The sequence below is a fragment of the Arachis ipaensis genome, chromosome B6 (assembly GCF_059453495.1).
Source record: "Arachis ipaensis isolate K30076 ecotype BB chromosome B6, ASM5945349v1, whole genome shotgun sequence".
NCBI lineage: Eukaryota > Viridiplantae > Streptophyta > Magnoliopsida > Fabales > Fabaceae > Arachis > Arachis ipaensis.
In genome coordinates, this window is record NC_142441.1 from 41,311,654 (window position 1) to 41,383,742 (window position 72,089).

Consider the following 72,089-nt stretch of genomic DNA (forward strand, 5'->3'; position numbering starts at 1 on the left):
ATCTCCAAGATTCCTTGTTGAGGCATGGCGTAACCATGAGGCAGATTGCCAGCTCTTTGGCAACTGTCACAGTTACGTACAAACTCTCGGGAATCTTTATAGAGTGTGGGCCAATAGAAGCCACATTGGAGGACCTTGGTGGCTGTTCGCTCACCTCCGAAATGGCCTCCATATTGTGATCCATGGCAATGCCATAGTATCCTCTGTGCTTCTTCTCTAGGCACACACCTACGGATTATTCCGTCTACACATCTCTTAAAGAGATAGGGTTCATCCCACAAGTAGTACTTTGCATCAGTAATTAATTTCTTCTTTTGTATCCTGTTGTACTCCTTGGGTATGAATCTTGCAGCTTTATAGTTTGCAATATCGGCAAACCATGGTGTTTCCTGAATGGCAAATAAATGCTCATCCGGAAAAGTCTCAGAGATCTCAAGAGAGGAGAGGGGCGTCCCTTCTACTGGCTCTATCCGGGACAGATGATCAGCCACTTGGTTCTCTGTCCCTTTTCTGTCTCTTATTTCTATATCAAACTCTTGCAGAAGCAACACCCATCTGATGATCCTGGGTTTTGAATCCTGCTTTGTGAGTAGATATTTAAGAGCAGCATGATCAGTATACACAATCACTTTTGATCCTACTAAGTATGATCTGAACTTTTTCTGTGGTTGTGTAATTTTTCTGGGCATTATTTAAAACGCGACTAGCATAATAAATGACATGCAGAAGCTTGTCATGCCTCTATCCCAATACTGCACCAATGGCGTGATCACTGGCATCACACATTAGCTCAAATGGTAACGTCCAGTCTGGTGCAGAAATGACTGGTGCTGTAACCAGCTTAGCTTTCAGCGTTTCAAACACCTGCAGGCACTCTGTGTCAAACACAAATGGCCTGTCTGCAGCTAGCAGATTGCTTAGAGGTTTTGCAATTTTTGAAAAATCCTTTATAAACCTCCTATAGAATCCTGCATGCCCCAGAAAGCTTCTGATTGCCATAACATTGGCAGGTGGTGGTAATTTTTCAATTACCTCTATTTTTGCTTGATCTACCTCTATTCCCTTGTTTGAGATTTTATGCCCAAGGACAATCCCCTCAGTCACCATGAAGTGACATTTTTCCCAGTTTAAAACTAGGTTGGTCTCTTGGCATCTTTTCAGAACAAGTTTCAGGTGATCAAGACAAGAGCTGAATGAGTCTCCATATACTGAGAAGTCATCCATGAAGACTTCCAGAAATTTTTCCACCATATCAGAGAAAATAGAGAGCATGCATCTCTGGAAGGTTGCAGGCGCATTACATAGCCCAAATGGCATCCTTCTATAAGCAAACACTCCAGATGGACATGTGAATGCTGTTTTCTCTTGATTCTGGGGATCTACTGCAATCTGGTTATAGCCTGAGTAGCCATCCAAAAAGCAGTAATAATCATGACCTGCTAGTCTTTCTAGCATCTGGTCTATGAATGGTAAAGGAAAATGATCCTTTCTGGTGGCTGTATTGAGCCTTCTGTAGTCAATACACATGCGCCACCCTGTAACTGTTCTTGTAGGAACCAGTTCATTTTTTTCATTATGAATTACTGTCATGCCTCCCTTTTTTGGGACGACTTGGACAGGGCTCACCCAGGGGCTATCAGAAATAGGATAAATAATCCCAGCCTCTAGTAGTTTGGTGACCTCTTTCTGCACCACTTCTTTCATGGCTGGATTTAGCCGCCTCTGTGGTTGAACCACTGGTTTGGCATTATCCTCCAATAAGATTTTGTGCATGCATCTAGCTGGGCTTATGCCCTTAAGGTCACCTATGGACCACCCAAGAGCTGTCTTGTGTGTCCTTAGCACTTGAATCAGTGCTTCCTCTTCCTGTGAATTTAAGGCAGAGCTTATGATCACTGGAAAAGTGTCACCTTCTCCCAGAAATGCATATTTCAAGGATGGTGGTAGTGGCTTGAGCTCGGGTTTAGGAGGTTTTTCTTCTTCCAGAAGAAATTTCAGAGGCTCTTTCATGTCCTCTGAATCCTCTAAATCAGGCTGAACATCTTTAAAGATGTTTTCCAACTCTGATTCAAGACTCTCAGCCATGTTGATCTCTTCTACCAAAGAGTCGATAAGATCAACTTTCATGCAGTCTTTTGATGTGTCTGGATGCTGCATGGCCTTGACAGCATTCAACTTGAATTCATCATCATTGACTCTCAGGGTTATTTCCTCCTGTTGGACGTCAATGAGGGATCGTCCAGTTGCTAGGAAGGGTCTTCCTAGAATGAGAGTAGCACTCTTGTGCTCCTCCATTTCCAGCACAACAAAGTCAGTGGGAAAGGCGAATGGCCCAACTCTGACAATCATGTCTTCAATCACGCCTGATGGGTATTTAGTGGAACCATCAGCAAGTTGGAGACATATCCGGGTTAGTTTAACTTCTTCAGTTAAGCCAAGCTTTCTGATAGTGGATGCAGGTATTAGGTTGATGCTTGCCCCAAGATCGCATAAAGCTGTCTTGGTGCAATTACCTTCTAATATGCATGGTATCAGAAAACTCCCAGGGTCTTTAAGCTTTTCAGGAAAGCTTTTCAGAATGACTGCACTGCATTCTTCAGTGAGGAGAACTCTTTCTGTTTCTCTCCAATCCTTTTTATGACTCAAGATCTCTTTCATGAACTTGGCATAAGAAGATATTTGCTCAAGTGCTTCTGCAAATGGAATCTTTATATCAAGAGTCCTGAGATAATCTGCAAAGCGAGCAAATTGCTTATCCTGCTCCTCTTTCCGGAGTTTTTGAGGATAAGGTATCTTGGCTTTATATTCTTCAACCTTAGTTGCTGTAGATTTACTGCCTACAGAAGTGGTTGAAGAAGCCTTTTTAGAGGGGTTGTTATCAGCATTTGTGTGTGTCTGATTCCTCACTGGCAATTGAGTGCCAGGGTTAGAAACTGGAGTGACGTGAGATGCCAACTCATTGTCTGTTCCTGGCGTCTGAACGCCAGAACTGTGCCCATTTTGGGCGTTCAGCGCCAGGTCTTGCCCATTTTGGGCGTTCAACGCCAGATTCTTGCCTATTTCTGGCGTTGAACGCCAATCCTGCCTTGTTTCTGGCGTTGAACGCCAGTCCTGAGCATGGTCTGGGCGTTCAGCGCCAGCTTTCCACCAATTTTCTGGCGTTTTAGTTCCAGAATTATTTTTCCCTGGGCTCTTACTGTCCTCAGGTGAATTTTGGGTGGTTTGCTCATTTCTTAGCTTTTTGCTGCCTTGAGGTGGGGTATTTAATGTTTTCCCACTTCTTAGTTGAACTGCTTGGCATTCTTCTGTTATTGCCTTGACAACTGCTGCTTTGTTTGCTTCAACTGTTCGTCCATATGTATATTAGCCATCCTTGTCTCTTGTAGTCTATCTTTGAATTCGGCTAACTGCTTTGTTAGAAAGTCCAATTGCTGATTGAATTCAGATCTTGTTTTACAGGACTGAGTTCAGCAGTTGCTGTTTTAACCTCTTCTTTCATGGAAGGGTCACTGCTTAGGTACAGATGCTGATTCTTGGCAACTGTATCAATGAGCTCTTGAGCCTCTTCGATTGTCTTTCTCATGTGGATAGATAAACCAGCTGAGTAATCTAGAGACATTTGAGCTCCTTCAGCAAGCCCATAATAGAATATGTCTAACTGAACCCACTCTGAAAACATTTCAGAGGGGCATTTTCGTAGCATCTCTCTATATCTCTCCCAGGCATCATAAAGAGATTCATTATCTCCTTGTTTAAAGCCTTGGATGTCCAGCCTTAGCTGTGTCATCCGTTTTGGGGGAAAGTATTGATTCAGAAATTTTTCTGTCAGCTGTTTCCATGTCCTTATGCTGGCCTTAGGTTGGTTATTCAACCACCTCTTAGCTTGATCTTTTACAGCAAATGGAAATAGTAATAGTCTGTAGACATCCTGATCTATTTCTTTATCATGTACTGTGTCAGCAATCTGTAGAAACTATGCCAGAAACTCTGTAGGTTCTTCCTGTGGAAGACCGGAATACTGGCAACTTTGCTGCACCATGATAATGAGCTGAGGATTCAACTCAAAGCTACTGACTCCAATGGAGGGTATGCAGATACTACTCCCATATGAAGCAGTAGAGGGGTTAGAATATGACCCCAGAGTCCTCCTGGACTGTTCATTTCCGCTTAGGTCCATGATGGAGCAAGGGAGATGATATAAAAATTATTTTTATTTATTTATTTATTTATTTATTTCGAAATCAAAATAAATCAAAATAAAATAAATAAAAATGAGTGAAAGATTTTCGAAAAAGTGAGGAGAGAGAAAGTGGTTAAGAGATTTTGAAAAGGATATGATGATTTTTGAAAAAGGTTTTAAATTTTGAAATAAAAATCTGAATTTTAGAAATAGATTTCGAAAAAGATGCTTTAAAATAGAGAGAAAAGATATTTTTGAATTTTAAGAAGAGAGAGAAAAACAATAAGATAGCACAAGATTTAAAATTTTTAGATCTAATGCTCCTTGTTTTCGAAAATTTTTGGAGGAAAAACACCAAGGAACACCAAACTTAAAAAATTTTAAGATCAAGACACAAGGAAAACTCAAGAACACTTTGAAGATTCACAAGACACAAAAACACAAAGGAAGAACACCAAACTTAAAATTTTTAGAAAACCAGAATAAATTTTCGAAAATTTTAAGGAGAATCAACAAGAAAACACCAAACTTAAAGTTTGGCACAGGATTTAATAGAGAAATTATTTTTGAAAACTATTTTAAAAAGAAAATAAGGATTCTAAAATTTTAACACGACAATAATAAGAGACTCTAAACAAAAAAGAAATTTTTCCTAATCTAAGCAACAAAATAAACCGTCAGTTGTTCAAACACGAACAATCCCCGGCAACGGCGCCAAAAACTTGGTGCACGAATTGTGAATTACACTTTTCACAACTCGTACCACTGACCAGCAAGTGCACTGGGTCGTCCAAGTAATACCTCATGTGAGTAAGGGTCGAATCCCACGGAGATTGTTGGCTTGAAGCAATCTATGGTTATCTTGTAAATCTTAGTCAGGAAGTCAATTATGTTTATCAATTGAATTGCGAATAAACAAGAGAGCATGGATTAAAGGTTACTTGTTATGCAGTAATGGAGAATATGTTAGAGTTTTGGAGATGCTTTGTCTTCTGAATCTCTGCTTTCCTCTGTCTTCTGATTCATGTACGCACGTCCTCCTATGGCAAGCTGTATGTGGGGGTTCACCGTCGTCAATGGCAACATCCCATCCTCTCAGTGAAGAATATGCTCACATGCTCTGTCACAGCACGGCTAATCATCTGTCGGTTCTCGATCATATTGGAATAGGATTCTTCGTCCTTTTGCGTCTGTCACTAACGCCCAGCACTCGCGAGTTTGAAGCTCGTCACGGTCATTCAATTATTGAATCCTACTCGGAATACCACAGACAAGGTTTAGACTTTCCGGATTCTCATGAATGCCGCCATCAGTTCTAGCTTATACCACGAAGATTCTGATTAAGAGATCTAAGAGATACTCATTCAATCGGATATAGAACGGAGGTGGTTGTCAGGCATACGTTCATGGTTTGAGGGAGGTGATGAGTGTCACAGATCATCACCTCCATCACAGTTAAGCGCGAATGAACATCTTAGATAGGAACAAGCATGTTTGAATGGAAAACAGAAATACTTGCATTAATCCATCGAGACACAGCAGAGCTCCTCACCCCCAACAATGGGGTTTAGAGACTCATACCATCAAAGAGTACAAAGTTTTGATCTAAAATGTCATGAGATACAAAATAAGACTCTAAAAGTTGTTTAAATACTAAACTAGTAGCATAGGTTTACAGAAAATGAGTAAACTATAGCAGATGGTATAGAGATCCACTTCTGGGGCCCACTTGGTGTGTGCTGGGGCTGAGATTTAGGAAATTCACATGCATAAGGCCATTTTGGGCGTTCAACGCCAGGTTTGGATCCATTTCTGGCGTTGAACTCCAAATTATAATCCTTTTCTGGCGCTGGACGCTAGAATTGGGCAGAGAACTGGCGTTGAATGCCAGTTTACGTCATCTATCCTTGATCAAAGTATGGACTATTATATATTGCTGGAAATTCCTGGATGTCTACTTTCCAACGCAATTGGAAGCACGCCATTTCGAGTTCTGTAGCTCCAGAAAATCTACTTTGAGTGTAGGGAGGTCAGAATCCAACAGAATCAGCAGTCTTTTTTCAGCCTGAATCAGATTTTTGCTCAGCTCCCTCAATTTCAGCCAGAAAAATACCTGAAATTACAGAAAAACACACAACTCATAGTAAAGTCCAGAAATATGAATTTTTCCTAAAAACTAATGAAAATAAACTAAAAACTAACTAAAACATACTAAAAACTATATGAAATTAACCCCAAAAAGCGTATAAAATATCCGCTCATCATTATGCCACACTTATGCCACACTTGTGCCCACACCTACGCGTTCGTGCACTGCGCGCGTCCGCGCCGGTTGCCAACTGACTCAAGCACGCGTCTGTGCAAGGTGCGCGTCCGTACGCCTGCGCCACACACCAACTTTGGTACAAAACCCAGATACTCATGCCAACTTTGTGCCAGTGCTGTGCCAGGGGCACAACTGACCTCGCGCGTGCGCGCCACTGAAGTGCACGCGTCTCTTGCCGAATTCTCACCAATGCGCCAGCGCACTGTGCGCGCGCACGCCGGTTGCGAGAACCAGTTTTAAAGCTGCGCGCCCTGTCTTTCTCACCCCCCCTTTTTTTCTTATTTCTTTCTTCTTCTTTCTCCATAACCCCCTTCTCTTCTTCTTCTTCCACCTCACCGTCTCCTATTTCTTTCCGGCGACAACCACCTCTTCCGGTGGCACTACATCTCTCCTATTTCTTTCTCATTTTCACAAAAGAAAATTCAACCTTGTTCTTTTACACTTCTCAAGGTTCTACTTCTTCCATATCTTTTCTTTCACTCTCTTTGTATTATTTCTTCTTCTAGTTAGATTCTTCTTGTTGCTTTACTTAGTTGCTCTTTTAGTTGCATGATGATATTCCTTACTTTTTGTTTGCTTACTTTTCCTTTTCCTTATTTTTCCATAGATGTTGAATTTGAGTTTGATTTGCTTTAATAGATCTTTTGTCATTCTTTTTTCTTATCTTTGCAAATATGTGATGTTTATGTGATGATTGATGTTTCATTTTGGGCTTCAAATTAGTTGAGTATCTCATACTTGCTCTTTGATTGATAATTGCATGCCAAGTGTTCGAGAAATGCATGAATGCCATTTTGGTTTCTTTTAATAATGTACTTTCGATTGGGTGCTTCTCCTCATTCACTTATTGTCTTCTATACACATTGAGTCCACTTTGCTTGATAATTAGATACTCATTGAACATGACTTGCTCTTTGTTATGGATGCTTGAGATTACTCCTCTCATGCCATTGCATGCTTTACTTCCTCTTGCATCCCATGCTAAGTGTTGTGACCCATGTCTTTATGATTACTTTGTTGCAAGATTTCTTTCGGGCACTATCCTTCACTTGCATGTTTTTATTAAAATGATTCTTTGGGTTTAATATTTTCTTATTTCCCTTCCTTTCTCAAGATGGCCACCAAGAAAGGCAAGGAGAAAGCTTCGAGAAAACCGGCCACAAAGAGGGCACCCCAAAGATCAACTTCTAAGGCGCACTCTTCATTGGGAGCCAGACCCCTATCTAAGAAGGCAAAGACACCCGCTCCTATTGATGAGAATGAAAAGAGAAAACAGGCAAAAGATTCTTCAAGGTTCCCCAACCGCTTCTGTGAACTTATGCTCCCCTCCATAGCTATACGGAACTATCATCCTGAGTATCTACTTGCTCCATCGGACAAGGTTGCTCCTTATATTCTACCCCGCATTGAACAGAGAGGATGGGAGTTTCTTTTGAGAAAACTAAGGGAGATCAACCTCTCTTGGGTGGAAGAATTCTACACTAACTACCATCTTCCCTCTTTTCAATCGGTATACATGCGCTGGAAGCAAGTATCAGTTTTAAAAGAGGCTATTCAGAAAGTGCTTAATGTCCTCCCGGTACCAAGTGACATGGATGGCTACCAAGAAGTCTTACGTTAGTGAGAGAAGTTTGGATTTGATTGGGACTCGATCCTCCGAGTCATTACTAAACCAGAGGCATTTTGGATCCATGGTTGACTCCGAATGAGGCCCAAGTGCATTGACGGTCGCTTTCTCACTGTGGAAGCTAGAGCTTGGGCCCAGATCCTATCTCACTACGTGCTACCTAGCACCCACAAGTCGTCCTTCACGGCGGACCTCGCCTTGCTTGTTTGGTGTGTTCTCACGGAGAGGCCGGTGAACATTCTGTTTCTTGTCAAGCAAGCGATGAGTCAAGTCTACGCCCGGGGTAATTTGCCATTTCCAGCATTGGTATCTGATTTAGTTGCTGCTGAGGGTATTCCTTGGGATACCAAGGACAGAAAGATTATAGTTCCGGCTAAGGGCGACATGGTCCCAAGCGGAAAATACTTACATCTTTCCATGAACAACCCAAGCCTTGACATAGCCCTTCCATCTACTATTCCTTCCACCTCATCATCACCACCACGGCAAAGATCCACACATCAAAGGATAGAAGATCTACACCGGAAGATTGATAGATATGAGCGACGCAATCAACGCCGATATACTTACATCAAGAAGCTTCTGCATTGTGTTACCCCTAGCATGGAGGAACCTGAAATATTCACATCTACCTCAAACCCAAGTGATGGGAGCTCTGAAGGAGAGGATAGTGAGGATTCCGGCCCCGACCGCCCTTTGCGCGTTGTTTGTAGCACGGAGGACCATGCTAAATTCTAAGTGTGGGGATGTCGTTCGACCGATCTCCATGGGTAACAATCTCTTCTTTCAATACCCATGGATTTATCTTTTGCTTAGTAGTTAGTACATTGCATGTGTAGTTAGTATTTCTTGTAAATACTCCTTGCATGATAGTTAGTTTCTATAGAGTTGCTTGGTTGAAATAATAACTTCTTTCCCAAGAAACTGTGTTCTAGGATACCCTACCAAATTTTTGAAAAATTTTTCTGCAGTAAACTTGCTTTAAGAATGTATTTTGGAACATAGTGATTGAGCTAAGAATACAAGTGATGAGCGGATAATTTATACGCTTTTTGACATTGTTTTTAGTATGTTTTTAGTAGGATCTAGTTACTTTTAGGGATGTTTTTATTAGTTTTTATGTTAAATTCACATTTCTGGACTTTACTATGAGTTTGTGTGTTTTTCTGTGATTTCAGGTATTTTCTGGCTGAAATTGAGGGACTTGAGCAGAAATCAGATTCAGAGGTTGAAAAAGGACTGCTGATGCTGTTGGATTCTGACCTCCCTGCACTCAAAGTGGATTTTCTGGAGCTACAGAACTCGAAATGGCGCGCTTCCAATTGCGTTGGAAAGTAGACATCCAGGGCTTTCCAGCAATGTATAATAGTTCATACTTTAGCCAAGAATTGACGACGTAAACTGGCGTTCAACGCCAGCCTTCTGCCCAAATCTGGCGTCCAGCGCCAGAAAAGGATCCAAAACCAGAGTTGAACGCCCAAACTGGCACAGAAACTGGCGTTCAACTCCACAAATGGCCTCTGCACGTGCTACACTTAAGCTCAGCCCAAACACACACCAAGTGGGCCCCGGAAGTGGATTTATGCATCAATTACTTACTCATGTAAACCCTAGTAGCTAGTTTATTATAAATAGGACCTTTTACTATTGTATTAGGCATCTTTGGTCTCAGTTTTATTCTATTGTTCATCTTAGGAGACTATTGATCTCGTTTAGGGGGCTGGCCATCTCGGCCATGCCTGGACCTTCACTTATGTATTTTCATACGGTAGAGTTTCTACACTCCATAGATTAAGGTGTGGAGCTCTGCTGTTCCTCAAAGATTAATGCAAATTACTACTGTTTTCTATTCAATTCTTCTTATTTCGCTTCTAAGATATCCATTCGCATCCAAGAACGTGATGAAGGTGATGATTATGTGTGACGCTCATCATCCTTCCCCCTTATGAACGCGTGCCTGACAAACACTTCTGTTCTACATAAATTAAGCTAGAATGAGTATCTCTTAGATCTCCTAACCAGAATCTTCGTGGCGTAAGCTAGAATGATGGCGGCATTCAAGAGAATCCGGAAGGTCTAAACCTTGTCTGTGGTATTCCGAGTAGGATTCAATGATTGAATGACTGTGATGAGCCCTGAACTCGCGATTGCAGGGCGTTAGTGACAGACGCAAAAGGATAGTAAATCCTATTCCAGCATGATCGAGAACCGACAGATGAATAGCCGTGTCGTGACAGGGTGCGTGAGCAGATTATTCACTGAGAGGATAAGATGAAGCCATTGACAAAGGTGATGCCTCCAGACGATTAGCCGTGCCGTGACAGGGCATTGGATCATTTTCCCGAGAGATGACCGAAAGTAGCCATTGACAGTGGTGATGTATCACATAAAGCCAGCCATGGAAAGGAGTAAGACTGATTGGATGAAGATAGCAGGAAAGCAGAGGTTCAGAAGAACGAAAAGCATCTCCATTCGCTTATCTGAAATTCCTGCCAATGAATCTACATAAGTATCTCTATCCCTTTTATTGTTAATTTTAAATCTAATAAAGTATCATGTTTAAATCCGCCTAACTGAGATTTGCAAGGTGACCATAGCTTGCTTCATACCAACAATCTCCGTGGGATTCGACCCTTACTCACGTAAGGTATTACTTGGACGACCCAGTGCACTTGCTGGTTAGTTGTATCGAAGTTGTGACAATTATGTATTAAGATCAAAGCACCAAGTTTTTGGCGCCGTTGCCGGGGATTGTTTGAGTTTGGACAACTGACGGTTCATCTTGTTGCTCAGATTAGGTAATTTTCTTTGTATTTTCTTTTCAAAAATTTTTCAAAAATATTTCTAAAATTTTCTCATCTATTTTCGAAAAAAATAAAAATGTTTTCAAAAATAAATTATTCTATGGCTTCAAAATTTTTAAGAATGAATTCTAGTGTTTCATGAAATATGTTGAATCATATCTGGCTGTAAAGCCATACCCAAACTACTTTGGGATTGGTATTCAACTAATCACTCCAGCCCATGTAATTATATGTTGCATCCTGGCTGGCGGTAAAGCCATGTCTAAATTCATTTGGACTGAGGCTTGCAATTGGTTATCAAGAGCAAGCTAGTTGGAGCTAATCCACCTGCTACTGTTCCTGATCTACCCGCTGTTGATCCACGATCACCTGCTGAAGCTTGGCTGGCCATAGGCCATGTCTAGTGTTTTGGACTGGAGCTTTCATTGAAAGCTTGGCTGGCTAGTGAGCCATGTCTAATTCCTGGACTGAAGCTTTAGACTAACATGGCAAGATTCCTGGAATTCATATTAAAAATTTTGGAATCTTTATTTTTTCTTTTTTCATATAATTTTCGAAAAATATAAATAAAAATCCAAAAAAATTAGAAAATCATAAAAATAAAAAATATTTTCTGTTTCTTGTTTGAGTCTTGAGTCATGTTATAAGTTTGGTGTAAACTGCATATGCATCTAGCATTTTTTGAAAATATCATGCATTCATAGTGTTCTTCATGATCTTCAAGTTGTTCTTGGTAAGTCTTCTTGTTTGATCTTGATGATTCTTTGTTTTGTGTCTTTTCATGTTTATCATATGCATTCTTGAATTCTTAGTGCGTAAGCATTAAAGAATTCTAAGTTTGGTGTCTTGCATGTTTTCTTTGCATTAAAAATTTTTTCAAAAATGTGTCTATGATGTTCATCTTGACATTCAAAGTGTTCTTGGTGTTCATCTTGACATTCATAGCATTCTTGCATGCATCACATATTTTGATCTAAAAATTTCATGCATTGCACCTTTTTAGTGTTTTTCTCTCTTGCATCATAAAAATTCAAAAATAAAAAAAAATATCTTTCCCTTTTTCTCTCATCAAATTCGAAAATTTGAGTTGACTTTTTCAAAAATTTTTAAAAAAATCAAATTGTTTCTCATGAGTCAAATCAAATTTTCAATTTGAAAATCTTATCTTTTTCAAAATCTTTTTCAAAAATCAAATCTTTTTCAAAATTCTTAGTTATTTTCGAAAATTCCAAAAATATTTTTCAAAAATCTTTTTCTTATTTTTGTATTAAATTTTCGAAAATAACATAAACAATTAATGTTTTGATTCAAAAATTTCAAGTTTGTTACTTACTTGTTAAGAAAGATTCAAACTTTAAGTTCTAGAATCATATCTTGTGATTTCTTGTGAATCAAGTCATTAATTGGGATTTTAAAAATCAAATCTTTTTCAAAACTAATTTCTATCATATCTTTTTAAAAAAATATCTTCTTATCTTATCTTTTTCAAAAAAATATCTTTTCAAAAATATCTTTTCTAACTTCCTAACTTCTTATCTTTTCAAAAATTTGTTTCAACTAACTAACTAACTTTTTGTTTGTTTCTTAACTTTTTCAAAACCACCTAACTAACTCTCTCTCTCTCATTTTTCGAAAATATCTCTCCCTTTTTCAAAAATTTCTTTTTAATTAACTAATTATTTTTATTTTTTATTTTTGAATTCAAAAATTTTCGAAAAATACTAACTAATTTTCAAAAACCAATTTTCAAAAATCACTAACTCTTTTTCAAAATAATTTTCGAAAATTATTCCCCCCCCCCATCTCATTCTATTTATTCATTCATGTCCTAACATCTCATCTCACATTCCAATCCTCATAGTTGTGTTTCTTCCTTTACATCACATCCTTTATCTCCCCCTCTTCTTCTACTTACAAAGGGATCCCTATACTGTGGTATAAAGGATCTCTATTATTATTATCATTTTTCTGGCCATTCTTCCTTGTCATATGAGCAGGAGCAAGGATAAGAACATTCTTGTGGAAGCAGATCCAGAACCTGAAAGAACTCTGAAGAGAAAATTAAGAGAAGCTAAAATACAACAATCCAGAGATAACCTTTCAGAAATTTTTGAACAGGCAGAGGAGATGGCAGGCGAAAATAATAATGAAAGGAGGATGCTTGGTGACTTTACTGCACCTAATTCCAATTTACATGGAAGAAGCATCTCCATTCCTGCCATTGGAGCAAACAACTTTGAGCTGAAACCTCAATTAGTTTCTCTGATGCAGCAGAACTGCAAGTTTCATGGACTTCCATCTGAAGATCCTTTTCAGTTCTTAACTGAATTCTTGCAGATATGTGATACTGTTAAGACTAATGGAGTAAATCCTGAAGTCTACAGGCTCATGCTTTTCCCTTTTGCTGTAAGAGACAGAGCTAGATTATGGTTGGATTCTCAACCCAAAGACAGCCTGAACTCTTGGGATAAGCTGGTCACGGCTTTCTTAGCCAAGTACTTTCCTCCTCAAAAGCTGAGCAAGCTTAGAGCTGATGTTCAAACCTTCAGACAGAAAGAAGGTGAATCCCTCTATGAAGCTTGGGAAAGATACAAACAGTTGACCAAAAAGTGTCCTTCTGACATGCTTTCAGAATGGACCATCCTGGATATATTCTATGATGGTTTATCTGAGCTATCAAAGATGTCACTGGATACCTCTGTAGGTGGATCCATTCACCTAAAGAAAATGCCTGCAGAAGCTCAAGAACTCATTGACATGGTTGCTAATAACCAGTTCATGTACACTTCTGAAAGGAATCCTGTGAGTAATGGGACGCCTATGAAGAAGGGAGTTCTTGAGGTTGATACTCTGAATGCCATATTGGCTCAGAATAAAATATTGACTCAGCAAGTCAATATGATTTCTCAGAGTCTGCATGGAATGCAAGCTGCATCCAACAGTACTCAAGAGGCATCTTCTGAAGAAGAAGCCTATGATCCTGAGAACCCTGCAATAGCAGAGGTAAATTACTTAGGTGAACCTTATGGAAACACCTATAACTCAACATGGAGAAATCATCCAAATTTCTCATGGAAGGATCAAAAGCCTCAACAAGGCTTTAATAATGGTGGAAGAAACAGGTTTAGCAATAGCAAGCCTTTTCCATCATCAACTCAGCAACAGACAGAGAACTCTGAACAAAATGCTTCTAATTTAGCAAATCTAGTCTCTGATCTATCTAAGGCCACTGTAAGTTTCATGAATGAAACAAGGTCTTCCATTAGAAATCTGGAAGCACAAGTGGGCCAGCTGAGTAAAAGGATCACTGAAATCCCTCCTAGTACTCTCCCAAGCAATACAGAAGAGAATCCAAAAGGAGAGTGCAAGGCCATTGACATAAGCGCCATGGCCGAACCTATGAGGAGAGGAGAGGACGTGAATCCCAAGGGGGAAGACCTCCTGGGACGTCCAGTGATCAATAAGGAGCTTCCCTCTGGGGAACCAAGGGACTCTGAGGCTCATCTAGAGACCATAGAGCTTCCATTGAACCTCCTTATGCCCTTCATGAGCTCTGATGAGTATTCCTCTTCTGAAGAGAATGAGGATGTCACTGAAGAGCAAACTGCCAAGTTTCTTGGTGCAATCATGAAGCTGAATGCCAAATTATTTGGCATTAATACTTGGGAAGTTGAACCTCCCTTGTTCATCAATGAACTAAGTGATCTGGATCAACTGACATTGCCTCAGAAGAGACAGGATCCTGGAAAGTTCATATTACCTTGTACCATAGGCACTATGATCTTTAAAGCTCTGTGTGACCTTGGTTCAGGAGTAAACCTCATGCCCCTCTCTGTGATAGAGAAACTGGGAATCTATGGGGTGCAAGCTGCTAAAATCTCACTAGAGATGGCAGACAGCTCAAGAAGACAGGCTTATGGACAAGTAGAAGATGTATTAGTAAAGGTTGAGGGCCTTTACATACCTACTGATTTCATAGTCCTGGATACTGGAAAGGAAGAGGATGAATCCATCATCCTAGGAAGACCTTTCCTGGCCACAGCAAGAGCTGTGATTGATGTTGACAGAGGTGAAATATTCCTTCAATGGAATGAGAACTCCCTTGTATTCAAAACTCAAGGATCTCCCTCTGCAACCATGGGGAGGAAGCAGGAAAAGCTTCTCTCCAAGCAGAGTCAACCAGAGCCCCCACAGTCAAACTCTAAGTTTGGTGTTGGGAGGCCACAACCAAACTCTAAGTTTGGTGTTGAACTCCCATATCCAAACTCTAAGTTTGGTGTTGGAGAGTCTCAACAAAGCTCTGCACATCTGTGAGGCTCCATGAGAGCCCACTGTCAAGCTATTGACATTAAAGAAGCGCTTGTTGGGAGGCAACCCAATGTGTATCTAATTCTTATTTTTCATGTTTTCTTAGGTTCATGATCATGTGGAGTCACAAAATAAATATAAAAATTGAAAACGGAATCAAAAACAGCAGAAGAAAAATCACACCCTGGAGGAGCATCTGTCTGGCGTTCAAACGCCAGAACAGAGCATAGTTCTGGCACTGAACGCCCAGAACAAGCATGGTTCTGGCGTTCAACGCCAGAAATGGCAGCAAAGGGGCGTTGAACGCCCAAAATGGGCACCAACCTGGCGTTGAACGCCCAGAGTTGTGTGCAAGGGCATTTTGCATGCCTAAATTGGTGCAGGGATGTAAATGCCTTGACACCCCAAGATCTGTGGACCCCACAGGATCCCCACCTACCTTCACTCACTCTCTTCTCTCTTCTCAATCATCCTCTATTCCCAATAAACACTCATCCCTTCTGTCTTCCATTTACCACTCACACCCATACAACCACTACCTTCAAAATTCAACATCTCACTCCCATCCATCTCCTCCATATCTTCTTCTTATTCTTCAGTCTTTCTTCTTTTGCTCGAGGGTGAGCAACATTCTAAGTTTGGTGTGGTAAAAGCATAGCTTTTTTTGTTTTTTCCATAACCATTGATGGCACCTAAGGCCAGAGAAACCTCGAGAAAGAAGAAAGGGAAGACAAAAGCTTCCATCAAGGGTCTATAGCTCAGTGGTAGAACATTTGACTGCAAATCAAGAGATCCCTGAGATACCTCAGGGGATACATTTTCTTCCACACAATTATTGGAAGCAACTAAGGGTGGAACTTCAAGAGCACTCCATCATCCTTCATGAAATCAGAGAAGATCTAAAAGCAATGAAGGAGGAGCAGCAAAGACAAGGAAGAGACATAGAAGAGCTCAAGGACATCACTAAGGTGGACTCATTCCTTGTTCTTACTTTCTCTGTTTTTCGTTTTCTATGTTATGTGCTTATCTATGTTTGTGTCTTCATTACATGATCATTAGTAGTAGTGACTTTGTCCTAAAGTTATAAATGTCCTATGAATCCATCACCTCTCTTAAATGAAAAATGTTTTAATTCAAAAGAACAAGAAGTACATGAGTTTCGAATTTATCCTTGAACTTAGCTTAATTATATTGATGTGGTGACAATGCTTCTTGTTTTCTGAATGTATGCTTGAACAGTGCATATGTCTTTTGAAGTTGTTGTTTAAGAATGTTAAATATGTTGGCTCTTGAAAGAATGATGACTAGGAGACATGTTATTTGATAATCTGAAAAATCATAAAAATGATTCTTGAAGCAAGAAAAAAGCAGCAAAGAACAAAGCTTGCAGAAAAAAAAAAAGGGGCGAAAGAAAAATAGAAAAAAAATAGAAAGAAAAAGAAAAAGCAAGCAGAAAAAGCCAATAACCCTTAAAACCAAAAGGCAAGGGGCAAATAAAAAGGATCCCAAGGCTTTGAGCATCAGTGGATAGGAGGGCCTAAAGGAATAAAATCCTGGTCTAAGCGGCTAAACCAAGCTGTCCCTAACCATGTGCTTGTGGCGTGTAGGTGTCAAGTGAAAACTTGAGACTGAGCGGCTAAAGTCAAGGTCCAAAGCAAAAAAAGAGTGTGCTTAAGAACCCTGGACACCTCTAATTGGGGACTCTAGCAAAGCTGAGTCACAACCTGAAAAGGTTCACCCAATTATGTGTCTGTGGCATTTATGTATCCGGTAGTAATACTGGAAAACAAAGTGCTTAGGGCCACGGCCAAGACTCATAAAGAAGTTGTGTTCAAGAATCATCATACTGAACTAGGAGAATCAATAACACTATCTGAACTCTGAGTTCCTATAGATGCCAATCATTCTGAACCTCAATGGATAAAGTGAGATGCCAAAACTATTTAAGAGGCAAAAAGCTATAAGTCCCGCTCATATGATTGAAGCTATGTTTCATTGATAGTTTGGAATTTATAGTATATTCTCTTCTTTTTATCCTATTTGATTTTCAGTTGCTTGGGGACAAGCAACAATTTAAGTTTGGTGTTGTGATGAGCGGATAATTTATACGCTTTTTGACATTGTTTTTAGTATGTTTTTAGTAGGATCTAGTTACTTTTAGGGATGTTTTTATTAGTTATTATGTTAAATTCACATTTCTGGACTTTACTATGAGTTTGTGTGTTTTTCTGTGATTTCAGGTATTTTCTGGCTGAAATTGAGGGACTTGAGCAGAAATCAGATTCAGAGGTTGAAAAAGGATTGCTGATGCTGTTGGATTCTGACCTCCCTGCACTCAAAGTGGATTTTCTGGAGCTACAGAACTCGAAATGGCGCGCTTCCAATTGCGTTGGAAAGTAGACATCCAGGGCTTTCCAGCAATGTATAATAGTTCATACTTTAGCCAAGAATTGACGACGTAAACTGGCGTTCAACGCCAGCCTTCTGCCCAAATCTGGCGTCCAGCGCCAGAAAAGGATCCAAAACCAGAGTTGAACGCCCAAACTGGCACAGAAACTGGCGTTCAACTCCACAAATGGCCTCTGCACGTGCTACACTTAAGCTCAGCCCAAACACACACCAAGTGGGCCCCGGAAGTGGATTTATGCATCAATTACTTACTCATGTAAACCCTAGTAGCTAGTTTATTATAAATAGGACCTTTTACTATTGTATTAGGCATCTTTGGTCTCAGTTTTATTCTATTGTTCATCTTAGGAGACTATTGATCTCGTTTAGGGGGCTGGCCATCTCGGCCATGCCTGGACCTTCACTTATGTATTTTCATACGGTAGAGTTTCTACACTCCATAGATTAAGGTGTGGAGCTCTGCTGTTCCTCAAAGATTAATGCAAATTACTACTGTTTTCTATTCAATTCTTCTTATTTCGCTTCTAAGATATCCATTCGCATCCAAGAATGTGATGAAGGTGATGATTATGTGTGACGCTCATCATCCTTCCCCCTTATGAACGCGTGCCTGACAAACACTTCTGTTCTACATGAATTAAGCTAGAATGAGTATCTCTTAGATCTCCTAACCAGAATCTTCGTGGCGTAAGCTAGAATGATGGCGGAATTCAAGAGAATCCGGAAGGTCTAAACCTTGTCTGTGGTATTCCGAGTAGGATTCAATGATTGAATGACTGTGACGAGCCCCGAACTCGCGATTGCAGGGCGTTAGTGACAGACGCAAAAGGATAGTAAATCCTATTCCAGCATGATCGAGAACCGACAGATGAATAGCCGTGCCGTGACAGGGTGCGTGAGCAGATTATTCACTGAGAGGATAAGATGAAGCCATTGACAAAGGTGATGCCTCCAGACGATTAGCCGTGCCGTGACAGGGCATTGGATCATTTTCCCGAGAGATGACCGAAAGTAGCCATTGACAGTGGTGATGTATCACATAAAGCCAGCCATGGAAAGGAGTAAGACTGATTGGATGAAGATAGTAGGAAAGCAGAGGTTCAGAGGAACGAAAAGCATCTCCATTCGCTTATCTGAAATTCCTGCCAATGAATCTACATAAGTATCTCTATCCCTTTTATTGTTTATTTTAAATCTAATAAAGTATCATGTTTAAATCCGCCTGACTGAGATTTGCAAGGTGACCATAGCTTGCTTCATACCAACAATCTCCGTGGGATTCGACCCTTACTCACGTAAGGTATTACTTGGACGACCCAGTGCACTTGCTGGTTAGTTGTATCGAAGTTGTGACAATTATGTATTAAGATCAAAGCACCAAGCTTTGGAGCCATTACCAGGGATTGTTTGAGCCTGGACATCACAATTTCGTACACCAACAAGCATGTAAGTTTTGAGCCTATTGCATGGTTACATCTTCTAACCATTATTTCCCATTCTTGTGTGCATATCTCTCTTTATGATTGCAATCCTTGTTTTGTCTAATTCTTTATTTCCATTACTTGTGTATGAATGCATTTACATGATTGAGGCCATCATTTCAATAGTCACTTTTTCCAAATGTCTTTAACCCTTTTATCTACCATTGCTAACCAATTTTGAGCCTATGATAAACCCTTTTTGTTCTTAAATAGAGCACATCAACAACCCTAAGCGAAAAACCATGAATGTCCCTAAATTTGGATCCTTGATTAGCTTAGATAAGTTAGGATGTGTATCATTCAATTAGGAGGGTATACTTGGGAAATTTGGGTAGATATAGAGGTGTGTAATTGTAGTGTAATTGAAAATTCTAGGATTTGGGAACATGCTCATGTATTGAATGATTGAACCATATGCATTGAAACTTTTGTACATAAAGCCCCAAAGGAAAAAGGGGACCGACAAAAAAAAACAAATAAAGCAATAAAAGGGGACAAAGAAACCCCAAGACAAAGTAGTAAAAACAATGCATATGGGATGTGAATTGAAAAGAATGCATGAGTATGAAAAAAAGTGAAACTCAAGGGTAGCTAGGTAATGTATTATAGTTGTATAGGTTGTTCTATGTGTCTAGTGGGATCCTAGGTTAATCAAAGACTCAAATTTTAAGCTCACTTGACCATACACATCCTTACCTTCACCCTAGCCCCGTTACAACCCATGAATAAGACCTCATGATACTTGTAAGCATGCATTAAGTAATTGTTGATTGTTAGATAAAAGAAAAATCTTGGAAAGCATGATTAGGAGAGGATTGAGTGACAAACCCTATACACTTGAGCGAATAGAGCGGATATACTTCCAGTGAGGGTTCGATGCTCAACTCCTTGTTCCCGGCTTTCACAAGCGTTCATCTAGCAAGTTATATGCACTCCTTAGTGATGTTCAATTTGGTAGGATTCATGAACTACATATTATTTTCACCTTATATGTTCACATGTGTTCTTGGAGGATAGATTTACCCTTGACAATGTAGGTAGATGATTTTACATTAGTTACATACATTTACTTAGGTAGTTTGCATTTCATAAACCCTTTCTTACCATGATCTTTGGTCTTTTTATTTTAAGCATGAGGACGTGTTTGGTTTAAGTGTGGGGAGATTTGATAAACCCCAATTTTGTGGTTTATATTGTGTAGAATTTAGGGGATTTTGTCAATATTTTCTGCACTTATTCACAAGAAATGTATGGTTTTGTGTTTCCTTTCTAATATTGTTCCATGATGAAAAGCATGCTTATTTTGCCTTAAAATTTCCATATTTTAATTCTCTTCTATTTCTATTCGATGCCGTGATATATTTGTTGAGTGATTTTAGGAATTATAGGGTAGGAATGGCCTAAAAGAGAGAAAGAATGCATGCACAAGAGGAAGGAACATGAAGATTCGGATTTTGAGAAATTCAGCATTGGCGCGCATGCGCACTCCACGCGCACGTGTGGATGAGGATAGCTAGAAGTGGCGCGCAAGGATGGACGCATCCGCGTGGATCAGAGAATTCCAATCGACGCGCACGCGTGGATCACAAAAGCAATCGACGCGCACGCACGCATGGCGTGCACGCGCGGAAAGCTACACGTGACCTCATTAAAGAAAATCGTGCATGGCGATTTCTGAGGCTCATCAAGCCCAAATTCAAGCTGTTTCTGCATGAAAAAGACCCAAGGATGCTAGGGGAAAGGGGGGATCAATCATTTTACACTAGACACAATTTTTAGCTAGTTTTTTTTGGTTCTTTGTTCTTCTAGAGAGAGAAACCCTTGTTCCTCTCTAGATCTAGCTTTAATTTGATCTTCCCATGTTGAATTGTGAATTGAATCTTGTTGATTACTAGTTTTAATTGTTCAATTTGACTTCCTTAGTATAATCTTGCTTAGATTTTGTGATAGTTTTATGAATTCTTGTCAATTGTCATTTTATACCCATTTCATGAATGTTGTAAATCTTGATTTGTTGATGTTACATTGATGATTTCTATGATTAATTGTGTTGTTTGAGTGATTGTATATTGATAATTGTTAGTGGGTACTTGTTGATTTCAATTTAATTGCAATTTGGAACATGTCTTTTGTTAATGCTTACCAAGTGTTTGATGAATTGTTTACCTTGATTATGGAGTAGTTCTCTTTACTCTTGGCCTAGGCTAAGGGAATTGGGTAAACTTGAGTCATTTGGGTCTAACAGATTTGACGATTTGGGAGCCCTTAGTGGTCAATTTGATAGCCATTGACGCTAACCTTCTATTAAGTCAATTAGTAGTGAGGTTAGAACTTATGGGTTGATGTTGACCAAACCATTTGACGTACTTCAAGTATAGAAGTAGACTTAATGAGTTTGGTTCCTCATAATTGTCAAGATATGGTTATTAGACAAGGATGGTGACCCCAATTTCCATGCCTAGCCAAGAGTTGCTTTTATCATTCGTATTTAAAAACTCAAATTCTTGATTATTTGTCTTAGTTATAATTACTTGTTTAGTTTAAAATAGAATCATATTGGATGTTACTTTGTTAGTTTGGAATTGCTCATATCTTGCTTAGTTATTTGAATTAGTTTCTTACCATTTAAGATTACTTGCTTGTTAAGATTCCTAGTTTAAATTCTCGCTCATGACTCACAACCCCGGATTTCTAACCAATGTTAAAGCACATGTTTGCCCATTCCTTGTGAGACGACCCGAGGTTTGAATACTTCGGTTATTTCTATTGGGGTTGAACCTGTGACAACCAAATCCCTTTCTAAATTTGATACTCGAGGATTGTTGTTGGTAGAGCTATACTTGCAACATGACTTTATTGCGAAAATCTTTACCGACGCACCCCGAGCTCCATCAGTGCGCGCACAAGGTGTGCTAGCGCCACCAACAGCATGTCATTCCCAACGTGTGCGTGCGCACAGAGCTGTGCGTACACACAGCTTACAAGACTTCCTTGGCCATGTGCGCACACAGAGCGTGCTAGCGCTCCCAGCAGTATCCCCATTCATGCGTGTGCGTATGCACAAGGCTGTGCGTGCACACAGGCTCCAAATTCCACGGGGTGTGCGCGCGCATAGGACTGTGCGTCCGCACACAAACCAGAAATCACAAATTCTGCAAAATCAGCAGAATTCAGATTTTTGGCCCAAACTTCCAACGATCATATCTCCTTCCATAAAAATCATATTTACATCATATTTAAACCATTTTAAAGCTTATGAAATTATTTTTCCTTTGATATAAAAATCATCAAATTCCGAAAAATGAGAGCTCAAGATATGCTCCGTTGAAGTTCATCAAAATTCCATTTTTACAAAAACTGATAAACTCCCCATTTTTAAAAGATACACTTACCAATCCATACCAAATCAACCCAAAACTCAACCATTCCAATCATCAATAATTTCCAAACCTCTTTCAATCATCATCCCACCAATTCCACCATATTTAGCCAATTCTCAATTTAACAAGTCTCATATCATAATCAACATTTCATACCTCAATCTCCAACAATTATTCAATTTATCAATCACCTCATATACAAATATACACATACCAATATTACCCTTCTATCATGCTCATCAATAAGAGCCTCAACCCATATCATCAATTAAATATATAGTTCATATCACATACAACATTACATGCTTTACCAACCATTACAACCACTCACAATCATTTCCACCATCATTCATACATTTTTAACTCAATCCAAATTATCCAACAAACACATCAACAATTCCAAAGCCCTATCCTAGGGTCACTAGCCTACGTTTTCACAACCACATTATATTTTATATACAGGAAACCAAAACCATACCTTAGCCGATTTCCATTCCACCCGGAACACTTCTAATTTCAACCTTCAAGGTCCCTAAAGCTTTACCAACAGATTTCCAAGTACGAAGTCCCTTTCCAAGCTTTCCAAAACCACCAATTAAGCTCCAATACTCAAATACACAAGGCCTAAGCCACAATATCACACCAAAACACAATAACTCAATACCCAATACCTAAAACTCAATATTTTCACTAGGATTTGAGATCTCTTACCTTATCCAAGTATCAAGGAAGCAAGAACAAGCCTTCCATTCAAGTTAATTTGAGCCTACAACATCCAAACTCAAAAATCTCAACACTTTGTCCACCAAAATTCAAAAATGAGGGCTGAGGATTCGAGGAAGAAACTGTGGCTTACCTTAAGAATAATTGTATGGATTTTGTAGAGCTCAACACTGCGGTCACATGGCCACAAACGGTGTGTCAATCGGAGCTCCGGATCAAAAGTTATCAACAATGGAAGATGGAACAAGGGTTTGGAACATCCCCTCCTTCCCCTTTCTTTGTTTCAGCGCGTGTGTGTGCTTTGAGGGGAGAGAGTGATTTACCACTATTTCGTTTTGTACTTAACTGAGTGGATTTTATCCACTAAACTCACACTTATTCATATAATTCGCATGGTTTTACAAATCCTTCCTAATTCTGTGCTATGATTGAAAACATGCTTCTTTGGCCTTAAAATTGCTAATTATTAATCCTCTCTTATTACCATTCGATGCCGTGATATGTGTGTTAAGTGTTTTCAGGATTTATAGGGCAGGAATGGCTTGGAGGATAGAAAGGAAGTATTCAAAAGTGGAAGGAATACAAGAAATTAAAGGAATTGCTAAGCTGTCCACCCTGACCTCTTTGTACTAAATCGACCATAACTTGAGCTACATAGGTCCAAATAAGATGGTTTTAGTTGCGTTGGAAAGCTAACATCCGAGGCTTCAAATTGATATATAATTTGCCATAGTTGCCTTGCATTTAGGCAACGTATACGCGTGCATGATGCGTACGCATGGATGACGCGTACGCGTGGATAGTGCGGCGGACAAACGACGCGTACGCGTGGCAGAGCCACATGCTGGACACATCAAAAAATGATGAGGGTGATTTCTGGGCTATTTTTGGCCCAATTTTCGGCCCAGAAAACTTAGACTAGAGGCTACAAAGTGGGAGAATCAAGGAATTCAATCATTCATTCAATCATTCATCAATTATTCACAAGTTAGGTTTTAGATGTAGTTCTTAGTGAGAGAGGCTCTCTCCTCTTTCTAGGTTTTAGGATTTTAGGATTAGATTTTCTTAATTTTAGATTCTACTTTGCTTTAATTTAGTTTCCCTTCTACCTTTATTTACTCCAGCATTCTAGTTTATTTATTTTTCTTGTTGATTCTCTTCTTATCCAATTTGGTTTTTGAACCTTCCAATGTTAGATATGATTTTATATTTAATGCAATTTGAGGTATTTCAGATTTATGATTTTAATTTGGCTTTTACATTCTTAGCGTGAATTGAGTAATTGGAGACGCTTGAGTTATCAAACTCCTTTGTTGATTGTTAATTGAAAGTTACTGATTGATTTAGATCCCTTTAAAGCTAGTCTTTCCTTAGGAGTTGACTAGGACTTGAGGAATCAAATTAATTAGTCCACTTGACTTTCTCTTATTTAGTAAGGGTTAACTAAGTGGGAGCAATGAACAATTCTCATCAAAATTGATAAGGATAACCAGGATAGGACGTCTAATTCTCATAACTTGCCAAGAGTTCATTCAATTATTAGTTTGTTTTCTTATCAATTAATTTTCTTGCTCAAACTTTCAAAAATATATAAAAATAAAATTAAAAAGAAAAAAAGGGGAGACAAAAAAGAAAAAAAAGAGCAAATAATAAATAGGGGACAAAATGCCCCAAAGTAAATTGCGATAGCAATGCATATGTACTGTACTTAAAATCGGATGAATGAATATGTGGTAAACATAGTAAATGCGTAGTTAGATTTTGTATTGTGATTACATGGATTCTCTTAAGTTAGGTGGGAAAAGTTTAAGTTAATTAAGGATTCAGATTTTAGTCCACTTGGCCAAATACAATCCTACCTTGACCTAACCCCATTACAACCCTTAAAAGACCTCTTGATGTGTGTATCTGTGCATTAATTCTTTGTTGATTAGTAGAAGAAAAGCAAGCCTTAGAAAGCAAGGTTAGTAGAGAATTGAGAGAGTCGAACTTTAAACACTTGAGTGATTAGAGTGTATACACTTCCGGTGAGGGTTCGATGCTCGATTCTTTGTTCCCGTCTCTCATGAGCTATTTTCTTCTGCAAGTTTACTTGTACTTTATTTTATGATTTGAATTAGTGAAATCCAGTTCATATTTGTTCTTAAAAGATTTTTTTACTTTTAACCAAGTAGGTAGAAGTATTTTTGCATTTAGTTACATTCATATAGATAGGTTGCATTTCATAAGTTTTACCATTCCCCTTCACTCCTTTATAGCTTCTCCTGAGCTTAGCATGAGGACATGCTAATGTTTAAGTATGGGGAGAATTGATGCACCACTATTAAGTGGATTTTATCCACTATTCTTACACTTATTCATGTTTGTGCTATGATTGAAAACATGTTTCTTTGGTCTTAATTTAGCTAATTTTAATCCTCTCTTATTACCATTCGATGCCATGATATGTGTGTTAAGTGTTTTCAAGGTTTATAGGGTAGGAATGGCTTAGAGGATGGAAAGGAAGCATGAAAAAGTGGAAGAAATACAAGAAATTGAAGGAATTGCTAAAGCTGTCCAGCCTGACCTCTTCGTACTTAACTGACCATAACTTGAGCTATGGAGGTCCAAATGAGGCGGTTTTAGTTGCGTTGGAAAGCTAACATTCGGGGCTTCAGAAAGATATATAATTTTCCATAGTTTCCTAGCTGTTGGGCGACGCGCACACGTGGATCACGCGTACGTATGACCTCGCAAAAATTCAATCCACGTGTACGCGTGGACAACGCGTACGCTTGACAGTGCCGCATGCTGGACGTATCAGAAATCACTGGCAGCGATTTCTGGGCTGTTTTTAACCCATTTTTCAGCCCATAAAACACATATTAGAGGCTACAAAGTGGGGGAATCCATTCATTGATTCATTCATCATTCATTCATTATTCATAATTTTAGGTTTTAGATGTAGTTTTCTAGAGAGAGAGGCTCTCTCCTCTCTCTTAGGTTTTAGGATTTAGGATTTCTCTTAGGTTAGGTTTACTTCTTCTCAATTCCAGGTTCAATGTTCCTTTAATTTAGTTTCTCTTCTACTTTTATTTATTCTAGTGCTTTGGTTTATCTATTTCTCTTGTTAATTACTTATTTTCCCAATTTGGTTTATGAACTCCATGTTAGATTTGATTTCTTTATTTAATACAATTTGAGGTATTTCAGATTTATGGTTGCTTTCTTCAATTTATGTGATTGATTCTTTCAATATTTAGATTTCTCTCCTTTTGGCTTTGGTTGAGTAATTGGTGACACTTGAGTTATCAAACTCCCTTGTTGATTGATAATTGGAATTTGCTGGTTGATTTGGATCCCTCTAAAGCTAGTCTTTCCTTAGGAGTTGACTAGGACTTGAGGAATCAAATTGATTAGTCCACTTGACTTTCCTTTATTTAGTAAGGGTTAACTAAGTGGGAGTAATGAACAATTCTCATCACAATTGATAAGGATAACTAGAATAGGATTTCTAGTTCTCATACCTTGACAAGCGCTTTATTAGTTATTACTTTAATTCTCGCAATTTATTTTTCTTGTCCCTTATTCAAAAATCCCAAAAAGATAATCTTCCATAACCAATAATAAATAGACCTCTCTGCAATTCCTTGAGAGACGACCCGAGGTTTAAATACTTCGGTTATTATTTTATTAGGGGTTTGTTACTTGTGACAACCAAATTTTTGTATGAAAGGATTCTTTGTTGGTTTAGAAACTATACTTTCAACGAGAACTCATTTGTGAAATTCTTTACTAGCAGAAATCCGCTCGCCAAAATGGCACCATTGTCGGGAAATTGCAAACGTGTGCCTTATTATTGGTTATTGTAAATATTTGGTTTTTTCGTTTCTTTGTTAGTATTTCTAGTTTTACGAGTTTATTTTCATTAATTTTTATTAGTTTTTATTTTTACTTGCTATTATGAATTCTCACCCTTTTGGCTATGAGTTTAGTTCAAATTATGTTGCAGGGAATGGACGCTATAATGAGAACATGCATCAAGGTTGGAACAATCAAAGATGGGAGGAGCCACAAGGATTTGATCAACCCTTTCGGCAACAACCCCCTCCAATGCGCTATAACCAACAACCGTCGTATGATGCATACCAAGACAATAGTTATGGTGGACCTTCTCGTGACAAGCAACCTCCACCAAATTACTATGGTCAAGAGCCTTTCCAGGGTGCATACCAAGATGAGGAATATGCTGGACCCCCTTGTGGTTACCAAGAAGCCCCACCATATGCCTATGAACCCCCTCCTCAACATAACTTTGAACTACCACACTCACAAGTCCCTTTTCACCATTCACCTCCATATAACCCTAACCCTTATCCACCATATCAACCACTCTATGAGCCTTATGAGCCGTACATAGATCCACCCCAATTCCACCCAATTACTCCCAAGAACCACCACCTCCATATATACCATGTCCATATCCATCAATCCAAGAGCCATATGATCCTAATCATGTTATTCAAGCAGGACAAGTGATAAACCACTATTTCATGGTTTATCTTGTGCTTAATTGAGTGGATTTTATCAACTCTTTACCCACTTATTCATACTATTTGCATGGTTTTACATTTGCCTTCCTAATTATGTGCTTTGATTGAAAACATGCTTCTTTGGCCTTAAGTTCCCTATGTTTAATCCTCTCTTATTACCATTAGATGCCTTGATATGTGTGTTAAGTGATTTCAGAGATTATAGGGCAAGAATGGCTCAGAGGATGGAAAGGAAGCATGCAAAAGTGGAAGGAATACAAGAAGTTGGAGAAACTGCTAAGCTGTCTAGCCTGACCTCTTCGCACTCAAACGAATATAACTTTAGCTACAGAGGTCCAAATGACGCGGTTTCAGTTGCGTTGGAAAGCTAACGTCCGGAACTTCAATGTGATATATAATATGCCATAGTTTCCCTGACGCTAGGCGATGCGGTCGCGTGATCTACGCGGACGCGTCGCAGTGGCGAAAAACCAGCGTGGCAGATTTCATCTCCTGCGATTTCTGGGTGGTTTTTGACCCAGTTTGCGGCCCAGAAAACACAGATTAGAGGCTATAAAGTGGGAGAATGCATCCATACATGAACAAGCTCACAATTCACAATTTTAGGAGTAGATATAGTTTTTAGAGAGAGAGGTTCTCTCCTCTCTCTTAGGATTTAGTTTCAGGATTTAGGATTATTTTTTCTTCATCACAGGTTCAATGTTCTTTTTATTTATTTTCCTAATTTAATTTATGAACTCTTCCATGTTACATTTGATATCTTTATTAGTGCTAATTGAGGTATTTTATAATTATGATTGCTTTCTTTTATTTATTATATAAATAATTTGGATTTTTCCCTTTTGGCTTTGGTTGAGTCATTGGAGACTCTTGAGTTATCAAACTCATTGTTAATTGAAAATTGGAATTCTTCAAGAATTAATTCGAGTTCCACTAACTCTAACTTTTCCCAAGGAAAGACTAGGACTTGAGGAATCAGAATTAATTCATCCACTTAACTTACCTTCATAGTTAGAGGTTAACAAAATGGGAGAAAAATCCAATTCTCATTACAATTGATAAAGATAACCAGGATAGGACTTTCAGTTTTCATACCTTGCCAAGAGTTTTATTATCTATTTAATTTAATACAATTTACTTTCTTGCCATTTACTATTCTCGCTTTTTATCTTATACATTAAAAACCCCCCAATTTACAAACTCATAACCAATAATAAGAACATACCTCCCTGCAATTCCTTGAGAAGACGACCCGAGGTTTAAATACTCGGTTATCAATTTTAAAGGGGTTTGTTACTTGTGACAACCAAAACGTTTGTATGAAAGGACTTTTGAAGGATTAGAAACTATACTTGCAACGAGGATTTATCCGCAAATTTCTAGACCACGCAAAAGTTCTCTCATCAAAATGGTGCCGTTGCTGGGGAATTGCAAACGTGTGCCTTATTATTGGTTATTGTAAATATTTGCTTTTTACTTGTTTATTTGTTTTTATTTTTGTTTTTGTTTTTGCTTTTTCGTAAATTAAGAAGTTATTGGTTCTTATTTAGTTATTAAAAATTTTTCAAAAATTTGTTCTTCGTGTTCATCTTGATCTTCAAGTTGTTCTTCGTGTTCTTCTTGACCTTCAAGTTGTTCTTAGTTGTTTTCTTCGTTTTGATCTAAAAATTTTAAGTTTGGTGTCATTTTATTGTTTTTCTCTTTCCTCATTAAAATTCAAAATTTCAAAATTTCAAATTTCAATTTTCAAAAATTAAATTTCAAATTTCAATATTTATATTCCGAAATTCAAAATCCAAATTTAAAATTTAAAAAAAAATCAAACCTTTTCAAAATTTAAATCTTTTTCAAATTTTTATCTTATATTGTTGACTTTTTCAAATTTCAAATTTCAAAATTTAAAAAAAAAATTTCAAATTTACAAATTTTCAAATTTCAAAATTCAAATTTCAAAAATTAAATCTTTTTCAAAAAAAAATATCTTTTTCAAAATCTTATCTTTTTTTATTTCAAAAATCAAATTTCAGATTTCAAAATTTAATTTTTAAATTTCAAAATTTAATTTTCAAATTTAAAAATTTAAATTTCAATAACCTTTTAATTTCAATTTGTTTTTATTTTTTTAAACTTTTATTTGCTATCATGAGTTTTCACCCCATCGCTATGAGTCTGGTTACAATCATGTTGCAGGAAGAAGAAATTACAATGAGAACAGGTATCAAGGTTGGAACAATCAAAGATGGGAGGAGCCACAAGGATTTGATCAACCCTCATGGCAACAACCACCTCCAATGGACTATCAACAACCACCACCATATGCCTATGAACCCTTTCCTCAACATGACTTTGGACCACCATACTCACAAGCCCCTTTTTGCCAATCACCTCCATATGACCCTAACCCGTATCCACCAAACCAACCACCTTATGAGCCAAATGAACCATACACAGAACCACCACCTTTCCAACACAACTACTCTCATGAACCACCACCTCAATATTCACCATCTCCATATCATTATCAAGATGAACCACCTTCCTATTATGAACCCTCTCTCCCAACCAATGAATCCTCATATCCACCCCAACCTCCAACGGATGACAAACTTTGTGTTATTCTTCAAAGGCAAGAAAGGATGAATAAGAGTGTGCTAAATTTCGTGGCCCCCTTAGGCGAGTTAGTAAATATAATAGCTTCCCAATATCTGAGCATTCAAAGAACTCCCATGGCTACATGTGGAGAATCAAAAGAAGAGCAAAGCATGAAGGAGACACTAGAAACTTCGGTGGACAATGAGGAACATGGCTTTGTATTGGAACAAGTGGAGGAAGCCATAATAGTTGCAGAGGAAGAAGTGGTTGAAGACTTAGGAGATGCGGAACCTCCATGGGAAACTCAAGCTATAGAGCCTCCTTCAAAGACGTTTGAAATTCATGTTGAGGAGGGTGTACAACCTCCAAGGCATATCATGGCTAAAGACTTTGAAGAGGTTGATCAAGAGATGGAAATGCAAGAAGAAAAAGCACAACCTCCTATGCCCTTGGTAAGTAATGAAGAAGAGATTGAATTGGAAGAAAGCTACCAAGAGGAAGAGGTTGAAATTAAAGAAGTTTGCAAAGAGGTGGAAGTTGTCAAAGAGCAGAAGAGAGTGGAGCTTGAAATCACCTTGCCAAAGTTATTGGAGACCCCTCCCCCTAAGTTGCCATCATCCTTCACAAAATTCAAGTGGGTAAAATTCATATCCCTTAGCTTTCTAATCCCACTTGAATATGGGCTACTGGAGACGGATGGTCAACTTAGAGCTCTTTGTGGCATAAAGAGTAAGAGGAAGATGGTCAGTGGTAAGAATTGTCCTGCAAGGTTCATTATGGTTGGAAGCTTTAAGTTTAAACGCAAAGGTTGGTGTAGAGCTCAATTGAATGGGTCTAGGAAGCTGTTTGGTAGCTGCAGTGAGAATTCAAATTACTTATCACCCGGCTGGAAAAATACAAATCCCAACAAAAATGGGTGTAAAAGCAAGATTTGGGATCCTCAAATCTGCTCTGACATTTGTCACCCCGGGAGCCTAAGAATCTGTTTGAAGCTTCTTAAGGGCTTTACATGCCTAGTTTGGGACCCCGGAGGCCATTGGAATCACAAACATTGGTGGGGATTTCTGGATGAATACAAGCATAAGCCACCATAACAGGAAGCTCATCAAATGTCCAACTTAAGGACTTTAACTAAAAGTGCTAGGTGGGAGACAACCCACCATGGTATGATCGCTCCTTTTTCATTTGTTTTTATTTAGTTTTATTTGTTTTTGAGTTTTATTTTATTTTATTTTATTGAACCTGGAGTTTTACATAACATTCATATTAGCATTGCATTCTGCATACTGCATAAAAAAAAGAGCACGCACGCGACGCGGCAGCATCTCTGACGCGTCCGTGTCACCAGTGCAATGGGAAGAAAAGAAAACGAACAGAGAGTCATGCGAGAGCGTGGCTGGAGGCGCGCCTTTAGCATAATTTGACCCACGCGACTGCGTCGCTGACGCGTCCGTGTCATGTGGGAAAAATGCCTCCCCACGCGTCCGCGTCACCCACGCGACCGCGTGGCTCTGTAAAATTGACGTAACAAGGTTGTATGGCAGAAAGTTGAGCTGGAGTTGGGCTGGACTCGTGCTGGAAGCCCAAGCCTCACCACGCGAACGCGTGTCCCACGCGACCGCGTCATTATCAAAATATAGCCATCCACGCAATCGCGTCACCCATGCGATCGCGTCACCCTAAGATTTGGCAAATTGTATTTTAAACAGAGAGTTGCGCGAACACGAGGCTGCACTCGCGCCAATCGCACAAATTAGGTCACGCGTCCGCGTCACCTAACCTTATTGCGCACCACGCGACCGCGTCACTTGCGCCGCACAGCTTATCCTAATTTGCCAATTATCTTATCTTTTCTTTTCCAATCCTAATTTCTTCTATCTTTTCTTCTTTCTTCTTTCTTTCTTACTTTATTTCTTTTCCCTCTCATCCTTCTTATCTTTTATTTTATTTTATTTATTTGCATACTTTCATTCATTGCATTTTAATTTTGTATATTTTTATTTTCTTTTCTAAATTTATTATTTTATCATTGGTGTTCAAATGTTCTTATTCAACTGTTATATCTTTTCTGGTATTATCTTAGTGCTTATGACTTGTTTTATTCTGATTGGGTAACATTATTTAAATCAATGCTAATCTTTTATGATACGTGTACTTCTCTTGCATTGATATGAACTTATACTATCTTGCATCACCCACATTTTCCTCTCCTTTGTTGCAAATTTTGCACCACTAGTATGCCATGTGCTTATATTGTTTTCTCACGTACATGTTGAAGCTTCCATATAAATGAGACCCTTATCATTTGGCATTAACCCAACCATACTTCATTTATTTTCTTATCTCTATTATTGGGTTACTTTTCTTCCCTTTTTCTTTCAGGATGGCCACCCGGAAGCGAACCGGAAGATGTTTACAAGGGGAGACAAACAAGTCCATCTGCACAATCCTTGAAGCAAAGCATCAGTTGGAACAACCCGTCCACCTACACATCTCAGCATGCACCGAGGACGGTGCAATCTTTAAGTGTGGGGAGGTCGATACCGATCTCCATGGGTTAGTTATTTTCTCAACACCAATATATTACTTTGTTTGTTTGTTCATTGTTGCATTTGCATGTTTGATTGCATAATTATTTGATTTTGTGCATATTTTACCACTTGGTTGAAGTAATATTTTCTTTTTCAAGAAACCTTTTAGAGGATTTCACTAATTTAAATAAAATTTAATGTTACACTTGTTTGAAGAAATATTATACTGGAACATGGTTTAGAGCTCGAACATACAAAAACCAGTGAGATTTTTGAGCCTATTTGATTGGTTGCATTTTATCAACCAAAATTCTGTTTTGGGGTGTGTTTTTCTCTCTAAAATTGTGATCTTTGTCTTGCTTAATTCTATATTTCCATTATTTGATGTATGCATACACTTACATGATTGAGGCCTTTGTTCCACTGAGCTTACATACCCATATGGCCTTACCCTTTCATTATTCTTTGCAAACCAATGTTGAGCCTATTATACCCCTTTGTTCTTTACTTTAGCACATCATTAACTCTAAGCGAAAAACAATAATGTCCTTAATTTGAATCCTTGGTTAGCTTAGACTAGTGAGAGTGCTCATGAATTAAGTATGGGGAAAGTTGAATTTGGAAACATTTGGTTTGAGAATTGAGTATGTTAGAATTTTCTGAAATGTGAAAAAAAAATGTTTAGAACATGATTCATGCATCCAATAATTTAATCATATGCATTGAGAAAAAAAAAATATATATATATAAAGAGAAAAAAAAAAGAGAAAAAAAAGTGAGAAAAAGAAAAGAAAAAAAAGAGCAATTAAGCAAAAAAGGGGACAAAATGCCCCAAAGTAAGTAGTGAAAGCAATGCATATGTACTGTACTTGAAACTAGAATGCATGAATATGTGGAAAACATGGTTAATGGATAGTTAGATATGGTATTATGATTACATGGATTGTCTAAAGTTAGGTGGAAAGTTTAAGTTAATTAAGGATTCAGATTTTAGTCCACTTGGCCAAATACAATCCTACCTTGACCCTAACCCCATTACAACCCTTAAAAGACCTCTTGATATGTGTATCTGTGCATTAAATTTATGTTGATTGTTAGATGAAGATCAAGCCTTAGAAAGTAAGGTTAGTAGAGAATTGAGAGAATCGAACCTTAAACACTTGAGTGATTAGAGTGTATACACTACCAGTGAGGGTTCGATGCTCAATTCCTTGTTCCCAGCTTTCACGAGCTATTTTCTTCTTGCAAGTCTATTTGTACTTCATTTTCATGATTTGAATTAGTGAAATCCAGTTCATGTTTTTTCTTGAAAGGCTTATTTACTTTTCACCAAGTTGGTAGAAACATTTTGCATTTAGTTGCATTCATATAGATAGGATTGCATTTCATACATTTTACCATTGCTCTTCACTTTTTTAGTTCTCTTAAGCTTAGCATGAGGACATGCTAATGTTTAAGTGTGGGGAGGTTGATAAACCACTATTTCATGGTTTATCTTGTGCTTAATTGAGTGGATTTTATCAACTCTTTACCCACTTATTCATACTATTTGCATGGTTTTACATTTGCCTTCCTAATTATGTGCTTTGATTGAAAACATGCTTCTTTGGCCTTAAGTTCCCTATGTTTAATCCTCTCTTATTACCATTAGATGCCTTGATATGTGTGTTAAGTGATTTCAGAGATTACAGGGCAAGAATGGCTCAGAGGATAGAAAGGAAGCATGCAAAAGTGGAAGGAATACAAGAAGTTGGAGAAACTGCTAAGCTGTCCAGCCTGACCTCTTTGTACTCAAACGCATATAACTTTAGCTACAAAGGTCCAAATGATGCGGTTCCAGTTGCGCTGGAAAGCTAACGTCCGGGGCTTCGATTTGATATATAATATGTCATAGTTTCCCTGACGCTAGGTGACGCGGTCGCGTGATCCACGCGGATGCGTCGCAGTGGCAAAAAACCAGCGTGGCAGATTTCATCTCCAGCGATTTCTGGGCTGTTTTCGACCCAGTTTGCGGCCCAGAAAACACAGATTAGAGACTATAAAGTGGGGGAATGCATCCATACATGAACAAGCTCACAATTCACAATTTTAGAAGTAGATGTAGTTTTTAGAGAGAGAGGTTGTCTCCTCTCTCTTAGGATTTAGTTTTAGGATTTAGGATTATTTCTTCTTCATCACAGGTTCAATGTTCTTTTTATTTATTTTCCTAATTTAATTTATGAACTCTTCCATGTTACATTTGATATCTTTATTAGTACTAATTGAGGTATTTCAGAATTATGATTGCTTTCTTTTATTTATTATATAAATAATTTGGATTTTTCCCTTTTGGCTTTGGTTGAGTCATTGGAGACTCTTGAGTTTTCAAACTCATTGTTAATTGAAAATTGGAATTCTTCAAGAATTAATTCGAGTTCCACTAACTCTAACTTTTCCCAAGGAAAGACTAGGACTTGAGGAATCAGAATTAATTCATCCACTTAACTTACCTTCATAGTTAGAGGTTAACAAAGTGGGAGAAAAATCCAATTCTCATTACAATTGATAAGGATAACCAGGATAGGACATTCAGTTTTCATACCTTGCCAAGAGTTTTATTATCTATTTAATTTAATACAATTTACTTTCTTGCCATTTACTATTCTCGCTTTTTATCTTATACATTAAAAGAACTTTTGAGAACATACCAATAATAAGAATTCCAATAATAAGAACATACCTCCCTGCAATTCCTTGAGAAGACGACCCGAGGTTTAAATACTCGGTTATCAATTTTAAAGAGGTTTGTTACTTGTGAAAACCAAAACGTTTGTATGAAAGGACTTTTGAAGGTTTAGAAACTATACTTGCAACGAGGATTTATCTGCAAATTTCTAGACCACGTAAAAATTCTCTCATCAACAAGAGTCAAAGGATCGTCTCAAGGAAGCAATGGATCAACTTCAAGCAACCATCCGTTAAAAGTTTGGCCCAAGAGACTCATGCAATGAACAAAGCTATCCATGGATGAGTGTGTTGAGCAACAAGTGGAAAAGATAGAGAGTGTTGAACCGCCACATAATGATCTCTCTATCCCATCACCGTCTTCCATGGAAGAACACCCACATCCATCAACCCAAGAGCAACACGATCCCAATTATGCTAGTGACATGGAACAAGAGAGAAGGGATCGTCTTCGGGATGAAATAGATCTCATACTTCACAAGAAGCTAGAGGAGGCCCTAAAGGTGAAGGTAGGAGAGACCCTTAAAGATGAAGGAATAGTTGAAAGGAGTTGTCATGGAAAGAAAATCATCAAGGATGAGACAATTTTATACTAAAACAACTGGACAAAGCAGTAATTATTGAAGAGGAAGAAGTGGTTGAAGATTTAGGAGATACAGAACCTCCATGGGAAAGTCCAATCATAGAGCCTCCTTCCAAGACGTTTGAATTTGATGTTGAAGAGGGTGTACAACCTCCAAGGCATATCATGGTTGAAGACTTGGAAGTTGTTGATCATAAGATGGATTCAATTATTGATGAGTTCTTACCTACAATTAAATCCTCTCCCACTAGACTGGACATGGAGATTAAAGAAGAAGAAGCACAACTTCCCATGCCCTTGGTAAGCAATGAAGAAGAGATTGAATTGGAAGAAAGCTACCAAGAGGAAGAGGTTGAAATTGAAGAAGCTTGCAAAGAGGTGGAAGTTGTCAAGAAAGAACACAAGGGAGTGGAGCTTGCAAGACCATTGGAAACACCTCTCCCAAAGCCATTACCATCCAATACAACATTCAAGTAGATAAAATCCTTATCCTTGACCTTTACTTTCCCACTTGAATATGGTTTACTTGAGACAGATGGTCAACTTAGAGCTCTTTGTGGCATTAAGAGTAAAAAGGAGATGGTTAGTGGTTGGCAACACCATCCTAGGTTCGTAATGGTTGGAAGCTCAAGGCCTGATTACAAGGGTTGGTATAGTTCTCAATTAATTGGGTCTAGGAGGATGTTTGGGTGCCTAAATGAGAATTCCAAGGCTGAACCACCCGGATAGAATCATCATGATCCACTTGAAGACGGGTGTAGAAACAAGATTTGGGATCCAAGAATATATGAGGATCAATTTTGGGAGCTTAAAGCTTGTGAAGAACTCCATCAAAGCTTGAGGAATTTACTTGGTATTGATAGAGCTTATTGGAAGTCCAATCATTGGTGGAAGTTTCAAGACGAGTCCAAGCACAAGCCACCATGACAAGGAGCTCCCCACATGTCCAACTTAAGGACTTTAACTAAAAGTGCTAGGTGGGAGACAACCCACCATGGTATATTCTTTCCTTTTTGTACTTAGTTTTATTTTATTTTATTCATGTTCATTCATAATTTCTGCATAGTCATCTGCATTCTGCATTTTGCATCCTGCATATAAAAAAAAGGGAATTGACGCGCGAGCGTCTATGATGCGCACGCGTCATATGTGTATGCGTAAATAGGCAGAGAGTTCTGCTGGAACGACGTGGAAGGTGTGCCTGGCGCACAAGCCAACCCACACGTACGCGTGCTGCTCGCATACGCGTCCCCTTCGTTTTCACTAATCCACACGTAAGCGTCCCTGACGCATACGCGTGGAATGAAAAATCGGCTTAATAATGAAACTGAACAGAGAGTTGTGATGGTCTGGGGCTAGTACTGTGCTAGAGGCACAAAATCACCCACGCGTACGCGTCCCTGACGCATGTACGTCATCTCACTTCAGACCACCCACGCGTACGCATGGCCGACGCGTACGCGTCGCATGGCTGATACAGTTTTCACATGCACGCGTGCCCTGCGCGCGCGTCACATCCCGTTTTTTATTCCTTTCTCCTTCTTTGTTAACCTCAGAAGTTAACAGGGAGAGAGCCGTGATGCTGCATTGCATCATTGTGGGAGGAGAGATAAGAGTTCATGAAATCCTTGCAAGAGACATTCAAAAGCTAGCTGAAAAGAATTCGGCCGGATCTTGGTTGTACTATCCGAGCACCATTTGGAGGTTGTGTGCAAGGGCTAAGGTTCCAATGGAAGAGGAGAATCCAATGTGGTTAAGCCAAGGCATGCCCATAACCATTGAACGGATGATGATGCCCCTTGAAGCACATCAAGGCCGAAGGCCACATGGAGGAAGGGAAGTAGAAGAACCAATGGAAGAAGATGAGCCACACATAGAAGAAGAGCCACAAGAGGAGGAGGAACAGCCACACTTTTTCCCACATGGCAATATGGATATGACTCAAATGCAAGAAGCAATAGGGAGATTGTCTCAACAGTACACGAGAATCCAAGAAAGGCAAGAGGAATACCATTCTTTGTACATGAAAAACCAACAAGCACAAGAAGAAAGGGAGCTAAGAATAATGAACAAACAAAATGAATTCGAGTCAAGATTTCTTGTGATGCAAGAAAAACATGCCTTTCAATCTCATGAATCTTTTGGGAAGTTGGAACAAATGCAAGCTGAAAATTTGAAGGCTCTTAAAGAGTTCACAACACTCCAAGATGCAAGGTATGAAGTACAAGCCGATTACAACATCAATAGCCAAATCAAACTGAACTATATTGGAGAACATTTGCACAACATGGATCCGGCATTCCCAACTTTTGATGAATTCTTCAAAATGAGAAGTGAGGTAGAAGTGAGCAGGGCTATGAGACTCGAAGATAGAGTGGATGAGGCTATGAATATGGCTGGCTTTTGGCAAGATCAACAGGCACCAAACAAGGATGGTGGGAACACTAGCAGCTAAGTGTATGAAAGGAGAAAGAAAAGGCATGACAAATGAAAGGTGGACTTGCTCCTTGTTCATCACTACAAAGAAAAAAGCATGCATTCTATCTGTTCTAAGTTGTCTTTGCATTTCTAAGTAGTTCTTCTTAATTAAAAGCCTTTGCATTATGTTTGTTTCTTTTAAAATAAGTAGGCTAGTTTATGTGTGTGCTTGTGTGTTTATTTTCACTTGACAAGAAGCATGTGTTGTCCCCTGCATCTTTAAATTCAATAAAAGAACAGTTTGAATGTGAAGTAAAATGGTTTCTGTTAGATAGAAGTGGAATAAAAGTAAGTGGTGGTATGTGTGTGATTGTATAATAGCTCACTTTTAGTGGATAAAGAGCTAGGATATCTCCTTCTAAGTAAAGAGTGGCCTACTGTCTAGGAATCTCAATTGAATTAAATTCCTTGGTTAGAAAGAAAAACAAAAAGAAGAAAAAAAAAAAAGATAGCCAAAAAGTGGCAGAACAAAAGGAAACAAAAAGAAACAAAGCTGGACACCAATAGCTTGAACTTTGAAATATATGCCTGTGATGTCTTTGTACTAGGATCTGCTTGGATTAGTAAGCTCTTAGGAGTGCCTCAACACTCGGTGACTTGGGTTAACTAATCCGGGATCATCAGCTGAAAGTCCACTATCAAGAGCAACCTAACTACAAGGCATTTAGTAACCCAAAGAGGTGCTAGGCATCAATGTTTTAAGAAGGAATGTGAGCCAAGTGTCTATGGTGAATAATGTGTCAAGTATAAAGAAAAGAAAATGAACTTGCTACACATGACACTCAAATAAAGCTTATGAACAAAGTAATAGCCAAGGATAAAGGAATAATGAGAGGTCATAGCAGTATGTCACTTGAAGCTTGAAGGAGACTTTCTAGGCCTAGGAGTCAATAAGAAGTGAGTATTTGCATATCCACACAAAACCCCATGAACTATCAATAATACTCTGCTAGCATGAACATCCTCTTCCATTTCATTCTTTCTTCTCAATAAATCTTTTCTTGCTTGGGGACAAGCAAGCTTTAAGTTTGGTGTTGTGATGACAAGTCATCCTAGCCTATTTTAACTAGTCTTTTTCTTTTGTTTTCATTAGAATTATGCACTTTCTTGAGCTACAAGCAAGCTAATTGAGTAGATTTTCATGTTTCCCTTGATTGAATCAACCATATATGAATTCATGCCATTTCATGAGGTTTTATGCTATATTTGTTGGATATTGTGAAAGAATGAATATCTCATGATTTTGAGCATAGCTTTGATGTGTTTGGTTGGTTAATTATAGGTGAAGAAAGCTTGGAGAAGGGTTGAAGCAAGAAGGAATAGCTAGGAGTAAAGAGAAGACAATGGAATAAGTGAAATTGAACCAGGAAGCAAGAAGCTGGACCTAAAGTTAGCATCAAACTTTTGCACAAACTTTTGGTTGAAAAGTTAGCCCCAACGTTAGCCCCCTAACTTGGAGGCTAACGTTGGAACTTGAAAATTCTCCCCTGGGCTCCAAAAGTTTGCGCCAACGTTAGCCCCCTAACTTTGAGGCTAACGTTGGCACATGAATTTCTCCCCTGGGCACCAAAAGTTTGCGCCAACGTTAGCCCCCTAACTTTGAGGCTAACGTTGGCACATGAATTTCTCCCCTGGGCACCAACGTTTGCGCCAACGTTAGACCCCTAACTTGGAGGCTAACGTTGGCACATGAAAATTCAAGGAAGAGGAGCAAAAGTTTGCGCCAACGTTAGCCCCCTAACTTGGTGGCTAACGTTGGCGCCACTAGCACACAAGGCAAGGCCAACGTTAGGGTCAAAGTTAGACCCCTAACGTTGGCACCAACGTTCATACCAGCAAGTTTTGTGGGCTGCTATGAAAAGTTGGAGCCAAAGTTAGACCCCTAACTTTAGCTCCAACTTTTGGTCCAACTTTTGCAAAACTCAAACCCGGTTCAATTGGTTCACTTTGGTTCTTCTTCAAACTTCAAGAGCAATCAACCAAGGCCTCTTTCAAGTTTTCGGAGAGCTTTCCTTTTGGAATTTTCATAAGAGTTTTCAGAGAGTTTTTGTTATTGAGTGACTTTAATTTCTTTGTCTTGGGGAAGGAGAATTCACTTCTCTTTCTCTCAGTTTTATTGCTTTCAATTTCAATTACAATTGTCTTGGATTTTGGGTTGGAGAATTGAAGAAATTCTGTTTCAATCTCAACCTTGGATCTCTCTGTTTATTTACTGAATTTGAATTTCTGTTTCCATCACTTGCTTCTCATCTAATTTCTTTGCAATTTACAATTTCCTTGCAACTGTTCTTGTTGGATCTAGGAAGGCATTGAGATCTAGACTTGGTTTTCTAGTCTCTGGGTTCTGAGATCCAAATCTCCAATTTACATTCTGTTTTTTTTTTTGCTTTCCATGTTCATTTACTTTTCTGCTATAAGATCCGATCCAATCCCAAATCCCTTTTACTCTTTTGTTTGATGCAAGTTACTTTTCTTTGTTTAATTTCTGCAAATCCACTTCCCAATCCCCTTTTACATTCCGAGTCATTTACATTTCTTGCACTTTAAGTTTCTGCCATTTAATTTCTTGTCCTTTACGTTTCAGCAATTTATTTCTTGTTCTCTTTACTTCAATGCAATTTAATTCTGCAAGTCACAAAACCATCAACCAAATCTTGATTCGCTTGACTAAATCAACCACTAAGCTAAAATTGCTCAATCCTTCAATCCCTGTGGGATCGACCTCACTCCCGTGAGTTTTTATTACTTGATACGACCCGGTACACTTGCCGGTTAGATTTGTGTGTTTTGGGAGAGATTTATTTTTCCTCCAAAATATCTCATCAATAACCCACTCTCTCTTCCCCATTGTTGCAACTTTTGCACTACTGATATGCCATTTGCTTCTACTGTTTTTTCACTTGTATGTTGTAGCTACCATGTAATTGAGACCCTCATTATTTGGCATTAACCTACCCATACTTTATTTATTTTCTTATCTTTATTTCTGGGTTACTTTTCTTCTCTTTCCACTTCTTTCAGGATGGCCACCAAGAAGGGAAACGAGAAGCTTCTCAATGGGGTGACAGACAAGTCCATCTGCACAATCTATGGAGAAAAGTGTCAGTTGGAGCAACCCGTCCACTCGCACATCTGATGACAAGTCATCTTATCCTAGTTTTTCAAGTAATTTTTCACTTGTTTTATAGGTTTTATACACTTTCTTGAGTTACAAGTAAGCCATTTGGGTGGAAATTCATGTGTATTTGGATTCAATCAACCATGAGTAAATTAATGCATTTTCATGAGGTTTTATGTTATAATTGCTTAAATGTCAAGGATGATAAGAAGTCTCATGATTTTAGCATAGCTTTGATGCATTTGTTGATTGATGACAGGTGACCAAAAGGCTTGGAGGAAGGTTGAAGAAAGGGGATGGCAGCAATGGAAATGAAGGCAGCAAAACCACCCTGGGAAGAGCTCAAGTTTGTGCCAACATTTGCTTCAAACCTGAGGTCAAACGTTGGCTTAAGAAGACCCAGGAGATGCCAAAGTTTGCGCCAACGTTTGCCTCAAACTTGAGGTCAAACGTTGGTTCAAAAATATACCCTGGAGAAGCCAAAGTTTGCGCCAACGTTTGCCTCAAACTTGAGGTCAAACGTTGGCTCAAAAACTAACCCTGGAGGAAGCAACGTTTGCGCCAACATTTGCCTCAAACTTGAGGTCAAACATTGGCTCACAAATACACCAAGGGAGGCCAACGTTCACGCCAATGTTTGCCTCAAACTTGAGGTCAAACGTTGGCACAATTACTACACCAGTGGGACTTAATGTTTGCGCCAACGTTTGCCTCAAACTTAAGGTCAAACGTTGGCTGCAAAATGGTTTTGGAGGGAGCACATTTGAGCTCACATTTGACCTCAAACGTGAACTCAAACGTGAGTGACAGAATAGCACCGTTCTGCATAATTTTTAACACGCAAACTTTTGAGTTAAAGTTTTCCTCAAACGTTAACTCAAACTTGAAGGCTCCAAAGTCCAAATTGCAAACAGATTTCTTCTCAAGTCTAAGAGCAATCAACTGAGGCTATCTTCAATCCAATTCCATCAAGGCCGAGGGCCCAAATTCAAGGCTTCAAGACCATTAGAAGAAAGTGTATAAATAGAAGTTAGTTTGATTTAGAATGGACGACAACTTTTACTTTGAACATTTTTACCTCTTTTAGAATTTTTCTTTCTGTAACTTTGATTTTGGATCTGGGAGGAGAATTGAATTTTCTTCCTCTCTGGGTTTCTTGCTTTCTCTTCTGTAAATCTTGCTTGAGTCTTGGGTGTTGAGAATTGAGGAAATTTTGTCTCAATCACACCTTGAGATCTCTCTCTGTTTTCGTTTCACTGCACCATTTGATAAATTGAGATTTGAATTTATTTCTTCTACTGTTTGATTTTAAATTCACTTGCAATTGATTTCTGAATTGGATCAAGGAAGGTAGTGAGATCTAGATTTAGTTTTTCTAGTCTCTTGACCCCTGAGATTTGGAATTTCCTTTCTGTTTATCTGTTGAGGCTTTTTCAAGCCAAATTGATTTTCTGTTTGAGATTTATTTCAGTTTAATTCATCCTTTATTCTCCTGTTCATTGCAATTTACTTTTCTTTGTTTAATTTCTGCAATTCCAATTCCCAATTCCTTTTATAATTCAAGCAATTTACATTTCTTGCACTTTAAGTTTCAGTCATTTACATTTCTTGCAATTTAAGTTTCTGCAATTTACATTACTTGCACTTTAAGATTAAGCTTCTTTACTTTCTTTGTCCTTTAACTTACAGTCAATTACCCCTCTCCCTTTAAATTTCATGCAATTTAGCTTCTGTTGGATACAAATCACTCAAATCAACTCTTGTTCGCTTGACTAAATCAACCACTAAACTAAAATTGCTCAATCCTTCAATCCCTGTGGGATCGACCTCACTCACGTGAGTTATTATTACTTGAAGCGACCCGGTACACTTGCTGGTGAGTTTTGTGTTGGATCGTTTTCCACACATCAACATCTTAGCATGCACCGAGGACGGTGCAATCTTTAAGTGTGGGGAGGTCGATACCGACTTCCGTGGGTTAGTTATTTCCTTCTCAACACCAATATTTTATTTTCTTTATTTGTTCATTGTTACATTTGCATGTTTGATTGTATATTTGTTTGATTTTGTGCATATTTTACCACCACTTGGTTAAAGTAATATTTTATTTTTCAAGAAACTTTTTATAACATTTCACTAATTTGATTTAAAATTTTTGATAAACTTGTTTGAAGGAATATTATACTGGAACATGGTTTAGAGCTCGAACACACAAAACCTGAGAGATTTTGAGCCTATTTGAATTGGTTGCATTCTATCAACCAATATTTTATTTTTGGTGTGTGTTGTTCTCTCTAAAATTGTGAACTTTGTCTTGCTTAATTCTATATTTCCATTGTTTGATGTATGCATGCACTTATATGACTGAGGCCTTTGTTTCACTGAGCTTACATACCCATATGGCCTTACTCTTTCATTATCCTTTGCAAACCAATGTTGAGCCTATTATACCCTTTTGTTATTTACTTTAGCTCATCACTAACTCTAAGCGGAAAACAATAATGTCCTTAATTTGAATCCTTGGTTAGCTTAGACTAGTGAGAGTGCTCATGAATTAAGTGTGGAGAAAGTGGGTTTGGAAACGTTTGGTTTTGGAAATTAAGTATGTTAAACTTCTTTATGAAAATGTGAAAGAAATGTTTAGAACATGTTCATGCATTCAATAATTCAATCATATGCATTGAGAAAAATAAAAAACATATATATAAAAATAAAATTAAAAAGAAAAATAAAGGGGAGAAAAAGAAAAGAAAAAAAGAGCAAATAATAAACAGGGGACAAAATGCCCCAAAGTAAATTGCGATAGCAATGCATATGTACTGTACTCAAAATCGGATGCATGAATATGTGGTAAAAATAGTAAATGGGTAGTTAGATTTTGTATTGTGATTACATGGATTCTCTTAAGTTAGGTGAGAAAAGTTTAAGTTAATTAAGGATTCAAATTTTAGTCCACTTGGCCAAATATAATCCTACCTTGACCCTAACCCCATTACAACCCTTAAAAGACCTCTTGATATGTGTATCTGTGCATTAATTCTTTGTTGATTGGTAGAAGAAAAGCAAGCCTTAGAAAGCAAGGTTAGTAGAGAATTAAGAGAGTCGAACCTTAAACACTTGAGTGATTAGAGTGTATACACTTCCGGTGAGGGTTCGATGCTCAATTCTTTGTTCCCGGTTCTCATGAGCTATTTTTTTCCGCAAGTTTCCTTGTACTTTATTTTGTGATTTGAATTAGTGAAATCCAGTTCATATTTGTTCTTAATAGACTTGTTTACTTTTAACCAAGTAGGTAGAAGTATTTTTGCATTTAGTTGCATTCATATAGATAGGTTGCATTTCATAAGTTTTACCATTCCCCTTCACTCCTTTATAGCTTCTCCTGAGCTTAGCATGAGGACATGCTAATATTTAAGTGTGGGGAGATTTGATGCACCACTATTTTGTGGTACATCTTGTGCTTAATTGAGTGGATTTTATCCACTATTCTCATACTTATACATGTTTGTTCTATGATTAAAACAGGTTTCCTTGGTCTTAATTTAGCTAATTTTAATCCTCTCTTATTACCATTCGATGCCACGATATGTGTGTTAAGTGTTTTCAAGGTTTATAGGGCAGGAATGGCTTAGAGGATGGAAAGGAAGCATGAAAAAGTGGAAGGAATACAAGAAATTGAAGGAATTGCTAAAGCTGTCTAGTCTGACCTCTTCATACTTAACTGACCATAACTTGAGCTATAGAGGTCCAAATGAGGCGGTTCTAGTTGCGTTAGAAATCTAATTTGCCATAGTTGCCTGGCTGGCTGTTGGGTGACACGCACACGTGGATCACGCATACGCATGACCTGGCAAAAATTCAATCCACACATACGCGTGGACGACGCGTACGCGTGACATTGCCGCGTGCTGGACGTATCAGAAATTACTGAGGGCAATTTCTGGGCTGTTTTTGACCCAATTTTTGCCCCACAAAACACAGATTAGAGGCTACAAAGTGGGGGAATCCATTCATTGATTCATTCATCATTCATTCATTATTCATAATTTTAGGTTTTAGATGTAGTTTTCTAGAGAGAGAGGCTCTCTCCTCTCTCTTAGGTTTTAGGATTTAGGATTTCTCTTAGGTTAGGTTTACTTCTTCTCAATTCCAGGTTCAATGTTCCTTTAATTTAGTTTCTCTTCTACTTTTATTTATTCTAGTGCTTTGGTTTATCTATTTCTCTTGTTAATTACTTATTTTCCCAATTTGGTTTATGAATTCCATGTTAGATTTGATTTCTTTATTTAATACAATTTGAGGTATTTCAGATTTATGGTTGCTTTCTTCAATTTATGTAATTGATGCTTTCAATATTTAGATTTCTCTCCTTTTGGCTTTGGTTGAGTAATTGGTGACACTTGAGTTATCAAACTCCCTTGTTGATTGATAATTGGAATTTGCTGGTTGATTTGGATCCCTCTAAAGCTAGTCTTTCCTTAGGAGTTGACTAGGACTTGAGGAATCAAATTGATTAGTCCACTTGACTTTCCTTTATTTAGTAAGGGTTAACTAAGTAGGAGTAATGAACAATTTTCATCACAATTGATAAGGATAACTAGGATAGGATTTCTAGTTCTTATACCTTGCCAATAGCTTTATTAGTTATTACTTTAATTCTCGCAATTAACTTTTCTTGTCCCTTATTCAAAAATGCCAAAAAGATAATCTTCCATTACCAATAATAAATAGACCTCCCTGTAATTCCTTGAGAGACGACCCAAAGTTTAAATACTTCGGTTATTATTTTATTAGGGTTTGTTACTTATGACAACTAAATTTTTGTACGAAAGGATTCTTTGTTGGTTTAGAAACTATACTTTCAACGAGAACTTATTTGTGAAATTCTTTACTAGCAGAAATCCGCTCGCCAGGCGCCGTTGCCGGGGAATTGCAAACCTGGGCCTTATTATTGGTTATTGTAAATAATTTTACTTTTTTGTTCTTTGTTCGTGTTTCTAGTTTTAGGAGTTTATTTTCATTAATTTTTATTAATTTTTATTTCTCTGACTACTATGAATTCTCACCCCTTTGGCTATGAGTTTGGTTACAATCAAGTTGCAGGAAGAGGAGATTGCAATGAAAGCTTGGATCAAGGATGGGACAATCAAAGATGGGAGGCGCCACAAGGATTTGATCAACCCTCTTAGCAACAACCACCTCCAAGGTATTATCAACAACCATTCTATGATTCTTATCAAGATAATGGTTATGGTGGACCTCTTCGTGACAATCAACACCCACCACAAAATACCTACACATCCCCTCCTCAATATAGATTTGAACCACCATACTCACAAGCCTCCTACAACCATTCATCTCCTTATGACCCTAACCCTTATCAACCCAACCAACCACCATATGAACCGTATGAACCATACATAGACCCACCCCTATTCCAACACAATTACCCCCAAGAACCACGACCTCAATATTCACCATCTCCATACCCTTACCAAGAAGAACCACCTTCCTATTATGAACCCTTTCTCCAAAATAATGAACCCTCTTATCCACCCCAACCTCCACTAGATGACAACATCCTTAATGTTATTCGCCAAAGGCAATTAAAGCTTCAAACCACACTTACCTCTACTTTCACTGGTCTAACCTCTACTATCCAAGCTCTTATATCTCGTATGGATGCATCAATCCAAGAGCAACATGATCCCAATAATGCTATTGACACGGAACATGAGAAAAGGGATCGGCTTGAAAGTGAAGGAGTAGCTGAAGAACTGGTGAGGGGAGACATCCAGGAGGAGTTTGATTTTATATTAGAGCAATTGGAGGAAGCCGTAATTATCGAAGAAGAATAAGTGGTTGAAGACTTAGGAGATGCCGAACCTCCATGGGAACCTCCAATCATAGAACCTCCCTCCAAGAAGCTTGAAATTGATGTTGAGGAGGGTGTACAACCTCCATGGCATATCATGGTTGAAGACTTTGAAGGGGATGATCAAGAGATGGATTCAATCATTGATGAATTCTTATCTACAATTGAACCCTCTCCCATTGGACTAGACATGGAGATCAAAGAAGAAAAAGCATAACCTCCCATGCCCTTGGTAAGCAATAAAGAAGAGATTGAATTGGAAGAAAGCTACTAAGAAGAAGAGGTTGAAATTAAAGAAGCTTGCAAAGAGGTGGAAGTTGTCAAAGAAGAGAACAAGGGAGTGGAGCTTGAAATCACCTTGCCAAAGTTGCTGGAAACCTCCCCGCCTAAGTCACCATCATCCTTCACAACATTCAAGTGGATAAAATTCATATCCCTTAGCTTTCTCATTCCATTTGAATATGGTTTACTTGAGACAGATGGTCAACTTAGAGCTCTTTGTGGTGTTAAGAGTAAGAGGGAAATGGTTAGTGGTAGGAGTTGCCCTGCAAGGTTCAATACGGTTGCACACTCCAAGTTGAAGTGCAAGGATTGGTGTAGAGCTCGATTGAATGGGTCTAGGAAGTCGTTTGGGTACTTCATTGAGAATATAGATTGCTTGCCACCCAGTTGGAACAATGATGGTCAACATAAAGACGGGTATAAAAGCACGGTTTGGGACCCCAGAATTCAGTTTAGCAATTAATACTGTTGGGGCCCTGTCACTTGCTTTAACTTGTTTGAAGGCTTTATGCATCTAGTGTGGGATCCCGGAGGCTATTGGAATTACAAACACTGGTGGGGATTCCTGGATAAGTTCAAGCACAAGCCTCCATGACAAGGAGCTCACCAAATGTCCAACTTAAGGACAATAACTAAAAGTGCTAGGTGGGAGATAACCCACCATGGTATGATCTTTTATTTTTATTCTTAGTTTTATTTTATTTTATTTTTATTAGTGTTCATTCATAATTTCTGCATATTCATTTGCATTTTGCATTTTGTATTATGTATAAAAAAAAGGGCAACTCATGCGTATGCGTAGGCCACGCGTGTGTGTCAATTCCAAATTTTGCTATCCCATCCAACGAACAGAAAGTTGTGATGGAATCGTGCGACTGGTGTGCTCTGCGTACAATTCGACCCACGTGCATGCGTACATCACGCGTGCGCGTCACTTGCAACCTTAGCAAACCACGCGTACGCATCCCTGACGTGCACGCGTGGATGTGGCAATCAATGTAAATGTGTGTTTGACCCGAGAGTTGTGCTGCCCTCGCACTGGAACTGTGCTAGAAGAACAAAATCACCCCACGCATACACGTCCCTGATGCGTGCGTGTCCTTTCGCTTTCGGACCATCCACGCATACGTGTGGGCGACGCGTACGCGTCGCATGGCTAACTCAGTTTTCACGCATACGCGTGATGCAGGCGTGCGCGTTAACTCCAGTTCCTGTTTTCTATTTTTTTTTTCTTTCTTCTCTCCTCTCATACTCCTTCTTCTTCTTTTCTCACTTTCTTCTTATCCTTATTCTCCTTCATTCTCTTTTACATACCGCATTTGCATACTTTCCTTCATTCCATTTTAATTTTATTCATATTTTATCTCCTTTTCTAATTTCCTATTTTACCATTGGTGTTAAATGTTCTTATTCAACTGTTATATCTTTTCTGGTATTTTTATGTTGTTTCGTGACTTGTTTTATTCTGATGGGTAATATTATTTAAGTCAATGCCAATCCTTTATAATACTTGTATTCCTTTTGCATTGACATGAGTTTATACTGTCTTTCATTACCTACTATTTTTCCCCATTGTTGCAAATTTTTGCAACATTGATATGCCATTTGCTTCCACTATTTTCTCAATTGCATGTTGTAGCTACCATGTAATTGAGACCCTCATTATTTGGCATTAATCCACCCATACCTTATTTGTTTTCTTATCTTTATTTCTGGGTTATTTTTCTTCTTTTTCCTCTTCTTTCAGGATGGCCACCGAGGAAGAAAAACGGAAAACTTTTACATGGGGTGATAAACAAGTTCCTATGCACAATCTTTAGAGAAAAGCATCAATGTAGCAACCCGTCCACCTGCACATCTCAGCATGCACCGAGGACGGTGCAATCTTTAAGTGTGGGGAGGTCAATACCGACTTCCGTGGGTTAGTTATTTCCTTCTTAACACCAATGTTTAATTTTTTATGTTAATTTAATTGTTGCATTTGCATATTTCATTGCATGTTTGTTTGCTTTTGTGCATATGTTACCACTGCTTGGTCGAAGTAATAATTTCTTTTCAAGACCCTGTTTTATAGCATTTCACTCATTTAAATTGAAAATTTGTGTTAAACTTGTTTGAAGACTGCAATTTGAAACATGAATTATAGCTAAGAATACACAACCTGTGAGATTTGAGCTTAATTGCATGGTTACATTATTTAGCTATAAAATTTTATTCTTGTGTGTTTTTTCAATATGATTGTAGACTTTACTTTGTTCCATTCTATATGTCTACTGTTTAGTGTATTTACATGCTTGCATATGATTGAGGCTATTATTTGTCATTAATTCACTTATCCCAAATAGCCTACCCTTTCAATCAACCTTGTTAGCCACCTTTGGCCCTTTTAATCCCCTTTTTGTTCTATATTTTACCACATCACTAGCCTTAAGTGAAAAAATAAATTAATTACCTCAAATTGAATCTTTGGTTAGCTTAAGATAGAGATTGTGTATCAATTAAGTGTGGAGAACCGTGAAAACTTGGATTGATAACACACCATGTGCATTGATATGTTATATTTATTTTTACAAAAAAAATAAAAATAAAAATAATTTAAATAGATAAATAAGGGGACAAAATTACCCCAATGTTAAGTTTAATAAAAGATCAATGCATATGTGATAAAATTAAAGAAAAGTTGATGCATGAGTATGTGATACAAAAGTGGAAATTATGGGTAGCTAGACATGATTTTAGAGTTACATAGAGTGTGTGTGTGTTAAGTGAAAGCTTAGGTTAATTAAAGATTCATATTTTAGCTCACTTGGCCTTACATATATCCTCACCCTTACCTTAGCCCCATTACAACCTTGAAAAGACCTCATGATGTTTGCATTGGTATACTAAATATTTGTTAATTGGTTAGATGAAGAACAAAGTTTAAAAAGCATGACTAGAGAAGAGTAGAGTGAATTAACCCTAGACACTTGAGAGATTAGAGTGCATATACACTACTAGTGAGGGTTCAATGTTTGATTCTATGTTCCCTGCTTTCATGAGCTATTTTCTTCTGCAAGTTTACCTGTGCTTTATTTTCTAATTGGAATTAGTGGAATCCAGTTTATGTTTGTCTTGGAGAATTTGTTTACTTTTAACCAAGTAGGTAAAAACATTTCTGCATGTAGTTGCATTTATATAGATAGGTTGCATTTCATAATTTCTACCATTACTCTTCACTGCTTTGTAGCTTCTCTTAAGCTTAGCATGAGGACATGCTAATGTTTAAGTGTGGGGAGATTTGATGCACCACTATTTCATGGTATATTTTGTACTTAATTGAGTGGATTTTATCCACTAAACTCACACTTATTCATATAATTCGCATGGTTTTACAAATCCTTCCTAATTCTGTGCTATGATTGAAAACATGCTTCTTTGACCTTAAAATTGCTAATTATTAATCCTCTCTTATTACCATTCGATGCCGTGATATGTGTGTTAAGTGTTTTCAGGATTTATAGGGCAGGAATGACTTGGAGAATATAAAGGAAGCATGCAAAAGTGGAAGGAATACAAGAAATTGAAGGAATTGCTAAGGTGTCTAGCTTGACCTCTTCGTACTAAATCAACCATAACTTGAGCTACAGAGGCCCAAATGAGGCGGTTCCAGTTGCGTTAGAAAGCTAACATCCGGGGCTTCAAATTGATATATAATTTGCCATAGTTGCCTTGCTGTTAGGTGACGCATATGTGTGGATGATGCATACGCGTGGACGACGCGTACGCGTGACAGAGCCATGTGCTGGACGCATCAGAAAATACTGGGGGTGATTTCTGGGCTGTTTTTGACCCAGCTTTCGGTCCAGAAAACACAGACTAGAGGCTACAAAGTGGGGGAATCAAGGAATTCAATCATTCATCAATTATTCACAAGTTAGGTTTTAGATATAGTTCTTAGTGAGAGAGGCTCTCTCCTCTCTCTAGGTTTTAGGATTTTAGGATTAGCTTTTCTTAATTTTATATTCTACTTTGCTTTAATTTAGTTTCCCTTCTACTTTTATTTGCTCCAGCATTCTAGTTTATTTATTTTTCTTGTTGATTCTCCTCTTATCCAATTTGGTTTATGAACCTTCCGATGTTAGATATGATTTTATATTTAATGCAATTTGAGGTATTTCAGATTTATGATTTTAATTTGGCTTTTTACATTCTTAGCGTGAATTGAGTAATTGGAGACGCTTGAGTTATCAAACTCCTTTGTTGATTGTTAATTGAAAGTTGCTGATTGATTTGGATCCCTCTAAAGCTAGTCTTTCCTTAGGAGTTGACTAGGACTTGAGAAATCAAATTGATTAGTCTACTTGACTTTCCTTTATTTAGTAAGGGTTAACTAAGTGGGAGCAATAAACAATTCTCATCACAATTGATAAGGATAACTAGGATAGGACGTCTAATTCTCATCCCTTGCCAAGAGTTCATTTAATTATTAGTTTATTTTCTTATCATTTACTTTTCTTGCTCTACCTTTCAAAAACCCAAAAAGTTACAATCTCATAACCAATAATAAATCATACCTCCCTGTAATTCCTTGAGAGATGACCCGAGATTTAAATAGTTCGGTTATTATTTTTATTGGGTTTGCTTTGGTGACAAACAAGTTTTTGTACGAAAGGATTCTTTGTTGGTTTAGAAACTATACTTACAACGTGATTACTTTTGTGAAATTCTTTACTAGAAAAGATCCGTCCATCAGAGAGAGCTGAGCTTCATTAAATGAATGAGGCTTGGCTGGGCCCTTGGGCCCAACTTGGATCTGGTTGACCCGGTTTAGCCCTCTTGGGCCGATTTCTTTAAAATTGCTGTCGAAATTCTTGTTTTAAATTTCTCTATCACATTAAACCATAAAAACCTCATTTCTAACTTTCCAGAATATATTTTAATTTATGGGTTTTAGCCACTAATTGACCGAGTTTTACATTCTACCCACCTAATTGGGAATTTTGCCCACAAAATTCGATTTCAGTTACCTTAGAATAGGTGCGGGTAGTCTGCTTGCATCTCCGACTCAAGTTTCCAAGTGTGTTCCTCAACACCACCCGACTCCATGCCACTTTCACTAATGAAACCTCTTTCCCGCGTAACTTCTTAATGCTCGTGTCATCAACCCTGACCGGAGTCACCGGCAGAGTCAAATCTTCCCTTAACTAAACCGATTCTGGTTCTAACACATGACTAGCATCAGGAGTATACTTCCGAAGCTGCGACACGTGAAATACGTCGTGCAAGTTCGAAAGGTGAGGCGGTAGAGCCATCCGATACGCCACCGGTCCAACCCTCTCAAGAATCTAAAATGGACCGATGTATCGAGAATTCAATTTCTTTGTCTTAATCGCTCTACCTATTCCTGTTGTCAGAGTAACCTTAAGGAAAGCATGGTCTCCTTCCTCGAACTCTAAGGGCTTCTGCCTCTGATCAGCATAACTTTTATGATGCCTCTGAGCAGTGAGCATCCTATCTCTGATTTTCTTAACTTGTTCAGTGGTTTCAACTATCATTTCAGGTCCCAACAGACTTTTCTCCCCAGCTTCATACTAGCATAGTGGAGATTGGCATTTCCTCCCATACAGAGCCTCATACGGAACCATTCTGATGCTCGCATGGTAGCTATTATTGTATGCAAACTCCACTAGCGGCATATACCGATCCTGGCTCGCCGGATGGTCCAAAACACAAGCCCTCAACATGTCCTCTAGGGTTTGGATCGTCCTCTCAGATTGACCATCTGTTTGAGGATGGTAAGCTGTACTTAAGCTCAAACGGGTTCCAAAAGCTTTCTGAGATGCACCTCAGAACCTCAAAATGAAACGTGGATCTCTGTCATAAATTATAGCAGTAGGCACACCATGAAGTCTCACAATCTCCTTGATATACAGGCGCGCTAACTCCTCAAGAGTGTAGTTCATCCGAATGGGTAAAAAGTGAGCCGACTTCATTAGCCGGTCCACAATTACCCAAATAGCATCAAATCTGGTTCTAGTTCTCGGTAATCCTGATACAAAATCCATCGCAATACTCTCCCACTTCCATTGCGGAATCTCTAAGGGCTGCAACATCCCAAAAGGTCTTTGATGTTCAATCTTAACCTTTTGACAAGATAAGCACTTCGAGACATACTCCGCCGCATCATTCTTCATACCAGGCCACCAGAACATAGCCTTTAGATCATTGTACATCTTAGTACTCCCAGGGTGAACAGAAAATCCGCTTTTGTGTGCCTCCTTCAAGATGTCTTGTCACAAGGTCCCTACATCCGGCACAATGATTCTACCCTTGAATCTCTATAGCCCATCTTGATCCTCTAACACTCTCCACTGCTTCCCTTGCTCAATAGCTGGCAACACCTTCGGTAATACATCATCGTTTTGATGAGCCTTCAGTAGTTCAGATTTAAAATCACTTGAGATCTGTAATTGGCTCAAACATAAAGTTTCAGACTCTTCCTGAACACCAATCTTCAAACTCTCGAATGCCTTGAATAACTCCTCTTTCCGAAGCATCATCCAAGCAGCATACAGCGATTTCCAACTTAGCGCATCTGCCACAACATTCGCTTTTTCCGGATGGTAATTCAATTCAAAGTCGTAGTCTTTCAATAATTCCATCCACCTCCTCTGCCGCATATTAAGCTCTTTCTGATCAAAGAGGTATTTCAAGCTCTTGTGATCAGAGAAAACTCGGAAGTTTACTCCATAAAGGTAATGCCTCCACACCTTTAGTGCAAACACAACCGCGGCGAGTTCCAGGTCGTGCGTCGGGTAATTAACCTCATGAGGTCTTAGCTGTCGTGAGGCATACACCACCACATTCCGGTGCTGCATCAGCACGCACCCCAGACCCTTTAGTGAGGCATCACAATACACCTCAATTGGTTCATTTGGCTTGGGTAACACCAGCACAGGTGCGGTAGTCAACTTTTGCTTCAATGCTTGGAAGCTCTCTTCACACTCAGAAGTCCAAACAAATGGCGCATCTTTGCGGGTTAACTTTGTCAATGGCAAAGCCAACTGCGAGAAACCTTTGATGAATCTTCGATAGTAGTGATCTAATCCCATAAAACTCCTTATCTCAGTAACTGAGGTCGGTCGCTTTCACTCCATCACTGCTTCCACCTTGGTAGGATCGCTACAACAAATATGGGCTTTAGCAACGACAAATTTTGTAATGCCTTAAAACCGTTCTCTTAGATAGGTTTTGACAACGGTTTTTTTAAGTGTTACTTTTAAATTCAATTTTTCATTATTTATAGCAACAAACTAAAACTGTCCTCTTTGACTATTTTAAATAACGGTTCTATAACCGTTACCATTATTTTTGTAAGCAACGGTTTTTTATTGTTGTTTAAATAATTGTACAAAAGAAATGCATAAAAATCGTTGCCAAGATGCTACACTTTAAAACCATTCTATTAGATGGTCGTAGACAACGGTTTTTATAATGTTGCTATTGAAATTCAATTTTTCATTACGTTATAGCAACAAAATAAAACCATTTTCTTTGACTATTTTAAAGAATGGTTTTATAACCATTACAATAATTTTTTATCAAACAATAATTTTATAATATTATTTAAATAATTATACAAATTAAAAAATACATAAAAAATAATTATAAATAATTATAAAAATTTTAAAATTTTTCTTATAAATACTAAATTTATAAAACACTCAAAAACTATTGTTATAAATATATAACAAATATTTTTCTTAGAAAAAATAAAATTAAAATAAATTTATAATAAATATTATATATTTTTGTTATAAATATATAACAATATTATTTAAAAAAATAAAGTTAAAATAAATTTATAATAAATATTATATATTTTTATTATAAATATATAACAAATATTATTTTTAAAAGAAATAAAATTAAAATAAATTTATAATAAATATTATATATTTTTTGTTCTATTCACTTCTAAACTCTAACATAACCAAACTTGGAGTAACAAAATAGATCAACGCGGTCTTCCTCCCTCCCTCTACTAGCCCTATCCAACTTTAACCCACAAACTCATCAGAGCCATCATCGCACAAATCAAGCTTCACGCAGCCACACCATGTAGCCCTAACCCACCATCGAAGGAAGGAGATCCCAGTGCGCCGTCTTGCATCTCTGAATCGTTACTGCGTCTCTGGCCATTTTTTCCTTCTCCGCGGCGTCGCTGCTTCTCTTGGTGGTCACTGCTTCTCCCGTCCAGCGTTGCTTCTCCCCTCACCTCACCATGTTCGTTCTACCTTGGTTATTTGTGGGTTGTCATGTCTTCTGCTTCTGCTTTGCTACTTCTGCTTCTGTCGTTTATGGATCATCACTACTTTTGTCGTGGTGGCTGCCTTTGTCATTTGTGGGTTATCATTTGTGGTAACTAGTCTTTTTCTCTGATTTTGTTTTGATTTTAATATTAATTTTAATGTTGATTTTGTATAATGCGTTTCTGATTTTGATTTGGTAGTTGGTTCTTTGGAAATGCTGTTTTGGTTTTATTTTGATTTTAAAATTGATTTGGTATGTAACTGGTTCTTTGAAAATTCTCCTCTGATTTTGTTTTAATTTTAATATTAATTTGTTATAATGCTATTATGCTTTTGATTTGGTAATTGGTTCTCTAGAAATGTTATTCTGATTTTATTTTGATTTAATTATTGATTTAGTATAATGTTGTTCTGATTTTGATTTGGAAACTGGATCTCTGGAAATGCTATTCTGATTTTATTTTAAGAGGATAAAAACCCTTGGTGATTGGGAAAGGGAGCAGAATTTAAAAAATGAAAGCTGCGTGCAATGGCTTTCAGAATACGATCTTCACTCTACAGCTTCTTCTTGGGTGGAACCATTTGCTTGTAGATGCTTGTTTCCAATCTTGAAGGAGTGGTCACCACCATCAATGACATGCAGCTCATTGGGGGTTTTCATTTTCTTTCTAGTAGGTTCTAACTACTCAAGTAGACAGAGAGTATCCTTGCTGTCCTGTGCAAGGCACAACACAAGACAAACAGTAAGATAAGTAGCATAGTTTTCTTTTTTTTTTTTTGGACTTTAAGTAGGCTATAGTTAAAATTAAAAAATGATGTGTTGCAAGGATTCATGCTAGAGTACGTGTGTGTGTGATTTCTTTAAGAGACGAAAAGATTAAATATGTAGCAGAATTTATTAGCATGATACAAGATTTGAAGAGAAAAGAGACCACTGATAAACCACTATTTTCTGGTTTATCTTATGCTTAATTGAGTGGTTTTTATCAACTCTTTACCCATTTATTCATACTAATCGCATGCTTTATGTTTTCCTTCCTGATTTTGTGCTTTGATTGGAAACATGCTTCTTGGGCCTTTATATTGCTAATATTAATCCTCTCTTATCACCATTAGATGCCTTGATATGTGTGTTAAGTGTTTTCAGAGATTACAGGGCAGGAATGGCTTAGAGGATGGAAAGGAAGCATGCAAAAGTGGAAGGAATACAAGAAACTGAAGGAACTGCTAAAGCTGTCCAGCCTGACCTCTCTGCACTCAACTAATCATAACTTGAGCTACAAAGGTCCAAATGATGTGATGTTAGTTGCGTTGGAAAGCTAACGTTCGGGGCTTCGATTTGATATATAATTTGTCATAGCTTCCCCGATGTTAGGCGACGCGAACGCGTGAATGACGCACCAGCGTCGTATCTGTGAATTGCAATCCGCGCGAACGCGTGGACGACGCCTCCGCGTCACTTTCCCGCGACCTGAACGTAACAGAAACCACTGGGAGTGATTTCTGAGTTGTTTTTGACCCAGTTTTCAACCCAGAACACACAGATTAGAGGTTATAAAGTGGGAGAATGCATCCATTCATAATCATGCTTTCATAATTCATAATTTTTAGTTTTAGATGTAGTTTTTAGAGAGAGAGGTTCTTTCCTCTCTCTTAGGATTTAGGATTTTAGGATTTCTATTAGTTTAGTTCAACTCATCTTCAGTCACAGGTTCAATATTCCTTTTATTTTATATTTCTCTTTTACTTTCAGATGCTTTAATGCTTGTATTAGTTATGTTGCCTAATTGGCTTATGAACTCCATGTTAGAATTGATTTCTTTATTTAATATAATTTGAGGTATTTTAGAATTATGATTGCTTTCTTTTATTTATATAAATAATTTAGATTTTTCCCTTTTTGGCTTTGGTTGAGTCATTGGAGACGCTTGAGTTATCAAACTCATGGTTGATTGAAAATTGGAATTCTTCCAGAATTAATTCGAGTTCCAATAATTCTAACTTTTCCCAAGGAAAGACTAGGACTTGAGGAATCAGAATTAATTCATCCATTTAACTTACCTTCATAGTTAGAGGTTAACAACGTGGGAGAAAAATCCAATTCTCATTACAATTGATAAGGATAACCAGGATAGGACTTCCAGTTTTCATACCTTGCCAAGAGTCTATTTTATAGTTATTTATTTTATTCTTATTATCATTCAACATACTGCTTTCTTACTTTCAAAACCCCCAATTTACAAGACTCATAATCAATAATAAGAGCATACCTCCCTGCAATTCCTTGAGAAGACGACCCAAGGTTTAAATACTCGGTTATCAATTTTAAAAAGGGGTTTGTTACTTGTGACAACCAGAACTTTTGTAAGAAAGGTTGATTGCTTGGTTTAGTAACTATACTTACAACGAGTATTTATTATAACTTCTAAACCATCAATCTTCCGTCTCTTTCAAAATGGCGCCGTTGCCGGGGAATTGCAAACGTGTGCCTTATTATTGGTTATTGTAAATATTTACTTTTTACTTGTTTATTTGTTTTTATTTTTATTTTTATTTTTGCTTTTTTTCATAAATTAAGAGGTTATTGGTTTTTATTTAGTTATTAAAAAAAATTTTCAAAAATTTTTCAAAAATTTAGTTATCTTATCTTATTTCAAAAAATCAAATTTCAAAATTCAAATTTCAAAAATTTAATTTTCAATTTCAAAATTTAAATAACCTTTTAATTTAAAATTTGATTTTATTTTCATTTTTAATTTTTATTTACTATTATGAGTTCTCACCCCTCTCGCTTTGAGTTTGATTCCAATGTTGTTGCAAGGAATGGAAATTATAACAGGGACATGCATCGAGGTCAAAACAATCAGAGATGGAAGGAGCCACGAGGATCTGATCAACCCTTTCGGCAACATCACCTTCCAAAATACCATGGACAACGACCATCCTACAATGCATGCCAAGACAATAGATATGGTGGACCCCCTTGTAGTTACCAGCAAGCTCCATCATATGCCAACAAACCATCTCCTCAACATAACTTTGAACCACCATACTCACAAGCCCCTTACCACCAAACACTACCATATAACCCTAATCCTTATCCACCACACCAACCACCATATGAACCACACCCAGAACCACCACCTCAATATTCACCATCTCCATAACCATCAATCCAAGAGTACTATGATCCTACTTATGACAGCCGAGCACAACAAGAATTAAAGGATCGTCACAAGGAAACAGTGGAAAGATTTCATGCAACCCTTCACCAATTGAATCAAGCGATAAAACAATTAGCTTCCCGACGTTCGGACACTTAAGGAACCCCCATGGCTTCATGTGGACAATCTAATGAAGAACGTAGTATGAAGGAGACATTAGAAACTCTGGTGGACCGCAAGGAGCATGAATTTGTACTGGAACAAGTGGAGGAAGCCGGAATTATTGAAGAAGAAGAAGTGGTTGAAGACTTAGGAGATGCTGAACCTCCTTGGGAAAGTCAAGACATAGAGCCTCCTTCAAAGACATTTAAAATTGATGTTGAAGAGGGTGCACAACCTCCAAGACATATCATGGTTGAAGACTTTGAAGAGGTTGATCAAGAGATGGATTCAATCATTGATGAATTCTTATCCGCAATTGAATCCTCTCCCATTGAACTTGACATGGAGATGGAAAAAGAAAAAGCACAACCTCCCACACTCTTGGTGAACAATGAAGAAGAGATTGAATTGGAAGACAGCTACCAAGAGGAAGAGGTTGAAATTGAAGAAGCTTGCAAAGAGGTGGAAGCTGTTAAAGAAGAGCCCAGGGGAATGGAGCTTGAAATCACCTTGCCGAAGTTATTGGAGACCCCTCCCCCTAAGTTGCCATCATCCTTCACAACATTCAAGTGGGTAAAATTCATATCCTTTAGCTTTCTAATCCCACTTGAATATGGTCTACTGGAGACGGATGGTCAACTTAGAGCTCTTTGTGGCATTAAGAGTAAGAGGAAGATGGTCAGTGGTAAGAATTATCCTGCAAGGTTCATTATGGTTGGAAGCTTTAAGTTTAAACGCAAAGGTTGGTGTAGAGGAAGACAAAGAGAGTTGTTACCCAACAGTAATTAGAAAAAATTGGTTTTTCTGGGGAAGACAAAGAGAGTTGTTTGAATATGAGTTAACTGTAGCTTCTAATTGAGAATGCTTGTTACTTAGAAAATGATCCTCGTGCCCCTTACTCTAACCCACTTTTTACTAATTCACTAATTTTAACTTCCTAAACTCTTTTTTTTTTTCATTCCTAACTTACTTACCTTTCAAAACATCTTTATTGGTTTTTCACTATTCTCTTTAACCTTCTAACCAAGGCATGATGATACTTTTTCCTAATTAACATGAATTCTATGGATCTTACATTTTGGATTGTGAATTTTTCTTCTCAGTTTTCTAATTCCTATACAATCCTTAATGCACATTTACTTAACTCATTTTCATTACTCCACTGCTCCTTTGCCACTATATGCTTATTTTGTGATTTGCCTACTTGTTTTCCTGTTTTTATTATATCCTGATTTTCTATTTTTCAGGATGTCTGACACCCAAAGAAAAGAAAAGAGAAAGGAAATAACTGGCAAATAGAAAAGATGAGAATTCTCCATGTCCATCCTGGACATCATGCATGATGACTCCTGGCGGGAGAAACACTTTACCCTGCAGGAGAAGGCTGACCAGCTACTCCCTGCTACTGATCCCATTAAGTTTGCAAACCGATACTGTGAGCTGAAGTATCCGGTGTTTGCAACCTCCAGGAACCTATACCTGAAGAGAACTCTGAAGATCCCAGAAGAACTCCAGCAATACACCTCTGATCAGATCAAACAAAGATGCTGGTTCTTCTTGGAGAGAAACCTGACTGAGGTCAATGCATATTGGGTAAGAGAATTTTACTGCAATTACTTCAAAACTTCCCTAGATGCAGTAAACCTAAGAGGAAAGTAGATACTGGTCACTGAAGAGGCCATAGAGGATGTTCTGAAGCTCCTGCCTAAACCTGATTAGCCAGATGGTTATCAACAGGCTGAGGAGGACATGCGCTTCATGAAGTTTGACTGGGATGCCGTCAAGGCAAGGATCACCCTTGACCCGACTGTTCCATGGGTCATGGGTCAGAACACCACCATGCCTAAGGGAATCAAGCGGATTTACTTAAATGATGAGGCTCGGCTATGGCATCAGATCCTAAGCAACTTTATTATGCCGAGTACTCACGAGACGGAGCTACCTGCCGCTATGATCACCCTCCTATGGTGTGTGATGAAGGGTAAGGACCTGTACCTGCCACGCTTTATTCGGTACTACATGGCCAGGGTCCACGTCCGAGGCACTCTCCCCTTTCCATATCTGATTACACAGCATGGCCGTCGAGCTGACGTGCCTTGGGAGGATGCTGATGAGAAGCCACCTGCTGCAGAATGCAAGAAAATTATCCCTCACAGCAGGAACTTTCTAGCTTTGGTCTACAGACCTCCATTCTTCACTCCTACTGATGAGACAGCCACACCATCTGCCGGCCCCTCTTCCTCCACAGCTACCCCTGCTACCACCACTGCACCTCCATCTGCCTCAAAGCCAGTTTATCACTTAGTGCACCGCCTGTTTCGGCAGCTAGACCAGATGGAGCGCCGCAACCGGCGGCATTACGAGAGATCTGAGCGTCGCAGCAAGCGACGCTATGAGCACCTGAAGCTGATGATCCGTTTTGGCAGCGACATCCCCTCTGAGCCCGACACACCATCAGAGCCATCTGAGGAGGAGGCGGATGACCACGAGGCGGAGACCCATCCACAGAGAGAGGCTGCGCAGGCAGGCACAGAGCAGGCTGCATCACATCAGGAGGCCCCGCATCAGATTCAGGCTATAGACCCAGAGGTTCCTATTCAGTCAGCACCCCCTCTGCAGTAGGTAGATCCTCAGACCACCACCACAGAGACTCCAGCTACCCATCCTTCCAGTGATGACACCCCTTCACACCCTGCTTAAGTGAGCATCAGGGACGATGCTTCATATTAAGTGTGGGGAGGTCGCCATCTCTGGCGTATATTTTTTGGTGAACCACTACAGACTCTTTTTACTTTATTATTTTTCTGTATTTTTCTCTTTATTTTTATTTTTATTTTCTCAGTACTTATACATTGCTATTTTCATGTATTTTTACTATATTTCTGCATGTTGCACTTTAGTTCATATTTTAGCCATTTAGTTTAGTTGCAATTCTAACTTATTAGTTATAGAAAATGTAGATTAATTAGTATAGTTTACCCTTTTTAGCATAAGATAACTTAGTTTAAATTAAAAATATAAAAAGGAAGTAAACTAGAGACTTTAACAGAATAAAAATAACCCACACCTTGTATATATAGCATTACATGTTAGTTAGTTAACAACATTTCATCAAGGAGAAACACTAGAACTTTAAAAGCCACCTTAAGATTTACATTGAGAATAATGGGAACTTTTAATTTTTACTTGCTTGACATATATAAATGATATATGATTTTTGAGTTAGAGAACACACAGCCTGTGAGTTTTGAGCTTAATTGCATGGTTACATTCAAACCATAATTTTTATTCCTGTGTGTTCCGCCCTTCTTATTTATTCTGATGTTCTTTACTTTGTTTTAATCTATATGTCCGATTATAGAATATAGATACATACCAAGAAAGTGATTGAGGCCATTGTTTGATTCTAGCTCACTATTCTCAAATTAGCCTACCTTTTACATCACCCTTGTTAGCCCCCTTGAGCCTTTAAATCCCCTCTTGTTTTATAACCACATTACTAGCCTTAAGCAGAAAAACAAAATAAAAATTCCAAGTTGAATCCTTGGTTAGCTTAAGATAGAAAGTGTGTACTGTTTAAGTGTGGGAAACCTATTGGGAACATGGATGATAAAAACAAAGGGTAGAAAGTTAAAAAGAATAAAATAATTCAAAATAAAATTTTGGGAAGCATACTCATGTGAAATCAAAATAATTGAATTACCATGTGCATAATATATATATATATATATATATATATATATATATATATATATATATATATATATATATATATATTCAGTATTTGAATAAAGGGGATACAAAAGAATTTCCCAAATACAAAAAGCGATGCACATGGGATAAAAATAAAGAAAAATTCAATTATGAGCATGTAACATAAAAAGTGGGAAAAATATGGGAAAATAGGTGAAGAAATTCTTGCTTTACAAAGTATGTATGTTAGGTGAGATCTTAGACTAATCAAGAATTCACTTATTAGCTCACTTAGCCTTATACATATACCCTGACCTTTACCTTGGCCCCATTACAACCTTAATTGAAAACCTCATAATTTTTGTATGCCTATATTCTATAATTGTTGATTGGTTAGATGAAGAACAAAGTTATAGAAAGTAAGGATAAAAAGAAGAATAGAGTGATTAACCCAATAAACACTGAGTGACTAGAGAGTAAACACAAAATCCAGCGAGGGTTCAATAGCTCATCAACATATATCTCTGCTTAAATTATTAATTGTCTTACAAAATTGTAAAATATTTTTTTCCCATCTCAATTGTAAAAGTACTCTATCATTATCTAAGGTTTGGCTATGCATATATGATTCCTTGAGAATGTGAATTAATTTAACTACATGTAAGTTTTATATACAAGTGAATAAAAATTAGAATTGCATGATTCATTTAGGTAGTTGCATTTAGAATAGATTGCATTGCATGAGATTCCACCACTTCAACCTTGCCTTACTCTTTATCTTGGATTTAGCATGAGGACATGCTATTGTTTAAGTGTGGGGAGGTTGATAAACCCATATTTTATGATATACTTTGTGCCTAATTTAAGTGATTTATTCAATCCTTCACTCACTTATTCATATAAATTTCATGGTTTTACTTTCCCTTCCTTATTATGTGATGTATGTGAAAAACATGTTTCCTATGCTTTAAAAGTAATTATTTTGATTACCTTTTATTTCCATTCGATGCCGTGATTCATGTGTTGAGTAGTTTCAGATCTTCTAAGGCAGGAATGACTTAAAAGATGGAAAGGAAACATACATAATTGGAAGGAAAGCATAAAATGGAGTTTTTGAAGAAACTGGCAGTGACGCGATCGCATGAGCGACGCGGACGCATGCCAGTGCGAAATGGTAGTGACGCGACCGCGTGATTGACGTGATCGCGCGCTATAAGCGAAACGCATATGACGCGGATGCATGACTGAAGCGACTGCGTGACAAGGAAAACTCCAAATGACGCGACCGCGTGACCCACGTGGCCGCGTGACAGAGGCCACGCACCAGAAATTACAGAAAATGCTCCCAACAATTTCTAAAGCCCTTTTTGGCCCAAATCCAAGTTCAGAAGGCACAGATCAGAGGTTATGAAGTGGGGGAATACATCCATTGAGAGGAGAGTCTCCAATTTGTTACTTTTCATGAATTAGATGTAGTTTTGAGGGAGAGGTTCTCTCCTCTCTCTTTTAGGATTTAGAATTAGGATTTCTTTTGCTTTCAGGATTATCTCTTTTTATCAGGTTCAACATTCCTTTTTATTTATCTTCTCAATTTAGTTTATGAATTCTTCTATGTTATAGATTATTCTCTGAATTAATTTTATTTGAGGTATTTCATTTTATTATTGCTTTCTTTTATTTATGTTACTGTTGCTTCCAATCTGAAGACATTTTTATTCCAGTAGATTTACTTTTTTTCCTTTTGGTCCTGGTTAGGAATTCAGTAACTCAGGAGTTATCAAACTCAACATGATTGATAATTGTTATCTTTGCTAATTGAATTGAACTTCGATAATCCCAATCTTTCCTTAGGGATTAACTAGGATTTGAAGATCAAACTAATTAGTCACTTGACCTTTCTTTGCTTTAAGTAAAGGCTAACTAAGTGGAATTAAGATTCAATCTTCATCATCATTGATAAGGATAACTATGATAGGACTTCTAATTTCTCATACCTTGCCAAAAGTCTATTTTACACTCATTTATTTATTTTACAGTCTTTTACTTATTTTAATTGCAATTTAAATTACTTGTTCCTCATCTTCAAAACCCCAATTTACAATCTCTGTAACCAATAATAAGAACATACTTCCCTGCAGTTCCTTGAGAAGACGACCCAAGGTTTAAATACTTCGGTTATCAATTTTTAAGGGGTTTGTTACTTGTGACAACCAAAACATTTGTAAGAAAGGTTGATTGCTTAGTTGTACCCTTGGTTTATCTCTGTTCGAAATCTTATTTTGCCAAATCAACAGCAAGGAGAGGAACAAAGAGAGCACTAGTGGCAGAGCCCTCTTATACTGTGGTTAAACCCTCAACAAAAAGAACTAATGCCAGGGTATCTTGGCCAGTTTCACTGACCTTTTCTTTACTATTTTTAGGGTAGTTTCATGCATTTCTTTAGGAAATAAGCTAGTTTTGGGTAGATATTCAGCTACACATTGATTCAAGCATACATTGTGCATTTTACATTATTTCATGAGGATTTTGCATGAATTTAGTGACAAATTGTATGCTGCATTACCCATGACTTGGACTAGAACTTTGATGCATTCTGTTGCTTGATTTCAGGACCAAAGGAAGCAAGGAAAGGGAGGTAATTTGCAAGGTTAATGAGAAAAGTGATTGCCAATAACACTCTCAAAGCCATCATTGCCCACGTTAAGAGTCACGTTAACTAAGTTAACGTGAACTCTAACGTGGAGAAGGGAAGTTGAGCCAACGTTAGTGACACTTAACATTGTCACTAACGTTGGCAAACACTCATGAGTGGCCACGTTAGAGCCCACGTTAACCCAGTTAACGTGGCCTCTAATGTTAAAGGGGGAAGAGAAGCCAACGTTAGTGACATTCAACATTGTCACTAACATTGGCCTAAGGATGCAACACACCACGTTAACTCCCACGTTAACTTGGTTAACGTGGGAGCTAACGTAAGAGGTGAGAGTTGTCGACAACGTTAGTGACACTCAACATAGTCACTAACGTTGGAAGCAACCACAACCCCCAAGGAGCCACGTTAACTTCCACGTTAACCTAGTTAACGTGGAAGCTAACGATGAGGAATGAATGATGAGCCAACGTTAGTGACACTCAACATTGTCACTAACGTTGGGATGGCTAAGAAAGGCCACGTTAGAAGCCACGTTAACCTAGTTAACGTGGACTCTAACGTGAGATCCAGGGGCACATTGGAACGTTAGTAACAATGTTAAGTGTCACTAATGTTCTCGAAGATTGGCAAGGCCATGTTAGAAGCCACGTTAACCTAGTTAACGTGGGCTTTAACGTGAAGCAAAAAGGGGCACACTGGAACGTTAGTGACAATGTTGAGTGTCACTAACGTTCTCGAAGGTTGGCAAGGCCACGTTAGAAGCCACGTTAACCTAGTTAACGTGGGCTCTAACGTGAGGCAAAGGGGTACATTGGAACGTTAGTGAAAATGTTAAGTGTCACTAACGTTCTCGAACTTATACTTTCACTAAATGTTAACACCCCTAACGCCCTGAGCTAAAGTCTCTGCCCACTTAGCACTTTCTCTCTGCAAGTAAAGCTAAGCCCAAATGAAGAAAAGAACTGCTTCAAACTCAAGATCCAAAGGCCCAAGACTTGAAGAGCCAACTAGAAGCTGAGAGAAGTAGTATATATAGGAGTAGCTTTGAATTGAGAAAGGAGTTCTGGAGGCTGGAAAAAGAGAACTACTCTCTGTATTTTACTTTCTCTGCATTTTCTAGTTTTATGATGTATTCTCCATCTTTGTTTACATTTTCAAGAGCTATGAACAACTAAACCCCTTTCATTGGGTTAGGGAGCTCTGTTGTAATTTGATGGATCAATACTAATTTTCATTATTCTTCTTCTATCTTTTCTCTTGATTTTACTTGAAAGCTTTTGATCTTCATCCAATTGAGTAGTTATCTTGGAAAAGAAGCTATTCAAACTTGGATCTCTTTTGAACCTTGAAAGAGGAATGAAGAGATCAAGCTAGAAATGCTTTCTCATGTTGGACCAAATTGGGTTTGGATGGGTATGTGACTATAACCCTCTCAATACTTGATTTGGGAAATGCATGTGGTATAATCAGTGACCATACTTCATCTCTTCTCATGAGCAATTGACCAAGGAATTGGCTATTGATCAAGATTTGAGAGATTGAATTGCAAGAAATTGTAATTCAATCACTTAAGATTGCCAAGGAGATCAATGAGTGCATTGATTGAGGAAGAGATGAAAATGAACTTGATCCGGAGAATTGCAACATCTCCTAAGCCCAATGAACTCCCCATCTCTGATCTTACCCATTCTCTTTAATTTCTACCATTTACTTTTATGAGCAAATCCCCCATTCCCATTTACAATTCTGCAATTTAATTTCAGTCATTTACTTCCAGTCCTTTAATTCTAGCATTTACTTTTCTGTTGTTTACATTCCCGCCATTTTATTTTCTGCAACTCTCAACCCAAATTCTGGATTCGCTCAACTAGAACATTCTTCTAATTAAAGTTGCTTGATCAATCAATCCCTGTGGGATTCGACCTCACTTTATTGTGAGTTTTTACTTGACGACAAATTCGGTACACTTGCCGAAGGGAAATTTGTTGCGAGACAAGTTTTCCGTGCATCAAGAACTAAGAGGATTATAAAGGTTGATGATAAAGAAAGAGCCTTCCCAGCAAAGGACACTGCACGATTTCCCAATCGCTACTGTGAGCAGATGTTCCCCATCCTGGCAGAAAGGAGCTACAACAACAAATACCTTCTTCTCCTCCCAAACCATATTGCTACCTTTGTTGATCCACAAATTGCACAAAGGCAATGGGGTTTCCTACAGAGACAGCCGAGGCAGGTCAATCTTTCCTGGGAAGTCGAGTTCTACTCCAACTTCCACCTGCCAACCCTGCAGTCTGTCTTTGTCCGTCAGAAGTAAGTCCCCATTACAGAAGAGACCATTCAAAGAGCTCTAGGTCTTCCCCCTATTCAAGAAGGATTGGATGCCTTTCAAGAAGCCGCACTCAAGTGCCAGATGTACCAATTTGACTGGGACGCCGTTCTCAGAGTTATCGCACTACCTGGCAGCCGCTGGATCTACGGACACCATCGTACCCGCCCTAAAGGAATATCGGCTTCAGCACTTACCTTGGAGGCTTGCATATGGGCACAGATCATGTCCCATTACATCTTTCCAAGCACTCACGAGTCCTCCTTCACTGCGGACATGGCCGTTTTACTATGGTGCATCCTTACAGAACAACCTCTGAACCTACCAAGACACATCCGGAATGCCATGGGACACGTACAAATCGCGGGTAACTTACCTTTTCTCGCCTTGGTCTCAAATCTTGTCTTAGCAGCCGGAGTCTCCTACAGAGCTGGGGACACCAAAGCCATGCTTCCACGGGATGATCAGTATGTCCCTAACGGGAAATACATCAGACCTCCACCAGCCGCCACAAGCCATCCTACTAAACCGGTTGAAGATATTCCTTCTTCAACACCACAAGCACCTACAACAGACCAACTGCTCCACCAGATACTCGAAAGGTTGGATCGGTAGGAACACAAAGCTAAGATGAGAGAGTGCCGTAACAAGCGCTGATTCACATACCTCAAGGAGCTGATTATGGGAAAATTCAAGGACTCAGACACCCCGGACTCCATCTCCTTTACCAGCACAGGAAGCCATGATGGCCCCGACTGTGGAGATACTGCTACCAGCTCACCTTTGTTTCTGACAGATGGCACCGAGGACGGTGCACAGCCTTAAGTGTGGGGAGGTCGGTCAGTACCTGACTTCCGGAGGTAATTTCTCTTCCCTAAACACCAATAAATTAGGATATTTAGTTAGTTTTTCTTTTGCAGAATAGGATAAATTGCATAGTAATAGATTAGTTGCATGCATGTTCTACTTGATTGAAAAGACAATAAGTTTCTTCTAAGACTCTATTTTTGGAACAAAATTTCACTAATTTTAATTAAAACTTTTATGTTAAATTTGCTTGAAGTTGTATTTGGAACATAATTTTTAAGCTAAAGAACACACAACCTGTGAGATTTGAGCCTTTATGCATGGTTACATTATTTAACCATAATTATTTTATTCTTGTGTGTTTACTTCTCTATGATTGTGATCTATATTTTGCTCCATCCTATATGTCCAATATTTATTATATTTATATGTTTGCATATAATTGAGGCCATTAATTGTTTAGCTCACTTATCCAAATTAAGCCTACCCTTTCAATTACCTTTGTTAGCCACTTTGAGTCTCTAAATCCCATTTGTTCTATATTTTACCACATTACTAGCCTTAAGCGGAAAAACAATTATATATCCCAAACTGGATCTTTGGTTAGCTTAAGATAGAATTGTGTGTGCTAATTAAGTATGGGAAATTTTGGGAACAAAAGATAATAAGGGAATGTGTCATGATAATATAATGGGAATTTGGATACCTACTCATGTGAAACTATAAGAATTAAATATCTATGTGCATTGATAAGCTATGTCTATTTTTACGTTTCAAAAAAAAAAACAAAAATATTCAATAAATAAATAAGGGGACAAAATTTCCCCAATGCTAAGTTAAGAATTTAAAGATCAATGCATGTATGATAAAAATAAAATAAAAAGTTGATACATGAGTACGGAATGTGAAAGGGAAATTCTGGGTAGCTAGGTATGAATTCTAAAGTTATATAGAATATATATATGTTATGTTAAAGCTTGGGTTAATTAAAGATTCAGTTTATAAGCTTACTTAGCCATATATGTATCCTTACCATTACCTTGGCCCCATTACAACCTTGAAAAGACCTCATGATGTTTGCATTGGTATATTAAATGTTGTTGATTGATTAGGAGAAGAACAAAAAAAATTATAGAGCATGACTGGGGAAGAATAGAGTGATTGACCCTAGACACTTGAGAGTTAGAGTGATATACACTACCAGTGAGGGTTCAATGCTTAAAATTCTATGTTCCTGCTTTCATGAGCTACCTTCTTGCATTTTTACCTGTTCTTACTGTATGAGAATTGAATTAGTGGAATTTGATTTGTAATTGTTTTGAAGATCTTATTTACTATTGATCAAGTGGACAAGAATCATACAGTTGCATTCATATATATAGGTTGCATTGCATTGCATGAGTTTTACATATTCCTACTCATTTATTTTATCTCCTTCAACTAAGCATGAGGACATGCTAATGTTTAAGTGTGGAGAGGTTGATAAACCACTATTTTATGGTTTATAATGTGCTTAATTATGTGGTTTTATCATGATCTTTACCCATTTATTCATATGATTAGCATGCATTTATACTTCCTTCATAAAATTATTACATGATTGAAAACTTGCTTCCTAGAGACTTTTAGTTATGTATTTTAATTCTCCTTTATTCTATTCGATGCCGTGATCTGTGTGTTAAATGTTTCAGGCTTTATAGGGCATGAATGAGTTGGAGATTGGAAAGGAAGCTTGCAAAAATGGAAGGAACACAAGAAATTAAGGAGATGACCAGCGAGAAGTGACGCGGCCACATGGCTCACGCGACCGCGCGAAAGAGAGGAAATCGTAGTGACGCAGCCGCATGGATCATGCAACCGCGCAGATTGGAATAGCACAAGTGACGCGGAGGCGTGAACGACGCACCCGCGTGGCAAAGCAAAACGCCGAATGATGCGTCCGCATGAATGACGCGATCGCGTGACATGCGCGATCTGCATAATCTGCAGAATTTGCAGGGGGCAATTTTGGGCCTTGTTTTGACCCAGTTTTTGGCCCGAAAAAGCAGACTAGAGCCAGAGGACATGCAGAAACCAAAAACAACATTCATTCTACACAATTTTAGTTTTTAGATCTAGTTTTACTCCTCCTCTAGGTTTTCTCTCTTCACATTCATAGTTCTTAGGATTTTTATTTCTATTGCTCTTTGCATTGGGATATTGAGAAGAGTTATTACCTCATCAAGGCTTCGTCATTCTAGTTCGTTTTCTTTACTTGGCTTTACTCTTCCATGTCCTTTAATTTACTCAATTTTATTATTGGATTATTTTAGAATTTATCAATACAAGAATTACTTTTATTTTTAATTGATTCCTTTGAGTTTTATTTATCATGTCTTTCTCTAATTCCCTTTCCTATGTTATGAGTTCTATATTCACAATGAGCGAGTAGTCCCCTAACTTGATGGGGAGTTGATTGAAAGGAATCCTTGAGTTAGGATGCTTAAAAGAAAAATTGTAATTGGGTTTATTGTTGGAATGCTCTCTAGTCACTGACACTAATCCTTTTCAATTGAGCGGATTGGAACTTGTGAATAGAAACAGCATTCCAACTTGTTTGACTTTCCCTTACCTAGTAAGGGATAACTAAACAGAACAACCTTCAATTATCAATTAATCTTGAGAGTACTGCAACAAGAATAGGGCTTCCAACTAATCTACTCCCAGTCAAGGCTTTTATTTAAATTACTTAATTTCTCCAATTTAATTTCCTGTTTATTCAACTCAAACTCTTTTTTTGAAAACATCTGATTAATAAAATAGCACACCTTTCTGTAACTCGTTGGGTGACGACCTGGGATTCATACTCCCAGTATTTTGATTTTAATTTTTGTGACACCCTTCTAAATTGATAAGCGGATTTCTGGTTGGGTAAGAACTATACTTGCAACGCATATCTTATAAAAATTCTTGACTCGCCAATTTCTGCCACGTCAACCACAATTGTAGATGATATTGAAGAGTGTGGCAGCTTGCAAGAAAGGCCAACTAAGAAGGA

General features: G+C 38.1%; 1 non-coding gene across 1 annotated transcript; it reads right to left on the reverse strand.

Moving 5' to 3' along the window:
* Positions 1-13,457: 13,457 nt before the first annotated feature.
* Positions 13,458-13,565, reverse strand: LOC148555282 (small nucleolar RNA R71). The gene has a single exon (XR_015887293.1). It is a non-coding gene; the product is annotated as a small nucleolar RNA R71 (small nucleolar RNA).
* Positions 13,566-72,089: the final 58,524 nt, after the last annotated feature.